Source organism: Lipotes vexillifer, unplaced genomic scaffold (assembly GCF_000442215.2).
Source record: "Lipotes vexillifer unplaced genomic scaffold, Lipotes_vexillifer_v1.1 scaffold1017, whole genome shotgun sequence".
NCBI classification, from domain to species: Eukaryota; Metazoa; Chordata; class Mammalia; order Artiodactyla; family Lipotidae; genus Lipotes; species Lipotes vexillifer.
The window spans coordinates 652,505-711,543 of record NW_006772141.1 but is presented as its reverse complement, the minus strand read 5'-3'; the positions used below and the strand labels follow the sequence as shown (position 1 = coordinate 711,543).

At 46.7% G+C, this 59,039-nt stretch overlaps 4 protein-coding genes across 4 annotated transcripts in view; 2 read left to right on the top strand and 2 right to left on the bottom strand.

Annotated features, from left to right (window-relative positions):
• The first annotated feature begins 17,235 nt into the window (after positions 1-17,235).
• On the top strand, positions 17,236-18,839 carry LOC103081271 (interferon alpha-inducible protein 27-like protein 2). The gene is made up of 4 exons (XM_007447312.1): positions 17,236-17,242; positions 17,396-17,425; positions 17,940-18,101; positions 18,640-18,839. The coding sequence occupies exons 1-4, from the start codon at positions 17,236-17,238 to the stop codon at positions 18,837-18,839; spliced, it is 399 nt and encodes a 132-aa protein (XP_007447374.1).
• Positions 18,840-26,078: 7,239 nt separating this feature from the next.
• LOC103089299 (interferon alpha-inducible protein 27-like protein 2) lies at positions 26,079-35,672 on the bottom strand. Its single transcript, XM_082931313.1, is given in 9 exon segments — positions 26,079-26,237; positions 28,736-28,806; positions 29,314-29,413; positions 29,415-29,476; positions 30,288-30,317; positions 30,733-30,823; positions 32,106-32,248; positions 33,796-33,915; positions 35,642-35,672. Coding segments are annotated over 9 exon segments (807 nt in total).
• Positions 35,673-35,788: 116 nt separating this feature from the next.
• Positions 35,789-47,851, bottom strand: LOC103080994 (interferon alpha-inducible protein 27-like protein 1). Its single transcript, XM_082931304.1, is given in 6 exon segments — positions 35,789-35,875; positions 35,877-36,028; positions 36,581-36,742; positions 37,780-37,809; positions 47,241-47,384; positions 47,779-47,851. Coding segments are annotated over 6 exon segments (648 nt in total).
• Positions 47,852-53,343: 5,492 nt separating this feature from the next.
• Positions 53,344-59,039, top strand: part of DDX24 (DEAD-box helicase 24) — an 18,335-nt gene continuing 12,639 nt past the window's right edge. Inside the window, 2 exon segments of the mRNA XM_007447311.1 lie at positions 53,344-53,570; positions 53,572-54,038. Of these exon segments, the coding sequence (XP_007447373.1) occupies positions 53,344-53,570; positions 53,572-54,038 (694 nt within the window).

Sequence of the window (59,039 nt, the reverse complement as noted above, 5' to 3'; positions counted from 1 at the left end):
CGTCTGAAGCCTGAGAACAAGGAATGCCAATGTCAGGGACAGGAGAAGATGGCTGTCTGAGCTCAAACAGAGAGACTGAATATGCCCTTCCCCAGCCTTTTTGTTCTATTCAAGCACCCAGCAGATTAGATCATGCCCACACGCATTGGTTCTTTACTCTGTCTACCAATTCAAATGCTCATCTCTCCCAGGGACACCTTCACAGACACCTCCAGAAAGTATTTCACCAGCTATCTGGGCATCCTTTAGCCCAGTCAAGTTGACGCATAAAGTTAACCATCACACAGGGGCACCCAGGGGTTGCATTTAGAGGACCTTGCAGGTTTGGGGTACTTGCCTACTGGAGTGGGTTGGATGATGGCCCCCAAAAGATATGTCCATGTCCTAAAACCTGGAATCTGCGAATGTGACCATATTTAGTAAAAAGGTCTTTGCAGATGTGTTTGAGTTAAGGATCTCAAGATGAGATCACCGTAGGTTATCCACGAACTCCAATAACAACCCATCATTTTAAAAAAGACAGGAGACTAAAACTCTGCACTTCCATTGCAGGGGGCCCAGGTTCAATCCCTGGTCTGGGAACTAAGATCCCACATCCCTCGGGGCACAACCAAAAATATAAATAAATAAAAATTAAAAAAAAGAAAAGAGACAGAAGACCATGTAAAGACAAAGCCAGAGATCAGAGCCACAGGCCAAACCTAGAGCCTCCAGAATCTGGAAGAGGCAAAGGAAATTTTCCCCTGGAGCCTGCCAACACCTTGATTTCAGACTTTTGGTCTCAGAGACTGTAAGAGAATAAATCTCTTTTTAAAGCCATGAGACTTCTGCCATTTGTTATGGAAGCCCTCAGAAGCTAATACACCCCTTCACCCTGATTCACAGCACAGAATCATCTACTGAGGGAAGAGTTCCCCCCCCCAAAAAAAATCCCTCAGAAAATAGTCCCTTCATACATGAGCAAGTGTAAAGTGTCTCATCCTGATACCACCTCATGCCTGTCAGAACAGCTATTATCCAAAAGACAAGAAAGGGGCTTCCCTGGCAGTGCAGTGGCTAAGAAACCGCTTGCCAATGCAGGAGACATGGGTTTGAGCCCTGGTCTGGGAAGATCCCACATGCCACAGAGTAACTAAGCCCGTTCGCCACAACTACTGAGCCCGCGTGCTGCAACTACTGAAGCCCGTGCACCTGGAGCCCGTGCTCTGCAAAAAAGAGAAGCCACTGCAATGAGAAGGCCATGCACCGTAACGAAGAGTAGCCCCTGCTCGCCGCAACTAGAGGAAGCCCACACACAGCAACGAAGACCCAACGCAGCCAAAAATAAATTAATTTTTTAAAAAAGACAAGAAATAACAAACATTGGTGAGGATGTGGAGAAAAAGGAACCCTCATACACTGTTGATGGGAATAATTTGTGCAGCCATTGTGGAAAAGTGTGGAAATTCTTCAAAAATTCAGACTAGAACCATATGATGCAGCTATCCCAATTCTGGGTATTTATCCAAATATGAAAACTCTAATTTGAAGAGATATATGTACCCCTATGTTCATTGCAGCATTATATCCAATAGCAAAGATATGGAAACAATCTAGGTGCCCATTAAGGGATGAATGGATAAGGAAGACATGGTGTGTATACACAATAGAATACTACTCGGCCATAAAAATGAATGAAGTCTTGTCATTTGCAGCAACATGGATGGACCCTGAGGGTATTATGCTAAATGAAATAAGTCAGACAGAGAAAGACAAATACCGTATGATTTCATTCATATGTGGGCTATAAAAAAGCAACCAACCAACAAACAAAGTGAACAAACCAAATCAAACAAAAACAGGTACAAAGATACAGAGACCAGAGGAGTGGTTACCAGAGGAGGAGGCGAGGCTGAAATGGGAAAAGGGATTAGCTGTATGGTGTTGGATGGAAAATGAATTTTGGTAGTGAGCACGCTGTAAGGTATATAGAAGTAGAAACACAATGTTGTTCACATGAAACTTATATAATATTATAAATCAATGTCACTTTGGTAAGATAAATAAAAGTGTCTCATCCTAAGGGGTGGCTTCTTGTTTACTTTGTACAACAGAGCACCATGGAACTCCTTCAATCAAAGCTAGTTTCAGATGCATATAAAGATCACTTGGCAGAGCTGATAAAAAGGAGTTTCATAATTTTTCCCAGGGAGGGTGGTCTCACTGTGCAAGTGCTAGACACGATGTCGCGAGAATTTTAAAGCATCGCGGTAAGTGGTTATGTAGCGAGATTACAAACACTTGAAGAAGAGCTGTCCCAATGTTGTGCAAACGAGGCCTCATGGCTTGGGATTAATTTTCCAGTGACAGCATCTTTAATAGATTGAGAAATTGGGAAAATGGGACATTACTGAATATTCAGGACCACCTGCATGGCATTATACCTGCTCTTCAGGAAAAGGCTTTTGATAGAGGCTCCACTAACTCCACTTTGGGGATAAACAATGTTTGACATGTAGGAAATGTAAATAAATATTTGCTGAGTGAATAAATAAACCCCACATTGATACAGGCTCCATTAACCCCACTTTAGGGCCATGAGAGTTTATCCCACAGACCGGCAGGCACTCTGCCTAATTCTCTAGGATGGCAAGGAACAGACCAAGGCAACCCTAAAATAAGTTAGTGCCCTCTCATGCAGAAGAGATGGAGGTGGGTCATTCCAGCGGGGGACACAGGCCTGGCCCCACTGAGCATCAAAGGGAAAGACTAATGCTGGGGGAAGAAAGCCCTTCTCCAGAGGCCTGGGGCCCAGGTCTGGTGGCCTGTGGGCTGGATCTACCCAAGACTGGGATGGCCAGGATGCGGTAGTCGTTCTAGATGCTGATGCTGTCTTAATGGAAGACTGTGTGGAGACTTCACTTGTCTTCAAAATTCAGAAGATCTGGCCTTATTGGACCCTCCATCCCACAGGGCAGCATCTCAGATCTGACCCTTCCTTTGCACAGGACGGCAATTCTCTGAGTTGCCCAGTCCTCTCCAGCCTCTGTTGCCATTTATTACAGCATTTGGACTATAGTTTTTCTTGTATTAAGACACTTTCTCAGTACACGTCTATCAAAAGTGGGACAAAGAAAGATGCACTGGGAGAACCCTGTGTGTCAGTGAAATAGGAGAGAGGATTTATATTGTGAATTCGAGAAAGATTCCCAATTGTTTAAAATGCAAAGACCAGAACTTCCCTGGCCGCCCAGCGGTTAAGACTCCATGGCAACCTAAGTGTCCATCATCGGATGAATGGATAAAGAAGATGTGGTACATATATACAATGGAATATTACTCAGCCATAAAAAGAAATGAAATTGAGATATCTGTAGTGAGGTGGATGGACCTAGAGTGTGTCATACAGAGTGAAGTAAGTCAGAAAGAGAAAGACAAATACCAGATGCTAACACATATATATGGAAGCTAAAGAAAAAAAAATGTCATGAAGAACCTAGGGGTAAGACAGGAATAAAGACACAGACCTACTAGAGGATGGACTTGAGGATATGGGGAGGGAGAAAGGTAAGCTGGGACGAAGTGAGAGAGTGGCATGGACATATATACACTACCAAACGTAAACTAGATAGCTAGTGGGAAGCAGCCACATAGCACAGGGAGATCAGCTCGGTGCTTTGTGACCACCTAGAGGGGTGGGATAGGGCGGGGGGGAGGGAGGGAGACGCAAGAGGGAAGAGATATGGGAACATATGTATATGTATAACTGATTCACTTTGTTATAAAGCAGAAACTAACACACCATTGTAAAGCAATTATACTCCAATAAAGATGTTTAAAAACAAAGAAGATACAAATGATGGTAGCAGAAATAAAATTTTAAATGATTATACACCAAAAAACCCCTCAAAGAATCTACAAACAATTAAAATGGATATGTAAATTGATCAGGGTTGCTGGATTATTAGGGCAATACATGGAAGTAAATTGTATTTATGTATTCTAGCAACAACCAATTGAAAAATAAGATTTGAAAAACAATACTATTTATAATAATATGAAAAAATTAAATCTCTAGAAATAAATCTAATAAAATATGTGAAAGACACTGAAAACTACAAAGCATTAATGAGATGTGTTAAAGAAGACCTAAGTAAATAAAGAAAAATATGTAAAAAAAAAAAAAAAAAAAAATAGACTCCATGCTTCCACTGCAGGGGGCGCAGGTTCGATCCCTGGTCAGGGGAGCTAAGATCCCGCATGACTCATAGTGTGGCCAAAAAAATAATAATAAAAATAAAATAAGATGCAAAGACCTGGGAGGGTCCATGGTCCATCTTACCTATTGCAGGCCTCCGCTGCCCCCTCAGCCCCACAGTCCCCCCTGTCTACTGAGGGACATCTGGGCAGAGTGAGCGGTCCCTCCTCCCAAGCAAGAGGAGACCAGACCCATCCCACATTTCAGTTCCCAGTCTCATGGGAGAAGAGAGATGGAAACTCCTAAAAGAGAACGAATCAAATGGGCAAAGACCTGAAGATGTCAAAGGGCTGGTACCCAAGCCCAGCCTGTTTGAGCCCCCATTCTCCCTACAAATACATCCCAATTGCTGCCAAGGACCCAGACCTGCACCCTCCAGGGAATGTTAGCCACCCACCCACACCCTACGATGTTTTTGCAATTTCAGAATCTCGAATGGATCTCCCCAGGCTCTGAAATGAACACTAATGTCTGATTACATATTACCTTTAAAAAAGGTAGTAGGATCATAACACGTACTTAAACCCCTCCAGTTGTTTCCTCTGTAACTCGGAGCAAGAGTCAAAGTCCTTTCAAATGCCCACAAGGCCCTGTGCCACCTCCACACATGTATACACGCAGTCTCCCTCACCCCACGCTCCCTCCGCGACTCTGACCTCATCTCAGCCCTCACTCACTCCTCTCATCATACATGCGTCCCTGCTGTTCTTCAAACACCTCCTACCTCAGGACCTTTGCACTTACTGTCCTCGCTATGAGGGAGTTGAGAGCACATTTTTCTTTTTGTTCATGGCTCTTTCCCCAGATTCTGTAGCAATGTCTGATACATACAAATGGTCAATAATTACTTGCTGAATGAATAAACGAATGAGTGAATGAATGAGTAGCACTACAAGCCGGCACCAAGGCGGATGTGGTAGGACTTTAAGTAGCTTAAGACCTAAGACCATAAATAATAAGGCCTAGGAGCACCTCAGAACCCAAAAGCTGGATGCAGCCAGATCTCAGTGGGGTCTAGAGTTGAGAACACAGGGAGGGCTCTCTCCGTCCTCACTCTGGCTTCTTTCTGTACATTTGCTCCATTTCTCCTTACCAGTGGATCAGCTTTCTCTCCTACTCAGCCCACATGGACATAGCAAAGAACAACTCTGTAAGCAACTACCACATGACTCCCATGTCCTTTATTATAGACCCAGCTGCTCAGTTAGTGTCTCTGTATCACTTTCTTTCCAAGTTTCCAGGGAAAGATCCCCAGTTGGTCCAGCTTTGCCAAGTGACCAGCCCTGGTCTTATCAATGTGGTCTTGGAAGTGAGGTCATGTTCACGAGCATGGACTCTGGGAGCCCACCCTGTGAATGGGGAAGAAACAACATTTAATGGCATGGGTGAGAGTTGGGGAGATGTCCAAAAAAGAAGGTACTGGAAAACCTCTTCCACTAAGAGATCTCTCCTCACCCAATACAAAAGTTTGCTCCAAGAAAGGGAATTAGCCTTGCAGCTTTTTCAGTTTGAAATTCAGGACAAGTTTGCTCCAGCCCTCAAAACAAATCTCCGTCTCAACCAAGTTGCGTGCCGCACTTGTGGTACCCAGCCCACCTGCAACTGTGCTTCAGTTTGAGGTACCGCCACAAGAGGGCGCGCCAAGTCAGGAATCTAATTCTCCCAAAGACTAGTCCTCAGATCTCCACTGCAGTAGGCCCAACTAGGTTAACTGTTGGTAGTCAGTCTGCAAGGCTGGAAGAGACTGTGAGAGGGTAGGACCCAGGATCTCAGAAATCTTGTCCTGCCCCCCGGCGCTGCCACATCTGAAGCATGACACATCCCAGGCAAATTCAGTCACTTTCTTATGACTTGGATGATTGGCTCAAACCCAATAGAATTTCCAGAAGAGCAGTGGCAGGAGGCCTCAGTTAGAGGTAGCCCTAAGGACTAAATGACAGGCAGGCAAAATGGGGGCAAAGCTCCATACCCCAAAACATCAACAGGTGTTAGTAGTAGGAAACTGGAGACCTTTAATTTTTTTTCCACTTTGCATACTATTACGTTCTAAAAGTTCTAATGAACATGGACTGCTTGTATAATTCGCTTGTTACTGTACGCTTTAGGTTCTTTTCACATGGGGCTATTCTAAGTAAAGCTGTTTTGGATACTGTGTACAAGTCTACAAGTGTGGACTTCATTTGTCTTCAATTTCTCTTGAGTAAATACCTGGGAGAGGAATTAAGGGATTGCATTGAATCTATAGGTCAATTTGTAGAGTACTGACAACTTAAAATTCAGTCTTCCAACCCATGAATATGGTTTATCTTTCCATTTTTTAGGTCCCCTTTCATTTCTCTCAGCAATATTTTCTAGTCACAATGTACATGTCTTGCACATATTTTGTTAATATATCCCTAACTGTTTTACAATTTTGACGCTATTGTATGTGTCATTTTGAAGATCCTTTGATGCTACTGAAGTGTCATTTTTACTTTTAGTATTTATGAACACAATTGATTTTTGCAGTATTTTAAGTTCACTTGTTGGTTCTAGCGTTTTTTTGTGTGCGGATTTCTTAGGACTTTTGCTACATAAACAATCATGTTCTGCATGAAAAAGGTTTACTTCTTCCTTTTCAGTCTTCCTGCCTTTTTCCCCGCTCCCCCTTTTCTTCATTGCACTGGCTAGGACATCCAAGGGCAATGCTGAATAGAAGCGGTGAAAGTGGGCATCCTTTCCTCCTCCCAATGAGAAGGGGAATGCACCCAATACAGCAGCATTAAGAATGATATTTGTTGCTGATTCTTTCATAGAAAACGTTTGTAAGATTGCAAAAGTTTCTTTTTATTTCTAAATTGCTTCGAATTTTTAATCAAAGCATCTATTGAGATGAGTATGACTATTTGTTTTCCTTTATTCTGTACGTGTGGTAAATTCCTTGATTAATTTTCAAATGTTGAACTAACCTTATTTGCCAGGATAAACTTCACTAGGTCATGATACAGTCTCTCTTATATATTGGTAGATTTCATTTGCTAGTATTTTGTTCAGGACATTTTCATCTAATTTTTCAGAAATATTGGTCTGTAGTTTTCTATTTCTGAAATGCTTTTGTTAGATTTTAATATTGAGGCTATACTGATCTCAGGAAGTGAGTTAGAAATATTCTCTTTTCCATTTTCTGAAAGTGTTTGTGCAAAACTGGTAGCTTTTCTTCCTTTAAACATCTGACAGACTTCGTCAGTGAAGATATCTGGGCTGGGAGTTTTCTTTGTGGGAATAATTTCAGTTATGAATTAAATTAATTTAATGTATAGAGTTTTTCAGGTTTTCTATCTCTTCTTGGGTCAGTTTGTTAATTTCTCTGGGAATGTGTCTGTTTTATTTATATTGTCAAATTTATAGGCATAAAGTTGGTTTTAATATTTCCTTCTTATCCTTTTAATGTTGTGATAACTATTCTTTCATTCTTGATGATGGCAGTTTTTGTTTTCTCTCATTTTTTCTTGATCAAGGAAAACTCTAGATACAGTTTTAAAAAATGTTTTACTAAAAAAAGTTGGGTTTGTGCATGTTTTTCCTATTGTTTGTTTTCTATTTCATCAGTTTCTGCTATATTTCTTTCCTTCCACTTACTCTGGATTTAATCTGTTGCTATTTTAAATCTTTATTTTCTAATATGAACATTTAAAGCTGTACAAAAAATATTTCTATGTACTAATCAGTTGCATCCCACACATTTTAGTGTTTTATCTTCATTCAATTCAAAATATTTTCTAATTTTATTTGTGATTCTTTTAATCTGTTCCATAGATTACTTAGAATTGTGTCGCTTTTTTCCCATATATTTGAGAAATTTCTAGATATCTTATTGTTATTGATTACTAATTTAACACCTTCATGGTCAGATAATGTGCTCTGAATGTTTTCATATCTATTTTATTCATTTATTTATTTGGTTGCACTGGGTCTTAGCTGCGGCAGGAGGGCTCCTTAGTTGCAGGACATGGGCTCCTTAGTTGCAGCACACGGGCTCCTTAGTTGTGGCATGTGAACTCTTAGTTGCAGCATGCATGTGGGATCTAGTTCCCTGACCAGGGATTGAAACTGGGCCCCCTGCATTGGGAGCTCAGAGTCTTAAACACTGCACCACCAGGGAAGTCCCAGTATGTTTTCAACCTTTTGAAATTTATTAATATTTGCTTTATGGCCCAGTATATGGTCTATCTTGGTGAATATTCTATATGCCTTTTTATATAGTCTGACAATCTCTGTTTTTTTACATGAAGTATTTATTTCATTGATATTTAAATAATTATCAGTATGGTTGGGTTTAAGACTACCACCTTGATTTAGTTTTCCATTTGTCCCATATATTCTTTTTTCCTTCACTCATCCTTCTCTGGCTTACTTTGGATGAATTAAGTATTACTTAGTATGTCATTTAGTTATTCAATTAACTTTTAGCTAAGCCTCTGTATTGTGTCTAGGGTTTTTTCTAGAAACTAAAAATTTATTTTAGATATCTTTGTCCACAGCTCTTTGATGACTTTAAAGCAGGGGTTGGTTAACAGTCCAAATCCAGCTCACAACCTGTTTTTGTACAGATCATGAGATAAAAATGGCTTTTATATTTTTAAAGGATTGTCTTAAAAAAGAAGAATATGCAGCAGAGACCGTGTATAACCTAAAGTATATCCTCTCTGGCCCATTAAAGAATATTTGTGAACACCTACTTAAATATATATATATATATAGTTGTTGTTGTTGCTGTTTATCCATTGATTTCTTGTTTTTCAGCACTAGCAAAGGCTTTTCACATCCTACATCTTGCCAGAAACAGAACTCCTTTTATTGTGGTTTTAATTTATATTTCCTGGATTTGTGGTGATGCTGCACGTCTTCTCACATATGAATTGCTTATTTGAATAGCCTCATTTTGTGGATTCTTTTGAAGGCTCTTGCATGTGTTTCTATTTGATTGTTTGCCTTTCTATTGGTTTGTAGGTGTCATTTATCTATTCTGGATATCAGTTATTTGTTATATGTGTGGCAAATATTTTCTCCCACTGTGTGACTTGACTTCTTATTCTTCCAGTGGTGACTTTTGTTGAATAAAGACTTTTAATTTTAATGTATTCAAATTAATAACCTATCCTACCTATATGGTTAAGTGCTTTTTTTTTTTTTTTTTTTTTTGTGGTACACGGGCCTCTCACTGTTGTGACCTCTCCCCTTGCGGAGCACAGGCTCCGGACGCACAGGCTCAGCGGCCATAGCTCACGGGCCCAGCCGCTCTGCAGTATGTGGGATCCTCCCGGTCCGGGGCACGAACCTGTGTCCCCTGCATCGGCAGGCGGACTCCCAGCCACTGAGCCACCAGGGAAGCCCCTGGTTAAGTGCTTTTTGTGTTTGGTTTAAACTATAGTCTTTTTTTTTTTTAATTTTATTTAATTAATTTTTTTATACAGCAGGTCCTTATTAGTCACCCATTTTATACACATCAGTGTACACATGTCAATCCCAATCTCCCAATTCATCACACCCCCACCCCCACCCCCTGTGTCTTTCCCCTCTTGGTGTCCATACGTTTGTCCTCTATATCCGTGTCTCCATTTCTGCCCTGCAAACCGGTTCATCTGTACCATTTTTCTAGGTTCCACATATATGTGTTAATATACGATATTTGTTTTTCTCTTTCTGACTTACTTCACTCTGTATGACAGTCTCTAGATACATCCACGTCCCTACAAATGACTAAATTTCGTTCCTTTTTTATGGCTTAGTAATATTCCATTGTATATATGTACCACATCTTCTTTATCCATTCATCTGTCGATGGGCATTTAGGTTGCTTTCATGTCCTGGCTGTTGTAAATAGTGCTGCAATGAACAATGGGGTGCATGTGTCTTTTTGAATTATGGTTTTCTCAGGGTATATGCCCAGTAGTGGGATTGCTGGGTCATATGGTAGTTCTATTTTTAGTTTTTTAAGGAACCTCCATACTGTTCTCCATAGTGGCTGTATCAATTTACATGCCCACCAACAGTACAAGAGGGTTCCCTTTTCTCCGCACCCTCTCCAGCATTTGCTTAAACTATAGTCTTTTTAAACTATAGTCTTTATTTGCAAATTCCAGGAAATCAGATAAGACCCAGTTGGCACTACTCAAAGGAGACTAAGAGGGTGAATGGTATACATTTGAGTTTTAGGTTATCCTTGAAAGCAGCTTTTGTAAACAGTAAGACTATTTGTGGCTTGGGTTTTTTAATTAATATTGAATTTATTAAAATAACAAATTAAAAGCTAATATTCCTGTTTTTAAGGTTAATTAAAACCTTAATAATCTATTTATGAATCTAAGAGGACCTTTACAACTTACTGAGCAAATTCCCCTAAATATTTTATGTTGCCTATGTATTAACATAACCAAGTTTCTTTCTAAGTTTGGGTATATTATGTAATCAATTTTCTTTTTAAACACTGCATTTGTCTCTAACAAGCAAAGCTATCCCATGAGCTTTGGTGAATCTTATAAATTTAATAAAATAAATTTTTACAATTTTGAACTTTAAGTTTTCCTTATAAAATTGGTTTAAAATAGAATAATTTTCATCTTTATAATCACAAGATTAAACCTCTTGCTGAAGCACACCATTAAAATTGGGATCATGGGCTTCCCTGATGGCGCAGTGGTTGAGAGTCCGCCTGCCGATGCAGGGAACACGGGTTCGTGCCCTGGTCCCGGAAGATCCCACATGCCGCGGCTGGGCCCGTGAGCCATGGCCGCTGAGCCTGCGCGTCCGGAGCCTGTGCTCCGCAATGGGAGAGGCCACAACAGTGAGAGGCCCGCGTACCGCAAAAAAAAAAAAAAAAAAAATTGGGATCATAACTCTAAAATGGCACATATACCAAATTCTTATGCACAAGTTAAATGTTCAATATGCACTAATTATTCTTAAAACGAACGCCTAAAATATGAATAACATTGGTTGTATTTATTTTATTTTCTCTTTAAATAGTTATAAACATTCCAGGTTTTTTAAGTTACTGCCTAAGATGTTAGTTTTTAACTGGGATGGTACTGCCGCCTAGGGGACATTTTGGAAAATTGATGGCATGTTTTTGATAGTCACAGTGATGGAGGGATGTTCTAGTATTTAGCCTACACGGACCAGGGATGCCTGACATCTGAAATACACAGGACGGAAATGCACAACTAAAAGTTATCCTTTAAAAATTTCAAAGGTCCCTTCACATAAGCAAAAAACTCATAAGCATCTAAGCCTAGAACTTCACCATGTTTTACATGCAAGTATTTTTTGCATAATTTTAATATAGATTGAATTTTCTAGGAATTGCAATTATCTTGCAAATCAGGGAGACATTGTACCTTGATTTGTTCTGGACTTTACCGAGAGTTATTAACCACTTCAAAAAGTTGTATCATAGTAGCAATGTCACTACTTGACATGGTACTTGAATCAGTCTGTATATGCAGCTGTCACATGCATGGTGATTAGACATAGATCTATGAATGTATAGGTATATGTCTTAAGCCCTTGCTTCAAAATATCAGCTATAAAAAAAGTGTTAATAATTTTTAGTTGAATAATTATATTAACCTAAATCTAAACTTAAATGGATGCAAACAACTGATTCATTTTATCTTCTGGTATAATAGTGCTTGGTCACATACATATTGAAATATACACTTTTTAATTATAAATAGATTCCTTTTACTTCTCTTTCGTATTACTTTTTTGGCAATGTATTGTGTGTAGCTAGATGATGTTACCTATGAATTCCATTTCAGGACAGTAGAGATCATTACAAAGTGTTTTTAAATGTTTACAAAAAATACATAGCACTGGTTTAACACTTCTGATACTGCTATGCTATACACTGGAACTGAACAATTAAGTAAGTGGACGACAGGTGGAGAGAGCAATGTTTTTCCATATTGGAGTGGGAATTAAGATAAAGGAAGAGAGGTTAGAATGACCCATGAAGTGATGGATTAGACTTGGAGATATCAGTGTGAAATCATGTTTGACTCAACATCAGTACACATAGAAATATTTACGGATGTGTGTACATATATGGGTTAGTATACATACCTATATTTCTTTGACCTGCAGCTGAGAGGACGTAGAGGCAATGATACCCCAGCAGCAATGAGCACACCTAGCTTGCAGATGCTGCTGTCTAATACCATGCTCCAATAAAAGAAACCAGGGCTCCAATTCTAGGACTGGGCCAAGGACTATGCAAAATATTTCCTGGAGCATCTTATAGTGGCAGAAAGTAATGAAGTGCTACACACACACACACACACACACACACAATGGTGAGGGTATGTCAAAGAGACACAGAAATCAACTGAGAGACACCCAGTGGCCGAAGCTGGAAAAACTTGAGCAACCAAATAATTAAGGTAGTATTGGATTATGCACCAAAGTATAAAATAAATATTAATGAGTCTATACTGATATAAACAAATGATGGAATTAATAAGTAGGGGAGAAGAGACAAATCTCCTGTGCATAATTCCAAATAATTTATGAAGATGTTCCATCCTCAAAGAGGTGAGGCATCAACTCCCATTCCTGAAATGTCGGCTGCAGTGATTTCCTTCCTTAGAGGATGGTATGGAAAGGAATGGGGGAAAGTAGCTTTATGGTGGAGAAACCTGACAAACACTACCTCAGCCAGGTGATCAAGCTCAGCATTGTCAGAGGAAATAATCAAGAAACAGTCTATAATAGGAAATGAAAAGAGTTTTATTCAAGCCAAGCTAAGGACTATAGTGTGGGAAATACAGATTCAAGAAGCACTTGAATTGTGTTCTGCCGGACTACAAAATGGGGAAGGCCTATCTAGGCAAAAAGCACGAAGTTACATAAGCTGTTTGTCAAAAATTAGGATTGGGATGGACCTAGAGTCTGTCATACAGAGTGAAGTAAGTCAGAAAGAGAAAAACAAATACCGTATGCTAACATATATATAGGGAATCTAAAAAAAAAAAAACATGGTCACGAAGAACCTAGGGGCAAGACGGGAATAAAGACACAGACCTACTAGAGAATGGGCTTGAGGACACGGGGAGGGGGAAGGGTAAGCTGGGACAAAGTGAGAGAGTGGCATGGACTTATATACACTACCAAATGTAAAATAGATAGCTAGTGGGAAGCAGCCACATAGCACAAGGAGATCAGCTCGGTGCTTTGTGACCACCTAGAGGGGTGGGATAGAGAGGGGGGGAGGGAGGGAAACACAAGAGGGAAGAGATATGGGAATATATGTATATGTATAGCTGATTCACTTTGTTATAAAGCAGAAACTAACACACCATTGTAAAGCAATTATACTCCAATAAAGATGTTAAAAAAAAAAAAGAATTACGATTGGAACTGGCAAGAAGTAAGGGTGTTTCTTAAGCAAGAATTGGTTGGGGTCCAAAATGGTTGCATAGTTACCAGGAGAGACCTTAAGACCATAAGGTGGCAGCTGTTAGCTGTTAGCAGATACTGTTTTGAGAATGACTGGTGGTGTCCTTGAGTTGGATACACTTCAGAAAATTCAGGTTCTCAGTGATGCAGGAATGTGTCTGAAACCACATCCACAATGGCCAGCCAGATCCATTTTGGATGCCTGAACCACAGTTTAACATCTTGTCAGGACAAAGACCGAACATGAAACATGACAGGGGTACATTCCTTCAAGGTTTCAAAAGAGACAGTCTAGCACATACACATGACCTTGGTGTCTAGTGGGGGAATCTCATCTTCAAAGGAGTACTAGCATTGATGTCACGGGAAGGGGGTAGGCATCCATCCATATCTTCAAAGTGGACATTCTAAACAATCTGGTATAACTGCATTCTTTATGTTGTTGTGGTTAAGGCAGATGTACAATGGATATTTGATAGGCCGTCCTAGTTATCATCATAAAGTTCAAGCCAAATCACATATAAGCCAAAATGACTTCCCCATACCTCAATATGTGAAAATGTCTTCCATCAACATCAACAGTTATAATCAAGTTGATAGCATGTACCTTTGATATGCTGTGATGAGAATGGCAATTTACCTCTGTGACCTTCCTCCCCAAAACTCATAACTCATCTAATCATGAGAGGGAAAATTCAGACAAATCCCAGTGAGGTAACATTCTCCAGGATACCTGACCAGTATTCCTCAAAATTATTAAGGTCATCAAAACAAAGGAAAGCATGAGAAATTGTCACAGCCAAGGAGAACCTAAGTAGACATGATGACTAAATGTCATGTGTTATCCCGGATAGGATCCTGTAACAGAAGGACATTAGGTTAAAAATAAGGAAATCTGAATAAAGTATGACTTTGATAATAACATGCCAACATTGGTTCATTAATTGTAGCAAATGTACCCTATAATATAAGATGTTAATAATAGGGGAACCTGGGCGCAGGGTATATTTGAAATCTCTGTACTATCTTTCAATTTTTCCTTAAATCTAAAATCTTCTTTAAAAATAAAGTTTATTTAAAAATATGTAGTCCTTGTACAAAGACAACTACAAAACTTTACACAGGGATATGGAAAAAGAATAAGTAGAAAGACTTATCATATATCTCGATAAAAAATCACTTTTGCAAAAATGTTTCTCCCGGAATATTTATTCAAAAATTTAGCTCAATTTCAATCAAAATAGCAAAAAAAATTTTTTTTGAAATTAAAAAAAAATTTATAAATTTCATCTGAAGAACTAATAGGAAGGAAGAGCCAGAAGATTTTTTTAAACCTAAATGAAAATGAGCACAGATATTAAATCAAATATTAAATTTATAAACATTAAAACAGTGTGATCTTGTTGCCAGAAAAGATAGCTCATTGGAACAGAATACAATATTCCAAAACAGGTATACTGCCATATATACAAGTATATGAATATTGAATATAAGGTTGGAATTTCAAATCAAAGAGGAAATAGGAGATGATTTAATAAATAATGTTGGAATTTAATAAATGGTGTTTATATCTGAGCTGGTTGTCTAAGACATACACAGATATGTAAAGTACTCTATATGTACCAAACTAGATTCCATATGGATTAAATAATTAACTTTAAAAAGTGAAAAAAAAACCCCAAAATACAGGTGATGATGTATCTGATAGCTAGCAGAAATAGCTTTTTTAGGCACACAAAGGAAAAAATAATGAAGTAAAATATTGGCATATTTGCATAAATATTAAAAACTTTTCTGTGTTAAAAAAAAGTCCCCCTACCCCCTCAAAAAAAAAAGTGATGAACTGGAAACAAAACTTTGCAACGTCTATGAGAAAGGATTAAAATAGTTAAATATAAATAAATTCCTATATATCTGTAAGGAAAAAAAGTAACACTTCAATGGAAGAAAGGTCCAAGAATACTAGAAGATAATTCACAAAATAAGACCGCATAAGCCTAAGTAACTTAAAAATGGTTTAGCTTGATTAGAAGTAAAAAAGAAATGTAAATTAAAGTGTCATCATCTTTCACCTTTCATCAGCAAAGGTCTTTTTTATTTTAATGACAAAGCTAATTGTTGTTTAGGAGCAGAGAAAAATAGATCGTCTCTCATACTTTTGGGGGGAGTGTAAACTGATGCAATATTTTTGGAGGACCACCTAACAATAAAGTATCAAGTGCCATAAGAAATGTGCAGTTTCTGACCCAGCAATTCTTCCTCTAGGACTATATTAACAGAAAATACTTGTGAACCATGATGTAAACACTTCAAGCCAGGATAACTTATAGAGCAAAAATAAGAATTTAAACCCTTAAAAAGGGGGGACTTCCCTGGTGGTCCAGTGGTTAAGACCTGGCACTTCCAATGCAGGGGGCACCAGCTGGATCCCTGGTTGGGGAACTAAGATCCCACATGCTGCGCTGCGAGGCCAAAACAAAAAGGCGAGGAGGGGGCGCGCGGACTGATACATTGAACTATAGTTTGTCCCCAGGACAGAATGTTTGATGACAAGCAAAAATCTTGTTGAAATTATACAAAAAGGCAAATGTTTAGGGACGGAAAACTGATCATAGGCCGCTACGGCGGGAGCTCAGGGAGGGGTTGATGAGGAAGGAGCATGAGAGAATTGGGGGATGGAGGAGATGGGTGATGAAAACGTTCTGTATCCGAGCCGGTGTTTCACGACTGTGAAAGTTTGTCCAAACTCATAGAAAAGTACACTCAAAAGTTGAGCTTTGGGACTTCCCTGGCGGTCCAGTGGTTAAGACTCCACCCTTCCATTGCAGTGGGTATGGGCTCCATCCCTGGTCCAGGGAAAGCAGGGCGGCCAAAAAAAGTTGAGTTTTACTCTGTGTAAATTATACCTCAATAAATTTAACTTTAAAAAAAATCCTGTTGAAGGATATTAAACAGCCTGGGGAAACAAAAACGGCCGATTAAATAAAATGAGTAATTTACAAAGTAGTGTGCAAGTGTGATTGGAACTTGGAGGTGAGGTTACACATTCAGAGAGTGACGGAGATGGGGCGGTCCTAGCGAAATAGCCTGGAAATGCACCAAAATCTACCAGCGTCTCCCTCTGGAAGTGAAATTAAATTTTCTCCTTACGTTCTGTTTTTTGTTCTGTTTTGTGGCGAACAACTCTTTTGTCATCAGGGGGCAAAATGTTACAACTTGGAACCCCGGTCCGCTTGCAACGGCTTTCAGGTGCTTTAGGGCTCTTTTCCTTTCGGTGGAGCCACCAAACAAGAGAGAACCACCCGGGGGGAGCCAGCAGAGGCGGCGCCGGGAAGAGAAGGACTAGGGGGATGAAGGTGGGAGGCGGGTAAGACCGGCGAGTAGCGGTGGGAAGCGGGATGGGGGGCGGGCGAGCAGGCGCGCAGATTGTGCGTTCCTGCGTTTTACTGGGGTCGAGATGCTGCGAGGGGCCGGCCGCGTCCCTAGTGGTTCTCCAGGAAATAACAGCATCTCGTGCAGCTTAGTCATTTCCTGAGCTCAGCTGCAGCGAGGAGGGCGTCACCATGATAAGTAAGTTTCTCTTCCCCCTCAGGCTGGTGGCCTGGGCAGGGGGCGGGCCTCCCAGACCCCAACCCACGGAGGGCCAGGGGACTCGCTTCTTTCCCTCACTCCTTCAATCAACACTCTCTCTCTCTCTCTCTCTCTCTCTCTCTCTCGCTCAAGAACGGGCGGCTGCTGCTGCGATAGGAGGAGGTGACTTTCCTGGATCCCCGCATCGCCAGGCCTTCAGCTGGCCTGGGTCCCAGGATGGGAGGGAGGCCTTAGAGAGGTGGTGCTGCCGGGCGTGTGAGAGCTGGTCCGCCAGCCCCCCTCCGCTCCCGGAGCCGCGCGGGTGAATCTTAGGGGCCGAGAGCCGTACTCGCTCGGAAAAGGTCACCGCGATCCCCGGCGGGGTTTGCTGCTAAAAACAGCAGTGGTTTATTGGTTTATTTCACCCCTACATTTACACAGACACAAACCAGGAGCCCAGGGTGGGGTAGTGACTTCCCCGTAGTCACCCAGCAACTTAGAGACCCAACCACGGGCCTACTCTAACCTACTGTCCCAAGCTGGCTCCACGCCCCCATCTTCTTTACCTTGGGACCCCTCTCCAAGCGGCTGCCTCCCGTCTGCTCCGAGCAGACAGTCCCCAGAAACTGTCAAGGAATTCCTAAGGGAGTCCACTCCCCTGAGTCCACGCCCCGACCCAGCTCCTCTCCCGCTACAGCCCTGGCCGTGGGGGCTGTGCCCGTGGTGCTGGGCGCCGTGGGCTTCACCGGGGCAGGAATCGCAGCCTCCTCCATAGCGGCCAAGATGATGTCAGCGGCCGCCATTGCTAATGGGGGCGGAGTTGCCGCCGGCAGCCTGGTGGCCACTCTCCAGTCCGTGGGTAAGTGTCCGGGCGGGAGGAAGTGGGGGCGGGGTGTGACACACCAGCACAGGATTCAGGCCAGCGGCTAAGCCGGAGGGAGAGCCTGTCTGCTCTCTCCAGTTTCGTGGGCATCAATGTCCCTGGTCCTTTGTCTCTGCCGCACTGTCCTCCCTGAGTCCTGGGTAAAGTTTGGGCGCAGGAGGGAAGCGGAGCGGTGAGGGTGTTCTGGAAAAGAGAAGGAGGGAAGGAGCCCAGGATATGTGATAGCTGGGCTCTGGGTCTAGCCCTACCCAAATCTGACACCTGGGTGGCCTAAGCAGGTCCCCTCCCGTCTCTAGGCCTCAGTGGGACCTGTAGCTCTTGGGGTCTGTGGTTGACTCTCTCTCTGTCTCTCACTTCCCATGAATTCACCCCCTCCCTCTGTCCAAAGCAGAGCCCTGGGGGATTCAGGACCCAGGGGAGGCATCCAGGTGGGATCTCTGGGCCTCAGGCCTCCGGAGGGGCCCCAGCCACTAGCCACTGCACCCTTCCTGTGCTCACCCTCTGTCTCCCACAGGGGCAGCCGGACTCTCCACATCATCCAACATCCTCCTGGGCTCCGTTGGGTCAGCTTTTGGGGCTTTGCTTTTGAAGGCGCAAAAGGCACCTTCCTCTCCTCCAGGTGGACCCAGAGCTGAAGGGGACCAGCCAGGAGAAAACGTACCCCAAGCCGAACCTCCAAAGCTCCCACTCAGTTCAGAGAAGCACGAGAAATAAAGATCATCTGCACACGCACCTTCCTGTCTCTGTTCCTTGCAGCCCTGGGGGGTTGTGAGTTGTGAATTGGAAGCTTCCAGTTCTCCCCATTCTCCCAGGCTGCCTTGTGGTAGAGGGGCAGAGGGAGGTGGCAGGCTGATCAAGCACAGAATCACTTGGCAAGAGGCTCTGGTTGGTCCCCATCCTACAGGGGATGGGCTGTATAACCCAGGGCCACTTGTGCACCATTGGTGGGTCTCAGTTTACCCCTCACTCAATGATGGGGTTGACAAAGCTTCCTAGGGAGGCAGAGGTGAGGGGTAGCCAGGATGCATATCGAGCCACTGACCCCAGAGCCCTCTGCCTTTCCTCATTAATGGGCACCAGACATCCAGAGGTGAGCAGGACCCTATTCAAAGTGCTGTGGGGAGGCTGACATGCAGACCACCAGGGCAAGGACAGGACAGTATGCCAGGGTTACAGTGGGGCTCTGGGCACCTCGAGAGGAGGAGATGGAATCAGGAATGGTCACTATGCTGTGTCTGGAAAATCGAAAGGCAACTGGCATTCACCAGTTCCTTCGCTGCCGACAGGTGTTCTTGGTGTCCCCTAAGACTCCATTCACCTTCAGAGTGAGGTCTCACTTCCTTCCAGAGTGGCCTCATTTTCTGGAGTCTTTCTAAAGGATGAGATATCAGTTCTAACACTTCTGCTTACATCCCCAATAGATAGTCTTGAGGAGGCGTCCAGCGTGCAGGCGCTGCATTCTGTAGGCCACTCGCCGACCTATCAAGAAGGAAGAGCTGCTTAGGATACAGGAAGCTGGAGAGAGCGTTACTCCCACCCGACAATAAGAAAAAGCCAGAAAACCTACAAAAGCATAACTTTCCTTGAATCCCTAAGAGAGCTAAGAGGCAGGGCCACCAGATGGCCTGAATTCTCAGGGAAGTCAGGTGCCTCCAAGGAGAGCACTGAGCCACAGGAGGGAGGTGCGGCCAGAGCAGGCAGTGCAAGTTCAGCTAAAACCCTTAACTGATCGCTCAAGGGCAAGGATGGGCTACCATGAGCACAGGGAACTCTGGGAGCTACAAGGATGGATGCTTCAGGCCAACCTTAAGGTTTTTCTCCAAGGACCCACTGGGTGCTCCCGAGGAAGACTGGAGTCAGGAGAAACTTCCCTCACTGAGGCAAGACTGGCAGAGGGGAGCTGCAGCCCTACCCACTAGGGAACAAAAGCCTCACGTTGCTGGGGGAAGGGCAGTAAACTCTGCAGCCTGCAGAGCACAAGTGAAGATCAGTGTAGATGGGAAAGAAAAAGAGAAAAAAAAAAAAACCTCTACCTCTGAATTTGGGGTGTTAAACTTTCCGGGGCTCACACAGTAAGGATCAGCCCACCACTAGGGAAGCAGGGGGAGGGGAACGCTTCTGAGAAAATCCTGCCCCCAGGCCCAGGCCCACAGCGCCTGCGCAGACTGAGGCCGGGTGGGACCACAGAGACCCCTTTTGCCCTTGCCGCCAGGCTAGCTAGTGACGAGCAACAGATGTTTACACTGCGGGTGGAGCAGGCGTGCAGAGACCCTCTCCAAGATGCACAGACCAAACGGAAGCCTTTAGCCAAGGGTTGAGCAGACACTGAGAAAAATCAGCCTCCACCGCAAGCCCAGGGAACCCTAATCTGAAGCCGGTGGATCACAGACAGCAGCCATAGCAACAACAAAATCCAAACCCAGATGAACTCCTGATAAGATCGACCTTCCATGTGCAGGTCCTGGCATAAATACTGTTCACCTCTGTCTCTACTGTACTTGGGCAACAGACACTGTCGGAGCCTAGCCCGTGTCCCCCGGCCATGTGTCGTCTCCCAGCGTCCGCCTGCTGTTCCCACTGCCAGGCCCCGCCCCTGAGGCCTACAAGGCTGGCTGGAGGTGTCAGGTGTTGGTCCCCCCCAGAATAGCCCTCAGCCAGTGATGGCTTTTAGTTGGGGGATAAACACCCCCAGAGGTCTGTAGCAGGAGTCAGCCTCAGTTGCCCCCAGTGCAAACTCACTAATGGGCCATTTCTCAGCTGCCTGTCTTTCCCTGTCACCCCCCATTTCCCTGTTGGTGCTCTCTGGGGTCACCTCCCAAATTAACTACTTGCACTCAAATCCTTGTCTTGGGGTCTCAGCCTAAGACAGCTTCCTACCTTCTGCTCAGGCCCCACTCAGGAGCCCAGGGGTCTGACCCCGGACAGCCACAGTGCTCTCAGATTACTCCTGAAACCCGCCTATTTTCAGGCTTCACCCATCTCCTTCCATCAGGATGACGCACACACAGGAGGCTCCACAGTCTGTCTCATGGTGACCCACCAGGTCAGGACCCCAGACGGGCCCAGATCTGTTGGAATCCCAGCAGGGAACACAGCTCAGCTTTGGCGCTGGTCCCCAGCTGGCCTACCCTGCACAAAGCCACAGGCCAAGGGCCTTGAGGGAGATCACTCAAACCAGTGGACAATCCCTAAGTCTCTGCAATTTGTCAGGGAAAGCCTGGCACAATTTCAGTTTGAAAAATGGTCCTTCTTAGTTTCCTTTTCTGCTGGAAAATCCCTGTTACCAAAGACACTGATGCCAAAAAATATTGACTCTCTGTGCAGGACGCTGAAAAGAAATACTCAGACAGTGTTTTGGAGGAATGAGGAAAATGGCTTTAATCATTGCCTGGCAAAGGGGGTAACATAACAGGCTAGCACCTCAAGAACTGTGCCCCCTTCCCTGGGGAATAGGGAAAGGTTATATAGCCCGGGGCTCGTGGTCTGGGGTAGGTGATGCGGCTCAAAGTAATGAAGGTCTTGCATTCCTTTCCTTCTGCAAATTCATGGCCAAAGCTGGTGTCAGCTCAGCAACCGGGTCTGGTGTCCCTGAAGTTATTGGCCCCGACCTTCTTTCTTTCTTTTTTCTTTAAATAAATTTATTTATTTATTTATTTATTTTTGGCTGCGTTGGGTCTTCATTGCTGCGCGCGGGCTTTCTCTAGTTGCCATGAGCGCGGGCTACTCTTCGTTGCGGTGCGTGGGCTTCTCATTGCGGTGGCTTCTCTTGTTGCAGAGCACGGGCTCTAGGCGTGCGGGCTTCAGTAGTTGTGGCACGCGGGCTTCAGTAGTTGTGGCACGTGGGCTCAGTAGTTGTGGCTCACGGGCTCTAGAGCGCAGGCTCCGTAGACGTGGCGCACGGGCTTAGTTGCTCTGCGGCACGTGGGATCTTCCCGGACCAGGGCTCTAACCCGTGTCCCCTGCATTGGCAGGCGGAATCTTAACCGCTGCGCCACCAGGGAAGCCCTATGACCTTCTTTCTGAAATGAAGAGTGCTATGAGGGAGTGTAGGGGGGGAAGAAATGCCAGATGCAAAGGGTAATTCGTATGGAGTCAGAGAGTAATCAGCTTTGTGAAGGACACGTGTAGCTACAAGTGTGTGTTAGTAGTAACACCTAAAGAATAACCAAGATGGCTTAACTCTTTCAGGCCTGTTTATGCTGTTTCCCAAGCCTGTTCACTGTTTCCTTAGTTTCCTTGTCAGAAACGCCTCTTTTCTATTTCTTCTGCAACAACATTCGAGAGAGTCTGGCCAGGGCTGGCTGGACAAGAATTGTAATTGTTGAACTACTCTATCCCCCACCCCAAATCTCATCAATTTGAAATTGATTCATTATGAAAATTATTTTATCGCCCTGAGCACAGGCCGACTGCTTGAGAAGGCAGCTGGGACAGAGCTGGTGGGCAGCGAGCCAGGTAAAGACTCCAAATCTCCTGGAAATAACCTGCAAAGTAAATGCGAGTTATGGAAAGATGCCCGTCTTCAATAGCAGCAGGAGTTAGGGACTTTGGATCATCTCTTACAGGTTCTTTCAACAATGTCTATGAAAACAGGGGCAGCAGTGTTGCCTTTCTTGAAATAGTGTGTGTATTTTATGTGGTGAGTCACGGGCAGTGTCTTAACCAGAGTAAATATATTTTTAATGTTATTTACTTTGATCTTCTTGTCCCGGGGCGTTCAGAATTGCTCTGTGGGTATTTAGGGTGCCCCAAAGGTGTCCCGGAAGTTGCTGTGGGGACTCAGGAGGACAGACGGTGGGGCTTCTAGGAAACAGAAGCCCTTTCCTCCCTCCCCCAGCCCAGGTGCCATGGACGTCCTGACACCTTGGTCTGCATCCCTCCTGGGCCCGCTGCACTCCCCCCACCTCTGTTTTCCACAGTCTCAGACCAGCCTTGGTCCCTCGAGTCTTTCAGGGGGTGGGTAAGCCAGTGGTGAAGCTGCACTTCTGTCAGAGGGTGAGTGCCCCAGGGCCGAGGGTGAAAGGCGGGAGAGGGCCAGAGACACGGGGGGTTAGTCTGCTTCCCATTTATGTCTGAGGTCTTCACAGATGTCCCATGACAGGCTCTGCCACAGGAGTGGCTCTTGTCAACTTTGGGACCGTATGTGGTCTGGATGAACCTTTCATTGGGCATCCCCTTCCCAGGTATCAGAATATGAGCATTTCTTTTCTTGTGCTGGTAAGATTCCCAAGAAGAATCTTCCTCCTTCTGTTTTGGATGTTATAACCTGGCTGCAGCGTTCTGGTGCCTATCAGTGAAGACTGAGGGTCTCAGCGCTTGTATGGAGACTGTCATTCTTAGCGTGCAGCTCCTGGCTCCTGGTGCCTCCTGGCCCAGAGACCCAACCTCACCAAAAGTAAACCTCCAGGCGTCTGCTGGAGGGGGCTACCTGGGGGTCTACCTGCTTCCTAAATAGACTTCCAGCCAGCCCTCTTGCTGCCAGTCCACCTTAATGCCAACCTCCGGTAGCCACTCCAACGGCCGAGGTTTTGGTGGCCCTAAGGGCAGAGTTACCTCTTTCTCCCCTTCCCCACTGACACCTTAAGATTCAGCTTTCTTGGGACTGCTAAGTGGAACCCCATGTCCATGTGATTTCTGGCTTCTAAATTGTGTTACTCTCATCTTCTCTTCCTGTCTCTTTGTTGATGTGGGTTTAAGCCTTTCTTTAGTCCTTTGCTGTTATTTTAGTGGGACTTTGAGAAGGAACAGGTAAAAGCAACTCTCTTTGTTGGACTGATTCTTCTGTTGCTTGCAATCAAAAGATGCCCCCATGTTCATGAAAATCTACGTTTGCTTGTTGTAAAAGATGCCCTCTTGGCTTAAACAAGAGAAGTTTCTTTCTCTGTTACTTGGTTGTATAAGTGTCTCAGTTGGAGTGGTGGCTCTGCTCAGGGAGGCCCAGGCTCCTGCAGTCTTGTTGCTCTGCTTCCTTAAGGTGCTGCTGTCAACTGCAGGGTGGAAGACTGTCACTCCCCCACCTGCAGCAGAGCCCATGGGAAAGGGCCAAGGGGCAAGGCGGACTCACCCACTCCCCTTAAGTGCATACCCAGAGAGTTGCATACTTCAGTTCCACTCACATCCCACTGGCCAGAACCCAGTCTGGTGAGCACACCTTCCCGCAAGAGGACTGGGAATGCAATCCTTGGCTGGGAATCATGCACCTGGCCAAAAATCAGGGCTCTCTTCATATGCACCAGAAGGAAATAGTAGGCATCAGGTGACTGCTAGCAGCCTCTGCCACTCTGATGAAGACAGGAATCTATCCTAGATCCCCACAATGAGAATTTGCCTCTGCCTCCCCATGTCCTTCTGAAACTGCACAACTCAGATGGGACTCAAATCCAGCTAAAACTGAGATTGGGACTCTAACCCACACTATCTTTTTTTTTTTTTTTTTTTTCCTTGCGTTATGCGGGCCTCTCACTGTTGTGGCCTCTCCCATTTGCGGAGCACAGGCTCCGGACGCGCAGGCTCAGTGGCCATGGCTCACGGGCCCAGCCGCTCCGCGGCATGTGGGATCTTCCCGAAACGGGGCACGAACCCGCGTCTCCTGCATCGGCAGGCGGACTCTCAAGCACTGCGCCACCAGGGAAGCCCCACACTATCTTAATTAAGATCGCATACCTGGTCTCAGGACTTAATGAAGCTCGGGTCCTTTATGTTTCAGCACAGAAGGAATTCAGGGAGAGGCAAAGTGATAGGCAAGAAGTGGATTTATTTAGAGAGAGACACATTCCATAGACAGAATGCGGTCTGTCTCAAAAGGCAAGAGCAGCCCTGGGAGATGCACCCTCCATAGACAGAGTGTGGGCTGTCTCAGAAGGCGAGAGGCCCTGAAATACGGGGTGGTTAGTTTTTATGGGCTGGGTAATTTCATAGGCTAATGAGTGGGAGGATTGCTCCAACTATATTCCAACTATTTTGAGGATTATTCCGCCTATTTTGGCCACTGCCCACTATTTGCCCTTTTATGGCCTCAGAACTGTCATGGTGCCTGTATGTGTGTCACTTAGCATGCTGATGTATCACATTTCTGATAATAGCCAGAGCTGCATATTTGCACATAAGCTGGTGATTATCAGTGTGCAGCCTGGCATTAAAAACAGGACTCCTGGGCTTCCCTGGTGGTGCAGTGGTTAAGAATCTGCCTGCCAATTCAGGGGACACGGGTTCAAACCCTGGTCCGGGAAGATCCCACATGCCGCGGAGCAACTAAGCCCATGTGCCATAACTACTGAGCCTGCGCTCTAGAGCCCGCGAACCACAACTACTGAGCCCATGTGCCACAGTTACTGAAGCCTGCGCGCCTAGAGCCCATGCTCTGCAATAAGAGGAGCCACCGCAAGGGGAAGCCCGTGCACCGCAACCAAGTATAGCCCCTGCTCATTGCAACTAGAGAAAGCCTGTGAGCAGCAACAAGACCCAACGCAGCCAAAAATAAATAAATAAATTTATTAAAAAAAAAAAAAAAAGTACAGGAGTCCTTTGAGCAGTACTCTGCAGTCTCACCCATGGGGGGTGGACGCGCTGCTCGGGACCTTCCAGCTGGGACTCCAGATCACTTTTCCAGGAACTTCCCAGTGTTGCTTGGATCTGGATGTAGGTGTTTCCCCAATTTGGTGATTGTAACTTCATTTATTTCTTACTATTTTGCTTATCTTGGTGCTGTGATTTATAACTAACCTAATAGACTTTCTTATCTCTTACTTAATTAAGTGTAGAGTGGTTATTTTGCCAACAATCCTCCAAACCTGAAACCTGAGAGTAAGTCTCTCAGCAAAACAGTAGGTTCTAACCAGTTTGTGTTGTATCCTCCATGGCTGTGTCATTCTTTTAAAGGTTGTGCCCTGCCCCCTTCCCTCCAGTCTCACTGCCCTGCAGCACACTGGGCCCCTGTGAGCAGGAACATGGTGATCAGTGGATGTGCCTGGCTTCTGACACTGGGGACTCCTGAGAGCAGGCAGGGACCCCTGGATCCACAGGGGCAGGGTGGGAGCCAGCTGAAGCCAGAAGTTTCAGGAATCCTGGGGTGGCCACAGTATGTTCGGCCAGCTCCTGAGTGAACAACCTCAGCTGGGTAGAGAGAGAGGGGGAATCAAAGCTGTATTAGTTTCCAGTCCTGTGTAATAAATTACCACACATTTAGCAGCTTAAAATAACACGCTCTTATCATCTGATAGTTGTCAGTCAGAAGTTCAGAAGATCTTGACCTTCCAGGAAGGTGGTCTCCATCCTTCCAGATCCAAATCAAAGCAAGTGCCCTTCTTGTGGGAGACTCAGACTTGTAGTTAAGGCAGGGGCTTTTGCCCTTAGCACCAGGAGGACCTTCGGAGGCTCTAATGAAGGACTTGAAGTTAGAGCATTATCTTGGGAATGTGTGCATTTTGGGGGGAAACGTTCACAGCTTTTCTTAGATTCTCCAAGACATCAAAAAAGTGGGGGAAAGAAAAAGAATCAAGTGTTGAATTAATTAGTACCCTAAGGAGTTTACTCCTATGGTCGGGTACAATGATGCTTCACTGACCCCACTAGGAGCCACTTGAGCACACGGATGAGTTAACTTTTGAAAAGTCCATAAAACCAGACTCACAAGTTTGGTTCTTGTTGGAAACTGAGATCCTGCCAGGCTGCTGATGGCATCTAGGACAGGGTGTGCAGGGGTGTAGTGTTAGGGGAACCACGGACCAAAACTGCCCACCTTGGCCAGGCAAGATAGTAGCCACTTGCATGAGTTATCTTACAACAGGAGGTCCTGGTAAGGACACAGAACTAACAAGATATCACTAACCAGAAGAATTCAGGAAAGGTCAAAAGGAGAGCGGATTTGCCCATCCATGTGTCCTGCCAACCTCCCAGAATCCTTCTCACTGGAATCCATCTTGGCTCAGCAATGCGCACACCACCAGGAAGGACCCTGAGTCAGAATGATTGGCCAGAGACAATCCAGAAGCTAACCCCATTACCATAAAACCTGAGACTGCGAGCCACGTGGCAGAGTAGTTCTCCTGGGTTCCCTTACCCTGTTGCTCTCCACCCGGGTGCCCCTTCCCAATCAAGTCTCTTGCTTTGTCAGCACCTGTGTCTCCTTGGACAATTCATTTCCAAGTGTTAGACAAGAGCCCACTCTCGGGACCTGGAAGGGGTCCCCCTTCATGCAAAATAGGATCTGTGGTAGGGTCATGGTCATGTTGAAAACCCTTCAGTGTTTCTCCAAAACGCTCAGGATAGAATCCAAGCTCCCCTTCCCCAATATGCTTGCTATGGTCTGAATGTCTGTGTCCCCCGAGAATTCAGAAGTTGAAATATTAACCCCCAAGGTGATGGTATAAGGAGGAGGAAACACTGGGAGGTGCTTAGATCATGAGGGTGGAGCCCTCATGAATGGGATTAGCGTCCTTCTAATAGAGGCCACAAAGAGCTCTCTTTCCCCTTCCATCATGTGAGGACACAGTGAAAAGACAGCCACCTAGGAACCTAAATGTGCTGCAGCCTTGATCTCTTGACTTCTCAGCCTCCAATACTGTGAGGAATAAATTTCTGTTGTTTATAAGCCACCCATTTTATGGTATTTTTGTTATAGCAGCCTGAACAGACTAAGACACTGCTGTGATGTGCCTTCCCTCTGGGCACCCCCAAAGCCCTGGGCTGGCCTCTGGTGTCATCAGAGGGCAACATCAATGGCTGTCTGCCTGTTGGTCCACCCACGCAGCAGACCGAGAGTGCTACCTAGGAAAGGCCAAGTTCCCTAGCACACAGCCCAGTGCCTGACCCACAGCACACGCTCAAAGAGTTTGTGGAAAGGAGGAGTGAATCAACATGTAAGCGAATTTTCTGATGTTCTGGGATAGATCCCATCCTGGTGATGAGAAGTTTCTACAAGACCTTGTATGGGGGGGTAGAAGGATATTTAGGGACCATGGCCCTGAAGCAGAAAGATCAGAGCCCCTGACAAACTAGATTTTCTTTCTAGCTGTTGGGGGAAAAAGGCCAGGGCGCTGGACTTTGACTTTGGGAGGAAGCAGTGACATCCTGGGGCCGTTGCTTTCTGAGCCTCAGCCAGGCCACTTAGGAAATAACCATTGCATATGCAGAGGGTAGGAGTGGGGTGCGTGCAAATGAGGCTGCAAACAGGATGCTCCCTCCCCTTCCATTCCTGACACTGCACAGGAACTGAGCCAAAACACCCACCCTGGCTGGGACCTTTGAGGACTTTCAGACCAACTCCCCATATAGAGAGGGCCGAGTGCAGGCCCAGAGCGGAGGTGACCCACCCGGGGTCACACACAGAGTCAGAAGCTGGGCAAGGGCAGGTTCCAGGCTTCACCGTTTGACTCAGTCCATCTCTGGGCACCCCGACACCATGTCGCTCTAAGAGAAGTGAGCCTTCCCCCACCCTGACTGCAGGCAAACAAGAAGGAAGGGATCCGGAGGGGTTGCAACAACTCATTTTTATTTCTTATTTTCCTCTGGGGGTGCAGCGTTTGGTCCCTTCCTGCATCAGGCTGGCGAGCAGGGCACTACCTGGTCCTCTTCTCTGCAAAGGGAGTGACAGGGAGCTGTCACAAGCCCACCACGAGGGACACAAGGGCAAACCCAGTGGATTCCAGGAGGACTTTGGATGACAGGGAGAGTCCACCTGATCCTGGCGAGAAGCAGAGGGTGAGTAGAACGGGACGGGCTGCCTGGGGTAGCTTGTGGGGCAGAACCATAGGGTCCGAGACTCCAGGGCCTGTCAGGAGGGCCTCAGGCCCAGAAATCCCACCCAGAACCCTTCTCTGTTTCCCCAACCCCCAAGGATCTCTGTTTGGGAAAGGTTGCTGCAAGCAGGTACCCAAAGGCATGAACTCCGGTGGTGAAACCGAGAGCTGGGAGCTGCCTCTCTCTCTGGGAAAGAAGGCCGAACAGAGACGCCCCAGCTAACTCAGAAAGTCTGCTTTGGGCAGAGTCAGCCTGAGCCGAGCACACCCTAGGCCAGAGCACCTTCCCCCGGCAACGCACCTGTTTCAGAGACCCAGAGAGAGACTGACCACGGAGGGTGAGACAAAGGCCCAGGCAGACTGGGGCTCACCAGGGCTAAGGTCAGGGCTGGATGCTCTGAGGCTCTTGTCCTCCCTCACCTTCCACAGCAAGCCCCACTGGGGACACTTACCCACGGACTGGAGAGTGGCCACCTGGCTGCTGGCGGCAACGCCGCCCCCATTGGCCATGGCGGCCGCTGACATCATCTTGGCCGCTAAGGAGGAGGCTGTGGATTCCTGACCCGGTGAAGCCCACGGCGCCCAGCACCACGGGCACAGCCCCCACGGCCAGGGCTGTAGGGAGTGAGGAGCTGGGTTGAGGGGGAGGTGGACAAGCTCCCAAATCACACACGCAGAGCACATCAAGATTGGGGGACTTCAGGGAGCCTGGAGAAGGGGTAAAGCCTGAGCTTGGGAGAGATTCCAGGCACGGCCCACAGTCAGGAGTCGAGGGCAGCACAGCTGGTGGGGAAAGTGGAGGGGAGGGCCGCGGGGTCACCGGGGTCAGGCCTCTGATCCACAGCAGGACCTTCCTCGGGAAAGGCCTCAGTTTCTGCCTTAGTAAAATCCTGGAACTAAGTTGGGGGCGGGGCGGAGGTTTGCAAGCTTCTTGTCTTCGCTGAGGACATCTTTAATACAAGCAAATCTTACCCAGGGCCCAGCATAAAGCAAGGAGCACGTTCTGAGGCCTGCTTGGATCCCAACTCTGGTCTCCACCGCATCACCGCAGAGCAACGGGAAGCCAGAGTCGCTGAGCCAGTGGCTTCTCCTTAACGTACCTCCTGGGTCCAGACTGTGTGCGTGTCTCATCCTACGTAACCCTCACAATAACCCTGAATGGGCAGCCTTGGTCTGATTTTCACGAGGAAAGCTGAACCCAGAGGAGTTCAAAGCCACATCCGAAGCCACGCGGCAGAGGCTCGGCAAGGAGGTTGGGCCCCCGCTGGGGCTGCCTCTGTGAGACACAGAAGCTCGCCATTTCCTCACTCCAGCGCCTCCTCCGCTACAATGCACAGGAAGCCTGGGGCAGGTGCAAGGCTAGCGGCTCCCCAAGTCCCAGGGCCTGGGGATGGACGAGGCACAGGTTTCCGCGGCAGAGACTTACCTCCTCCCGCCACAGCTGCAGCGGCCTTGGCTGGAAACCGAAAGAACATTCTGTGAGTGGATCCACACTGGCTGCCCCTCCACTCCCTGAGCCCACAGCCCACCTATAGGGGAGCTGCCCCAGGCTGGGAGACACAGGAAGGAAGGACCCCTGCCTGCTTCGTCCTGAGAAGGTGAGCCACAGCCCTGAGCTTGGCAAGGGCTGCTGGGGAGGCGGGTGACCTGTCCTGAGTGGACCTGCATGCGTTGGCCTAGAGTAATCTGGAGACGGGGTTTGAGGGCCTTGTTCCAGAAAAATCCAACCATCAGACAGGGGTTTTGTTGCGTGTCTTTTTAATGTCTGCGGACTGGTTGCTTGGGGGTTGTTTGTGGGAAGCACAGAAGTTCTTTTTTCTCTCTGCCTTCCAAGCCTGGTTTGGTCCAAACAAAAACAAATAAAACCTTACAGATTTGGGAAGAAGGAAGGTGTGCAGCTGCAGCCCCCTTCACAGTGAATGCGGGACTCTTGGCAAAGTAATTTAGGGTGTGGTGGTTTGACTGGGGCAGGAAGAGGTGAAGGAAGTGAGTGTCACGCCCTCTGAGCTGGGATGTTAGTTCATCTGAAATAGGGTTGGTGTTTTCGGAGTGTGTGTCTCGGGGTGGGGGGGCGTTATATAACCTTCTTTCATCCAGGGAAACCTCTTCCGACGGCAGTAAATCCTTGTGGAGAGGTGTGTTTCATTTTGCAGGACCCGGCTGCAATCAGCGCAAGCACGGCTGAGGTTTGAAGGCTGCTTGAGAACAGTGCTGGAATGCATTGAATGTTCCTGATTCTCCAAGGCCCCACCTGTTGCCCCTTCCTCTTGGAAAGCTGACCCTGACCCTCCCAATCGGAACCATCCTTGATCCCCTGTGGCTGGAGCCACTCACAACACTGGACCGTAGTTGCCTGGCTCCCCAACACTGAGAGTCCCTGGAACTCCCTGGCAGAGGTCTTGGTCTGCAGCAGCCATAGCAGCCAGGACTGCAATCTTTGGGGCCAGCGGGGACCAGTAGTTCTAAAACTAGCAAGGTGTGCAGGAGTGAGCTCAGCCAGCTCCCCAAGAAGAGAGCTTTGGGGTGGCAGGGAAGGAATTAAAGAGATTAAGGGGTATGAAAGCTAAACCCTAAGTGACCAGTGGGCCACCTGGTTGGGGTATGGAACCAGAAACTCAAGAATCAAGAGCCCAGTTAAAGGGTATTTGAGGCTCAGCATTATTGTTTGGGAGGAGAGATGATGCCAGGATGGCCAGCAGCTTGGCGCACCTGGGCCTCAACACACAGACGGCCCAGGGGAAAGGGTGCTGTCTGTCTGATGGCCTGCCTGCAGGGCTCCCCAAGTGGACATCTCCGGGTGGAGGAGCATGGCCCTTCTGGGCTGTTCAGAACCTGCCCTGCCCTGAGCCTTCCTCCCAGGCCCTGGCGCCTGCATTTCCATTCTACTTCCTGTCCCAGGCTCCGGAGCAGCTACCCACCCCACCTCACCTCACCTCCCAGCCCAGGGCCCGTGGACAACGCTCCCTTCATTCGTAAATAAGGGGCAATATCATCTTTCTCTGGGGTTGTTATGAGAATTAAATGAATTGATAAATGTCAAGTGCTAAGCTTAGTGACTAGGATATCACAGCGTTTGATCAAATTCAGCTGTTCTGATTCTTTTCCTCTTATGAATTGTTTCTCGTAAGCTGAGGAGTCCTCGTATTTCTGACCATGAGGAAGACTGCCAGTTGTGGCCCAGGTCTTGACTTTCTTGTCATACTCCCATGTGCTGTGTAGGCGTCCAAGGAGGGGTATCTATCACCCAGGGCCAGTTATCTCCTAGTGGGAAAGCGGTCAGGGCTGCAGCAGGGCATCCTAGCAGGTAGGAGCCATTCAGTGTCCCCAGCAAGGATCCCAGGGTAGATGTGGCCCCAGCCAGGGCAGCGCTGGGTGACAGGGTGAGCCCTAAGAACAGAGGGTGATGCACAGGAGTCAGAGGTTGGGCAGTGGTTGGAGGCTGTGTCACCGCCCACAGCCCCCAGCCAATTCCATCCTGTACAGTTTCTGTCGGCAGAGGCGGGAGGACCCCGAGGGTCCACCCTAGGGGCAGAAAGTTGAATGGTGGCGGATGCACACTGGAGCACTTTGCAATGATTGAAAGCAAGGATTAGAAGCTCACCTATCGACCCTGAGGGATCTCAAAAACATAGCTCTCAAGTGTGGAATAAAAGAAATAAAATGAGATACACAGTACACTCTTCTGTATGTTAATTAAAACACATCCAAACAAAATGCAACACCCATTTTACAGAAATATATACGAAAAACAGATACACGTTCAACATGTTAGAAAGGCTGACTTTCTAATATGAGAGGGGGGAATTGCAGGCAAAAGGGAAGATAAACAGCGAGAATAAATAAATAAAGCCAGAAAGGGGGCTTTCAAGAACTAATTGAAGAAAACGGGCCTGAACTGAAGAACTTCGTTCAAATCAACGCTCTCCATCAGGACAAACTTACGAAAGGCGGGTTGGATGCTTAGGTCAAAACCTAAAGGAGAATTCTGGTGGTGAATCCCGGGGAAGTGAGGGCCAGAGAGCGGGCCTCAGCCACGGGGCCCTTAGGGTCCGCCCTCTCTAGGAAGCAGAGGGCAGGGGGCCCAGGGACCTGCCGCCTCTGACCCCTCAGAGAGAAAGCACCCCCCCCCCCCCCCCCCCAGCCAATTCCATCCTGTACAGTTTCTGTCGGCAGAGGCGGGAGGACCCCGAGGGTCCACCCTAGGGGCAGAAAGTTGAATGGTGGCGGATGCACACTGGAGCACTTTGCAATGATTGAAAGCAAGGATTAGAAGCTCACCTATCGACCCTGAGGGATCTCAAAAACATAGCTCTCAAGTGTGGAATAAAAGAAATAAAATGAGATACACAGTACACTCTTCTGTATGTTAATTAAAACACATCCAAACAAAATGCAACACCCATTTTACAGAAATATATACGAAAAACAGATACACGTTCAACATGTTAGAAAGGCTGACTTTCTAATATGAGAGGGGGGAATTGCAGGCAAAAGGGAAGATAAACAGCGAGAATAAATAAATAAAGCCAGAAAGGGGGCTTTCAAGAACTAATTGAAGAAAACGGGCCTGAACTGAAGAACTTCGTTCAAATCAACGCTCTCCATCAGGACAAACTTACGAAAGGCGGGTTGGATGCTTAGGTCAAAACCTAAAGGAGAATTCTGGTGGTGAATCCCGGGGAAGTGAGGGCCAGAGAGCGGGCCTCAGCCACGGGGCCCTTAGGGTCCGCCCTCTCTAGGAAGCAGAGGGCAGGGGGCCCAGGGACCTGCCGCCTCTGACCCCTCAGAGAGAAAGCCAGGGCGGGCACCCAAGGGGAAGGACAGGGGAGGGAGACTGAAGGTGATGCTGTTGTCCCCTCCCATGGGTCCTTGGGCAGGACCCTGTGCCCTCCCCAGCCCCCACGCCACCTCCCACCAGTCCCTGCCAGGAACACTCAGCCAAGGAAGTCCTGCCAAGACACCTCCAGAGGCTGCCCCGCCCACTTTGACCAGGCTCCCTGCAGACAGTATCTTGAAAGCCAGGTTAGAGGCTAAGAGGACAGCGCTGGTAAATTCTATGGCACAGAAATTGACCGGCACCCAAACTGCTGAAACAGTGGAGCTTTGATGGGGAGATGAGGACACCAGAACTGGGGTCACACCCACTGCCCTTAAAAATCTCAAGGGGCTCCAAGGGGGTAGAGAGGCTGCTCTGAGCTTGTGGAAGATGCAGGCCTGGGAAGGGTCCAAGATATGGTACTGGGGTTACAGAAGGACCTGTGTGAGGGGAAGGTGGGGAGGGGGCTGGAGGGAGATTTGACTTCCCGAGGTGGGCTGCTTCCCTCCTCCTGAAACACAGATTTCTCAAACTCCCTTAGATCTCCATGGAGTAATTTAAAATGTGCCAGAATTAGGAAATCAGAACGAATTACGTTTTTAAGGCCTATACCACGGTCAGGTTGTTCTGGGTTCCTGTTATCATGCACTGTCCTCACTAACTCAACAAGAAGGATGAGATTACTATCCCCATTTTACGATGAGGAAATACTGGTACAGAGAGGGTAAGAGATTCATCCAAGATCACAAAGCTTGGCTTGGCAAAGCGGGACTCGACCCAGGTCCAGCTGCTTCCAAAGCGTGGGCTTGAATGGCTCTGATTTGGTTCCTCCTAATGCTTGTCTCTTCCCCCTACCCATCTCACCCCTACCCAGGCTCACGGCTTGAGGGTCACCCGGGCACAGACTAGGCTCATGGCTTCCAGAGTCCCAGAGCCCAGTTGGGGGCTTAAGTCACTTCCCTCCCAAGACCCAGCTTCTCTGCCTGCAGCCACCCAGATGAGAAACATGAGACAGTTCTTCAAGTGGATGCACACGGGTCTCCCTTCCACTTGCTGAGCCCCCCCCCCGCCCCCCGAGGGTAGGGGCGGCAGGAAGGAGCCGCCCCTACCCACCCCTGCCTGTCTTACCCACAGGAGCAGACTTTCTGAAGATGTGGAACTGACCTGTGGGTCTTGAGCTTGTCTGTGTTCTGGGAGCCCTTGAGGCTAGCCGGGAGCTGTATGAGTGAACTGGGGCAGCATCCGAGGGAGAGAGCCTGGTGGAGGAGGGGCAGTGAAGAAAGACGGCAGGGCGGGGGGGGAGGGACCTGGGTCGGAGTCCTGGAGCCAATAGGACGAGATCTGAGACTCAAGTCTAAAGTGGAAGCAGGGCTGCCAGAAACTGGGTATGGGTTATCTGCATGGGCAGACAGGCAGGTGGCAGAGGCCAGGTCAACACACATAGAATGCCTGCCACCTGATCCAGGGCCAGGCAGCCAGTGGGCCTTAGGAGACAGATGAGTGTTCTACATCGACAAGCCTCTTGGGAGCCCCAACAGGGGAGGGAGGCCTGTCTGTCCTTGCAGGTTCTGGCCAGTCTCCCTTGGAGCCTAAGGACCCTGAGCTCTACACCAACCGGGACAGAGCTCTCTGGAGAAATGCAAATTCTCTACCTACCTGAAGAGCTCCAAAGGCCACCAGGCCAGGCAGACAAGTGTTGCTGAGTTCCTAGACTCACGATACAGTCAGACCCAGAGTCTTGGGTGGGGAGCGGAGGGGTCAATAATCCCTGAGGATAAAGTGTTTCATAACTGAGGGTCAATGGCTCAAACTGACCCCAGGGCCAAGCCATCCTATAATGCTGCCTCTGGCTGACACATTTGAAGACGTGATCCACGATCCCATCCAAAGAGCAGCAAACTGAGGCTCAAAGGGGAGACGTGACCTTCCCAGGATCACAGCTGGGTGGCAGGACTGCAACAGACCTGGCTTCCTGTCGCAGACATCAGTGCCCATTCTTACAGACTTCCTGCTGCCCCCAACCCTGAAGCCACGGCTCTGCGATGCGCTGCGCCCTGCCTGGTAGACAAGAATGCAGTGCGGACACTCGTGAAGGTCACAGCATCTCGTCTTTATTTCCTATGCTTCTTTGAAGGATTTTAGGAGGCAGAGGACTTGTCACTTGGGGGACTGACATCCTGAGGCCCTGGAGGGTCGGTCATCTCCAGCCCGGGAGACCCTCTCTGCTTCAGTACCAGATCCCGGTGGAGGAAAGGAAAGGGCTTTCTTTATTCTACCCCCCAGCCAGGCCCCAAGAGCTGACCCAGCCGAGCCCACGAGGATGTTGGATGACATGGAAAGTCCGGCTGCCCCTGGGAAAGAGGAGGGGGTTAGAGCACAAGGGGACAGGCAGCCCCGGCAGCTCCCGGCAAGACTGGGGAGGTCAGAGAACCCAGGACCCACAGGAGGCCCAAGACCCAGACATCCCAGTCCTGTTCCCTCCTCTACTTCCTGAAACCCCAGGAGGTCTGCTTTGGGGAGGGGCTGCTGCCCATGGCTGCCCGAAGAGGAGACACGCACTCTGCTGGTGACTCCACCAGCGACAGGACACACCCTCTGAGAAATGGCACGGGGTCTCTGCCTCTCCCTCCCCAGCACGAGGCTGGGCCCAGCGAGGGGAGGGCCCTACGCAGGTTTGTAGGGCTGATGGGGAATGCGCACCTGCTGTGCTGCACGCCCCCAGTGCCCCCAAACCCACCCCCAACCAGAAGAGGGGACAGTGAGGGAGACACAAAGGACCAGGGACACTGATGTCCACGAAGCTGGAGGAAGCAGACAGGCCCTCCCTCCGGCTTAGCCGCTGGCCTGAATCCTGTGCTGGTGTGTCACACCCCGCCCCCACTTCCTCCCGCCCGGACACTTACCCACGGACTGGAGAGTGGCCACCAGGCTGCCGGCGGCAACTCCGCCCCCATTAGCAATGGCGGCCGCTGACATCATCTTGGCCGCTATGGAGGAGGCTGCGATTCCTGCCCCGGTGAAGCCCACGGCGCCCAGCACCACGGGCACAGCCCCCACGGCCAGGGCTGTAGCGGGAGAGGAGCTTTAGGGTTGGCCACAGGGGACAGACTCCCCAGATCTCCCTGATACCTTCCTCGGCGGATGAGGTGAGGGGTCCACGTCGCTCTCCTGAGAGCCACGGGGCCTGAGGCAAAGGAAGGCTGTGGAAGTGGACACGAGTGGACGGGGCCCTGCCAAGAGGCTGGATCCCAGGCCTGTGCATTCCTCTGTTTTGCTGTGGTCCTGGAAGGTTCACCGGTCCTCCCTGTGCCTCAACCGCCTTTGTGTGAAGTAAGCTGAAAGGAGCAGTGGTCTTCTAGCGCCCCCCTTTGGCAGGGAAAATAGCGTCTTTCCCCCAGTCACAGGGCCCACAGAATAAGGACAGAGCTGCTCTTCTGAAGAGGTGCTGGGGTGGCAGATTCCGCCCTCTGCCCTGCAGCTGCCTGTGGGCGTCCCCCCAGGGGTCCCCTACATCTCCAGAGAGTGCAGTCATAGAACTTTCTGCAACCAGGAAACGTCCTGTATCTGCACTGTCCAACATGCTGGCCGCATGTAGCCAATGAGCACCTGAGACTGTGGCTGGTGTGACAGAAATGTTTTCATTTTCTTGAATTCTGGCCACCGTGTTAGAAGATGCTGGCCAGGGGCACAGCTGGAAACCTCTGGGCTCACAAGATAAGCTAGAGGGTTTGTAAAGCAGTCTGAGGAATCCCTACAGCTCAGCTTACACATCCCCTACAACCCTCTGGAGGTACCGCTGGCCCTGCTTTCTGGGGAGGAATCATGGGTTGTGACAGATTTAACAACCTGCCTGGATCACACGGTTTGCACTTGGGAGAAGCTGAGATTGGACCTGGGTGCTTTGAATGGCTTTGCTTCGGTTCCTTCTTGGCAAGGTTCTTGTCACCTCGAGTGTTCCAACTCTGTCCCCTACCCACTGCACCCTTACCCACCCCATGTCCTGGGGCTCAAGACAATCTTGGGCGTGGTCAAGGCCAGGTGGTCCCGGGGGCCCAGGGCCAGGGTCAGATGGGGGCTTGAGTTTCTTCCCAAAGAGACTCACCTCCTCCAATCACAGCTGCAGAGACCATGCCTGGAGACAAAAAGCACCCCCATGAGTGCATGGCACTGGCCTCCCCCTGCACCCCCACTGCTGCCAGAGTGGGAGGGGTTCCCTGGAGTTGGGATCAGAGAAAAGAGAGCCCCTGCCTGGCCTCTTCCTGCATTTCCCGAGAAGTATGATTTTCTGAGAATGCAGAGGTGGATGGACGAGAGTCTGGAGCTCTGTTATGCTCCAGATGGCGAGGGGCACCTGCCTTGAAAAGGTTCCATGCTGCTCTGTGAAGTCAATACATTTGGTATCATTTTCTCAAAACAAAACAAAACAAAACAAAATCAAGAAAAGCATGCTATTTTCATTTGCGATGGAATAAATTTGACTTTTCTGGTCTTTCCCTCTTCCAGACACCCTATACCCTTCCCAGGCTACAGTTGGAGTGAAAGCCCCCTGTCCTCCAGGGCTCAGCCTACTTGTCACTTTCTGCAAGAAGCATCTCTAATTCGCCCACCAAGAAGGGACCCTGCTTCCTGACAGTCATTGCCAGGAAGACACTGGAACTCACCAAAAAAGGTACCCCACATCCAAAGACAAAGGAGAAGCTGCAATGAGATGGTAGGAGAGGCACAATCACAATAAACTCAAATCCCATAACTGCTGGGTGGGTGACTCACAAACTGGAGAACAACTGTACCACAGGGTGGGATTCACTCCGCCCTCTGGAGTGAAGGTTCTGAACCCCACGTCAGGCTTCCCAACCTGGGGGGTCTGGCAACGGGAGGAGGAATTACTAGAGAATCACTCTGAAGGCTGGCGGCATTTGATTGCAGGACTTTGACAGGACTGGGGGAAACAGAAACTTTGCTCTTTTTTCCTTTTATATAAATTTATCTAGGTAGTTATTTTTGGCTGTGTTGGGTCTTTGTTGCTGCAGGCAGGCTTTCTCTAGTTGTGGTGAGCGGGAGCTACTCTTCGTTGCAGTGCGCAGGCTTCTCATTGCGGTGGCTTCTCTTGTTGTAGAGCGTGGGCTCTAGGTGCGGGCTTTAGTAGTTGTGGTACATGGGCTCAGTAGTTGTGGCTCACAGGCTCCAGAGTGCAGGGTCAGTAGTTGTGGCACACGGGGTTGGGTGCTCTGCGGCATGTGGGATCTTCCCGGACCAGGGATGGAACCCGTGTTCCCTGCATTGGCATGCGGATTCTTAACTGCTGCGCCACCAGGGAAGTCCCAGAGACTTCACTTTTGCAGGGCACACACAAAGTAGTGTGCACATCAGGACCCAGGGGAAGGAGCAGTGACCCCAGGGGAGACTGAACCAGACCTACCTGCTACTGTTGGAGGGTCTCCTGCAGAGGCAGGCGGTGGCTTTGGTTCACTAAGGGACAAGGACACTGGCAGCAGAAGTTCTGGGAAGTACTCCTTGGCGTGAGCCCTCCCAGAGTCCACCATTAGCCCCACCGAAGAGCCCAGGTAGGCTCCAGTGTTGGGTCACCTCAGGCCAAACAACCAACAGGGAGGGAACCCAGCCCCACCCATCAGCAGACAAGCAGAAAAAAGTTTTACTGAGCTCTGCCCACCAGAGCAACACCCAGCTCTACCCACCACCAGTCCCTCCCATCAGGAACCTTGCACAAGCCGCTTAGATAGCCTCATCCACCAGAGGGCAGATAGCAGAAGCAAGAAGAACTATAGTCCTGCAGCCTGAGGAACGAAAACCACAATCACAGAAGCTAGACAAAATGAAAAGGCAGAGGACTTTGTACCAGATGAAGGAACAAGATAAAACCCCAGAAAAACAACTAAATGAAGTGCTTTCCAGAAAAAGAATTCAGAATATGATAGTGAAGATATCCAGGACCTTGGAAAAAGAATGGAGGCAAAGATCGAGTAGATGCAAGAAATGTTTAACAAAGACCTAGAAGAATTAAAGAACAAACAAACAGAGACGAACAATACAATAACTGAAATGAAAACTACACTAGAAGGAATCAATAGCAGAATAACTGAGGCAGAAGAACGGATAAGTGACCTGGAAGACAGAATGGTGGGATTCACTGCCGCGGAACAGAATAAAGAAAAAAGAATGAAAAGAAATGAAGACAGTCTAAGAGACCTCTGGGACAACATTAAACGTAACAACATTCGCATTACAGGGGTCCCAGAAGGAGAAGAGAGAGAGAAAGGACCCAAGAAAATATTCAAAGAGATTATAGTCGAAAACATGGGAAAGGAAATAGCCACAGAAGTTCAGGAAGCACAGAGAGTCCAATACAGGATAAACCCAAGGAGAAACATGCCGAGACACATAGTAATCAAACTGACAAAAATTAAAGACAAAGAAAAATTATTGAAAGCAGCAAGGGAAGAACAACAAATAACATACAAGGGAACTCCCATAAGGTTAGCAGCTGATTTCTCAGCAGAAACTCTACAAGCCAGAAGGGAGTGGCACGATATATTTAAAGTGATGAAAGGGAAGAACCTACAACCAAGATTACTCTACCCAGCAAGGATCTCATTCAGATTCAATGGAGAAATCAAAAGCTTTACAGACAAGCAAAAGCTAAGAGAATTCAGCACCACCAAACCAGCTATACAACAAATGCTAAAGGAACTTCTCTAAGTGGGAAACACAAGAGAAGGAAAAGACCTACAAAAACAAACCCAAAACAACTAAGAAAATGGTAATAGGAACATACATAGTGATAATTACCTTAAATGTAAATGGATTAAATGCTCCAACCAAAAGACACAGGCTCACTGAATGGATACAAAAATAAGACCCACATATATGCTGTCTACAAGAGACCCACTTCAGACCTAGGGACACATACAGACTGAAAGTGAGGGGATGGAAAAAAATATTCCATGCAAATGGAAAGCAAAAGAAAGCTGGAGTAGCAATACTCATATCAGATAAAATAGACTTTAAAATAAAGAATGTTACAAGAGACAAGGAAGGACACTACATAATGATCAAGGGATCAATCCAAGAAGAAGATATAACAATTAAAAATATACGTGCACCCAACATAGGAACACCTCAATTCATAAGGCAAATGCTAACAGCTATAAAAGAGGAAATCGACAGTAACACAGTAATAGTGGGAGACTTTAACACCTCACTTACACCAATGGACAGATCATCCAGACAGAAAATTAATAAGGAAACACAAGCTTTAAATGACACAATAGACCAGATAGATTTAGTTGATATTTATAGGACATTCCATCCAAAACCAGCAGATTACACTTTCTTCTCAAGTGCACATGGAACATTCTCCAGGATAGATCCCATCTTGGGTCACAAATCAAGGCTTGGTAAATTTAAGAAAACTGAAATCATATCAAGCATCTCTTCCGACCACAATGCTATAAGATTAGAGATCAATTACAGGGAAAGAAAACATAAGAAACACAAACACATGGAGGCTAAACAATACGTTACTAAATCTCTTCACCAAGAGATCAGTGAAGAAATCAAAGAGGAAATAAAAAAATACCTAGAGACAAATTACAATGAAAACACGATGATCCAAAACCTATGGGATGTAGCAAAAGCAGTTCTAAGAGGGAAGTTAATAGCAATACAAGCCTACCTCAAGAAACAAGAAAAATCTCAAATAAACAATCTAACCTTACACCTAAAGGAACTAGAGAAAGAAGAACAAACAAAACCCAAAGTTAGTAGAAGGAAAGAAATCATAAAGATCAGAGCAGAAAAAAATGAAATAGAAACAGAAAATAATAGCAAAGATCAATAAAACTAAAAGCCGGTTCTTTGAGAAGATAAACAAAAGTGATAAACATTTAGCAGCCAGACTCATCAAGAAAAAGAGGGAGAGGACTCAAATCAATGAAATTAGAGATGAAAAAGGAGAAGTTACAATGGACACCACAGAAATACAAAGCATCATGAGAGATTACTACAAGCAACTTTATGCCAATAAAATGGACAACCTGGAGGAAATGGACAAATTCTTAGATATAACCTTCCAAGAGTGAACCAGGAAGAAACAGAAAATATGGACAGACCAATCACAAGTAATGAAATTGAAACGGTGATTAAAAATCTTCCAACAAACAAAAGTCCAGGACAAGATGGCTTCACAGATGAATTCTATTAAACATTTAGAGAAGAGCTAACACCCATCCTTCTCAAACTCTTCCAAAAAATTGCAGAGGAAGGAACACTCCCAAACTCATTCTATGAGGCCACCATCACCCTGATACCAAAACCAGACAAAGACACTACAAAAAAAGAAAATTACAGACCAATATCACTGATGAATAGAGATGCAAAAATCCTCAACAAAATACTAGCAAACAGAATCCAAGAACACATTAAAAGGATCACACATCATAATCAAGTGGGATCTATCTGAGGGATGCAAGGATTCTTCAATATATGCAAATCAATCAATGTGATCCACCATATCAACAAATTGAATGAAGGAAAACCATATGATCATCTCAATAGATGCAGCAAAAGCTTTTGACAAAATTCAACACCCATTTATGATAAAAACTCTCCAGAAAGGGGGCATAGAGGGAACCTACCTCAACGTAATAAAGGCCATATATGACAAACCCACAGCAAACATCATTCTCAAAGGTGAAAAACTGAAAGCATTTCCTCTAGGATCAGGAACAAGAAAAGGATGTCCATTCTCACCACTATTATTCAACACAGTTTTGGAAGTCCTAGCCATGGCAATCAGAGAAGAAAAAGAAATAAAAGCAATCCAAATTGGAAAAGAAGAAGTAAAACTGTTACTGTTTTCAGATGACATGACACTATACATAGAGAATCCTAAAGATGCCACCAGAAAACTACTAGAGCTAATCAATGAATTTGGCAAAGTTGCAGGATACAAAATTAATGCACAGAAATCTCTTGCATTCCTATACACTAACAACGAAAGATCAGCAAGAGAAATTAAGGAAATAATCCCGTTCACCACTGCAACAAAAAGAATAAAATACCTAGGAATAAACCTACCTAGGGAGACAAAAGACCTGTACTCAGAAAACTATAAGACACTGATGAAAGAAATCAAAGATGACACAAACAGAGGGAAAGATATACCATGCTCTTGGATTGGAAGAATCAATATTGTGAAAATGACTATACTACCCAAAGCAATCTACAGATTCAATGCAATCCCTATCAAATTACCAGTGGCATTATTTACAGAACTAGAACAAAAAACCTTAAAATTTGTAGGAGACACAAAAGACCCTGAATAGCCAAAGCAGACTTGAGGGAAAAAAAACAGAGCTGGAGGAATCAGACTCTCTGACTTCAGACTATACTACAAAGCTACAGTAATCAAGACAATATGGTACTGGCACAAAAACAGAAATATAGATCAATGGAACAGGATAGAAAGCCCAGAGATAAACCCACATACCCTTGGTCAACTAGTCTATGACAAAGGAGGCAAGGATATAAAATGGAGAAAAGACAGTCTCTTCAATAAGTGGTGCTGGGAAAACTGGAAAGCTACATGTAAAAGAATGAAATTAGAACACTCCCTAACACCATACACAAAAATAAACTCAAAATGGATTAGAGACCTAAATGTAAGACCAGACACTATAAAACTCTTAGAGGAGACATAGGAAGAACACCCTTTGACATAAATCACAGCAAGAACTTTTTTGATCCACCTCCTAGAGTCATGGAAATAAAAACAAAAATAAACTAATAGGACCTAATGAAACTTAAAAGCTTTTGCACAGCAAAGGAAACTATAAACAAGACGAAAAGACAACCCTCAGAATGGGAGAAAATATTTGCAAACGAATCAAGGGACAAAGGATTAATCTCCAAAATATATAAACAGCTCATGCAGCTCAATATTAAAAAAACAAAGAACCCAATCCAAAAATGGGCAGAAGACCTAAATAGACATTTCTCCAAAGAAGACATACAGATGGCCAAGAAGCACATGAAAAGCTGCTCAACATCACTAATTATTAGAGACATGCAATCAAAACTACAGTGAGGTATCACCTTACGCCGGTCAGAATGGGCATCATCAGAAAATCTACAAACAACAAATGCTGGAGAGGGTGTGGAGAAAAGAGAACTCTCTTGCACTGTTGGTGGGAATGTAAACTGATACAGCCACTATGGAGAACAGTATGGAGGTTCCTTAAAAAACTAAAAATAGAATTACCACACGACCCAGCAATCCCACTACTCGGCATATACCCACAGAAAACCATAATTCAAAAAGACACATGCACCTCAATGCAGCACTATTTACAATAGGCAGGATATGGAAGCAACCTAAATACCCATCAGCAGACGAATGGATAAAGAAGATGTGGTACATATATACAATGGAATATTACTCGGCCATAAAAAGGAACGAAATTCGGACATTTGTAGTGATGTGGATGGATCTAGAGTCTATCATACAGAGTGAAGTAAGTCAGAAAGAGAAAAACAAATATCGTATATTCACGCATATATGTGGAACCTCGAAAAACCAGTTTACAGGGCAGAAATAGACACAGGTGTAGAGAACAAGGGGGGAAAGTGGTGGGGGGTGTGCTGGTGGGATGAATTGGGCGACTGCGATTGACATGTATACACTAATATGTATAAAATGGAGAACTAAGAAGAACTTGCTGTATAAAGAAATAAATAAAATAAAATTCAAAAGTTCAAAAAAAAAAAAAAGAGAGAAGTCACCCTGCTTCCTCTGTGTGTCCTGCCTTGTGGCTGGAGCCCCTGGAACCACGGGGCAGAGCATGCCTGGACCATGTCGAATTGCTGAGAGCTCTTGGGGCTGGCAGGGACATCTGACAGGAGCAGGGACTGGGGTGCTGGGGCAGCTGGGACCAGAAGTTCTGGAGATTTCAGGAGTTGCAGGAGTGAGCTCAGCCAGCTCCCCACGAAGAGGAGCCTTGGTCCCAGGCAAGGGAGAGAAGGTACGAAATCAGCCTCAGACCTCCAGTCATTTCTTGAAGGCTGCAGCTCATGGCTCACCATCACCTCTCCCTCCATCAGTACCCCTGACCTGTCTTGAGGGTTTCCGTTTCTGCACAGATGATATTTCCAACAAACTGGCCTTGAAGTGCTCACGCCTCACTTCCAAGGATCTTGAACTCTATGCCACACATCCAAGGTCATACACTAGGCCCATGCTGCCCACTATAGGAACCACTAGCCATGTGTGCTATTTAAATCTTAATTAAAATGAAATAAAATTTAAAACTCAGTTCCTCAGTCCCACGGCCCACATTTCAGGGACTCGATAGTCACATGTGGCTAGTGGCTACCATACTGGATCACGCAGAGAGCATGCTCATCACCGCAGAAAGCTCTATTGGACGGTGCTGCCCTAGACCCTGTCACTAACAAAAACTGCCCCCTCTCTATTACCAATGTCCAGCACCCCCCTAGAGACTCCCACCTCCTCCTTGTACAGACTCTGACTCTAATACAGTCTTCAACCACAATGGGATTTTCAATCTCTGTCCAGGGACACCTTGGAGATACTGAGGGCTCGGTTCCAGACCACCGCAAGAAAGCGAGTATCACGTGAAGTTTTTGGTTTCCACTGCATATAAAAGTTATGTTTGGGGGCTTCCCTGGTGGCGCAGTGGTTGAGAGTCCGCCTGCCGATGCAGGGGACACGGATTCGTGCCCCGGTCTGGGAAGATCGCACATGCCGCGGAGCGGCTGGGCCCGTGAGCCATGGCCGCTGAGCCTGCGCGTCCGGAGCCTGTGCTCCGCAACGGGAGAGGCCACAACAGTGAGAGGCCCGCGTACCGCAAAAAAAAAAAAAAAAGTTATGTTTATATTATACTGTAGTCTACTAAATGTGCAATAGCCTTTTGTTTCAAAAGACAAGGAGTATAACTTAATTTTAAAATACTTTATTGCTAAAAATGTGAACCAATACCTGCCAATACTAGGTTGCTACAAACCTTCAACTTGTAAAAAATGCAGTATCTGCAAAGTACAATAAAATGAGGTCTGCCCATGTTAGTTCCCTGAGGCTGCTGTAACCAATTACCACAAACTGTGTTGATTCTCTCATGGTCCCTCACAGTTCTGGAGGTCAGAAGTCCAAAATCAAGGTGTAGGCAGGGCCAGGCTCTCTCTGAAAGCTCTAGGGGAGGATCCTTCCTTGCCTCTTTCTAGCATCATTGTCTAGGGGTTGCCAACAATCTTTGGCTTGTGGCTGCATGACTCCAATCTGTTGCTGGCTCCACCACTGCCACCCTAGTCACCATCACCTCTATGGAAAATGTATGGCAGTCCCTGAGAATATAAAAAATAGAAAACCATATGATCCAGCAATGCCATTTCTGGATATATATCCAAAGAAATTGAAAGTGGGGTCTTGAAGAGATATTTGCACCCCCGTGTTCACAGCAGCATTGATCACAATTGCCAAGAGGCAGAAGCAACCCAAGCGTCCATCAACGGATGAATGGATGATCACCATGTGGTATATACACACAATAGAATATCATTCAGCCTTACAAAGCAAGTTCTGACATATAGGTGAACCTTGGGAACCTTATGCTAAGTACAATAAACTAGTCACCAAAAGGCAAACACTGTATGATACCACCTCCATGGATATTAGATTAGATTAGTCGAATTTACAGAGCCAGAAGGAATTGTGGTTGCCAGGAGCTGGGGGCAGGAGGATGTGGGTAGTTAATGTTTAATGTGTACAGAGTTTCACTTTGGGCAGATGAAGACAGTTCCGGAGGTTGGTTGCACGGTAATGTGAATATAGTCAACACTACTGAACTGCATGCCGACAAATGGTTATGTTGGTAAATTTAATGCTATGTGTATTCCACCGGGAACCCCCCCCCCCAAAAAAACCCCAAAAAGCTGGTGTCTTTTGCTGCCCTGGCCCCGGGCTAGCCCCACCCTTACACGTAACACTGCTCTGTGAGGGTGTGTCCTGGGTGGACTTTAGCAACCAGGCCCTGGGGCATCATGGGAAGGGCGGAAATGGAGAAATGGTACTCACCGGCCTTGGGTGCTATGGGGGCAAAAGGTCGGGCATGGCCAGTGGACTTAACCAGCAAGGAGCCGTGCCTGAGCCTGGCCTGCCGGCTGCCCAGGAGCCTGAGCGACACCTCTGTGCCTCCTAACAGAATATGACCTGGCTCTGGGAAAGCCCTAAGAGGGACCTCATCCTACCCTGCTCTTAAAAGCAAACCATTCAAGGCCCAGAGAGGGCAAGTGACTGGTTCTGGGTCACTCAGCAAGTCAGAGGCAGAGCCAAATCCTGAAGTGTGGTTCCTCTGATTCTAGAGCATCATTTATTTCATCTCTCATGTATACTGTGCCCTTTTTCTTACAATGTGAGTGTAAGAGAGATTCTATCAGGAACGTAAGCCTGACACTGACAACTCAGAAGGCTGAACTGAGCAGTGGGGAGTTGGGTGAGGGCCTGTGGATTGATGCTCAGGGATCAGTTACCTGCTTTATGGGCGAAATTGCTGCCTCCAGCCTTGGGTGGGTCTCTGGGGTCAGAGCCAGATCCATCTGGCCCTTGGGGTCGCCCCTGTGGTGGCTTCCCAGGAGAACCATCAGAGGCCTGGGACTGGGAAGGTTCATCCTCCTCTGGAAAAAAAAAAAGAGGGGGGGAGCTCCCAGTGGGGTGGGCAGCTGAGGGACCAGAGGCCCCACACGGCGCCCTCGACCATCTCCTGAAACTCCCGAGAACTCTGATGTTGGGAGGGGACCTCAACGGCAGCTGTGCTAAGAGGTGACAAAGATGCATGGAGGTGAACCCAAGCAGAAGACAGAGAGAGGGAGACCCAGCACCAACGTGGAGCTGGCAGGTTCCAGACTTCACAGAGCAGGAGTCTGAGGCCCACAAGGTTAGAGACCTGATGGGGCACAGTGCACCTGGTGGCAGGTCCAGGCCAGAACCCAGAAGACCCCCCTCTGCCCTCGTTCAGGCACCCCAAGCCCTGGGCCATCCCGCACTCTGGAGCTTCCCTAGAGCACTCACCATCAGAGGGATATTCCAGCGGGCTGAGGTCAGTGGCATCTCCTTCCCCGCTCTCTATGGCTTTAGCTGACATCTTGGAGGCAGTGTGGGAACACCAGGTGCAGAGCCAAGGACACCACTATCTTTCTGAGAAACAGAGTATGAAAATCGGAAGTGCTCTGCCTGATTTATGATGGACTGGCGGGGGGAGGGCAGGGGCACCTCTCTGTTGCTCCAGCCTTGCCCTCTGTCCTATAGGAGCCTGTGGGCACTTCCATCTTTGCCCATACTGCCTCCTTGGTTATCCATCTCTGCCCCACCCACTGCCCAGCCAGCCTAAGTCTTAGGGCTTCAGAGTGACCTGGGTTGATACAAGACTGGAGGTACCCAAAGTCTCCTGGTAAAGGTGGGCTCAAGCCCCTTCCCAGCACACTCACCTCTGGTCACGGTGGCAGCAGCCCTGGATGGAAGCAGAGAAGTAAATGTAATAATAGCACCTATTTTGTGAGTGCCTGTGTGCGTCCAAACTAAGGCACATCAAGGGTACTCCACTTGCCAAAGGTCACAACTAAGGATTCCAACCCAGGCACTGGTCAGTGATCGTGCTGTTAACCACCAACCCATACTGCCTCCTTGGTTATTACAGATATGAGATTAGGGCTCTGTGCCATTTGTCAGCCAAGGTAAAATGTTTTGTGCTATAAATTTGTAAATCACGGCAGGCAGGGGAAGGACGATCTCATACAAAATAAAGTTCACAGGAATTGCAGTCGAGTTTTATAAAAAGGAGGACTATGGATTTCTCACATATCCAAGAAGGGATTTTGAGAGGGAAAATAACGCTCCCGCAGAAGACTCACCCACGCAGGCCTCATCCTTGCATTAGCATGCCAAGGTGAGTTCTACCTGGCACCAAACCTGGGAAGAGATAGACTCACTTCCTCCTTGGACTTTTGGGCTTAGGTGTCATCCAGCACGGAGGGGATGGAAAAAGATATTCCATGAAAATGGAAATCGAAAGAAAGCTGTAGTAGCAATTTTCATATCAGACAAAATAGACTTTAAAATAAAGACTCTTCCAAGAGACAAAGAAGAACACTACATAATGACCCAGGGATCAATCCAAGACGAAGAAATAACAATTGTAAATATTTATGCACCCAACATAGGGGCAACTCAATACATAAGGCAAATGCTAACAGCCATAAAAGGGGAAATTGACAGTTACACATAGTAGGGAACTTTAACACCCAGCTGGTGTCCTCGGCAGCCTCACTAACTGCAGAACTTCTGACAGTGCTCTTCCTTCCCAGACAGTGACCTCCCAGAATAGGCAGGGGCGTAGGAGGTGGGGGAGGGGAGAGAGCAACAGGACTCTGCTTCCAGATTAGTTCCCTAATCTCATATCTGTAATAACCAAGGAGGCAGTATGGGTTTTATTTTTTATTTTTATTATTTTATTTTATTTTTTTATTTATCTTATTATTTATTTATTTTATTTATTTTTAAATTTACTTTATTTTTTATTTTTATTATTACATTTACTTCTTTCTGTTCCTTACCCCTAGTGGATTAAGTCTCATGAAAAGCGTAGATTTGTCTGTCTTATTCCCCTGGGTCAGGAGCTCAGTAAATATATTTTTTAAAGATTTTTTTTGATGTGGATCATTTTTAAAGTCTTTAATGAATTTATTACAATATTTCTTGTTTTATGATTTGGTTTTCTGACCACGAGGCATGTGGGATCTTATCTTCCCAACCAGGGATCAAACCCGCACTCCCTGCATTGGAAGGCGAAGTCCTAACCAGTGGACTGCCAGGGAAGTCCCAGTCAATGTGTTTTGAATGCAAGAATGAATAAGGAGAAAAAAGGGGGAAATGAGAATCTCAGTGTGAAGCTGGGGGGAAAAGGAGGAGCAGGAAATGAAAGAAGGGGCAGAATCAGGGCTGGAAGAGGCCTCTGCTTGGAATATGCTTGAATGTCCTGGGAAATGAGGCTTTGTCCCTCGTGCAAGACAAGGACATGAGGGACCAGACCTAGGACCTGTCTGTTCCCCACCCCCACCCCTGCTTAGCTTTAGGACAACAGCCCCAAACAGCTCAGCAAAAACTGCTCCAGTTTTCCCTGGGATACTGGGTGACACTGTCCATGGGACACAGAGCGGAGAGGTTTTCAGAGCAAGGTTGCAGGAGCCCCTCTTCCTCGTCACTTGGTATCCAATCTACTTTCCTGGCGGAATTCAAGGCTTGAGAGACATCCCCCTCCTGGAGAAACAGGCCTATTGGTTTCTGTGAATTTCCTGTCACTAGAAGACAGCTAGAAAGACAACCTATGGAACAGAAGAGACTGGTACCATCAGACCACGTGACATTAAAAACACCACAAACAAGGGTAAGAGGCATGTAATCTACTGAGGGGGAAAAAAAAACACAATTACATTTGCATCATTAGAATCCCCAATGTAAAGAAAGTTCTTATGAAACAATTTTTCAAAAGAACTGTCTTTAAAAAGGAACTCAGACTAGAAGAGGTGGTTCCTAAAAAAAGAATTATACATGGCCAATAAATATTTGAAAATGTGTTCAATCTGCTAATACTAAAAATAATTTTTAAAAGAGAAAACTCGTGTGTGTGTGTGTGTGTGTGTGTGTGTTCCATGCATCTGTTAGTCAGGGTTTGGCTGCAGATAACAGAAGTCACTCCAGGTAACTTAAGCAGAACAGGTTTTTTGGGTTGGTTGAACCCTTGGGGTTCTGGGCGCCTGGGTCCCTCAGTGATGACGGCTGGGCAGGGTTTGGGGACCTGGCTCGGAGGGCACCACCAGCTGAGATCTGCCTCCTTAGCGGGGCCTGGGCAGTCGCGGGAGAACCCAGACTGGGTGCTGGACTAAGGCTCCCGGGCAGGGTAACCTGTCTGCACAGAGACCCCCCGCCTCTTAATCAGTGCCTGGACCTCGGAAGGTGAAAGTTGTGACTTGGGACCATGCCCTTCCTTGTCAGAACAGAGAATAACATTTGTTTGGTGGAGGTTTACAGGAACATGGTGACCGTGACCTGACCTCAAGAACAAAGAATGTGACACCAAGAAGTTTGCAACCTCTAACCACGCCCCTCCCTCACCTTTCCTATAAAAGGGCTTTGCTGAAAGCTTGGGGAGTTCTGGGTTTTTAAGGCATGAGCCACCCGTCTCCTTGCAGGGCCCTGCAATATACCTTTCTCTGCTCCAAAATGACGTTTTGGTATTGTTTGGCCTCACTGTTCGTCAGGCACACAGACTTGCGTTCAGTTACATGACCTCTTCCTTGGGTTTGATAATTTGCCAAAAGGCTCACAGATCTCACGAAAGCACTTTACTCACCATTACTGATTTATTACAAAGGATATTAAAGGATACAAATGAACAGCCAGATGGAAAAGTACCTATGAGGAAGTCCGGAGCACAGGAAGTGCAGTCCCCGTGGACTTCAGGCGCCAGGTGGGCGCAGACTATGCCACCCAGGCTCTTGCGGACACACTGGCAAGTTCCTCCAAGAAATGAGTTAAGCTGTGTCCCATGGTGGCTCCGGGGTGGTGGGGAGGCTCACTCGACCTAAGCTTGGTGAATTCCCCCGTTGTCCTTTAGGACTTCCCAAAGTCACCGGACATAGAGACAGTGTATGGGAAAGGTTTCCTAGATGGTCTGGTGATCCCCACCTCGAAAAACAGAGTAACTACCGTGAAGCTGATTTCTCTGCATATAACAAAGGACCCAGTTTAGCTTGATTATTGGAGGCAGCCCGACCTTCCCCAACCATCAGTGAGCAACAGGCGAGGCATGAAAACCTGCGGAAAACAACACCTCCAATACAGGCTGGTTGAGTTGTAAATTAAATGCTAAAACTTTTGCGAGGCTCCAAGCACACAGCCAGTACGTAACAGCCACTGCGCTAAAACCAAAGCAAGAATACAAGAACTTACGTTCCCATACATGAGCTAGAACAGAGCCCCTTCAGAGGAAGTACAGCGGGCTCCACCTGTTGCTCCCGCTCCCTAAGCCCGAGAGGAGAACCTATCCGCGCGGCCCCTTGCACTCACCGTCTGCGCTCTCTGTACCCGCACTGCGGAAGTCCGCCGCGCGCAGCGAATTAAGTGCGGGGTCCAGAATGGGGGCGGGACTTCCTTCCCAATGCGCACGCGTGCGGGGCGCAAGCCCCTCCCCGGAACTGCGTTGGACGCTGCCGAGAAGGGCTGGTGCAGCGGTGTCTGAGGCGGTTAGTCGGCGTCTCTACACGGTGAGTGCCAAGGCCGGAGCCGGAGCGGGGCCGGGGCCGGACCCGGCACCCGAGAGGAGCTGGAGGCGGCCACCCAGCGCGGGGCTCTCCAGGCCCGGTTCCCGGGACCGGAGAGGGCGGCCGCCGGCCTCGTCGGCCTGGCCGACATTGCGCCGGGGTCCCCTCGGTTTCTCTGCTTCGTGAGCCGGTTCGTGCCTGACACGAGGCGCCAGCGCCGGGCGCCTGGCCGGGCGCCAGGAGGAGGGACCCCTCCTGCTTGCTCTGCGGGTCGCAGTCCGCGTCCTCGCCCCCATGTGCCTCCCTCCTTCCCCCCGTCGTTGATCCGGGTTGCTTGTGATCGCGGCGTAGCCGATGTTGGGGGGTGAACCTTCGTTGCGCTCTGGCTTGCTTTGCCGTCGGGGCGCCATGCTGAGCGGCTCTGGACGTGCGTCATCTTTTTGTCTTCGCGTGACGTCCCAAGGAGACACAGACCCTCATCATCCCCATTTTCCAGACGAGGAACTGAGGCTCACAGTGATTAATACGTGCACCCCAGACCCAGAGCTGGCCAGTGACGGGTTACGATTTGAACCAAGATTTCTCTTTGTCTTTCCACAGGATCTAGTTTTCTCGGCCTTTCTGAAAAGGGAGAACGTGGCTCGAGTTCCAGTCTGACGACTTGTGCATAGATCACTTGTTTTTAAATCACTTAAAAGGTAATGAAAAAGCTGGTTGGGTTTTAAGCCATTTGGCAAAGGCCAAAGTCGTGGCAAAGGCATCTGCCCTCTTGGGGCAAGGCTTGAGAAGGAAGAAAGCTCTGTGCACTCTTAATAAAGCTGTCCTCCTCACCCACCCTCCAGCGACCCCCCGCAGATTCTTATTCAGCCTTCAAAATGGCTTGGGTGTGGCAGGCTTCACCCTCCATGCTTTACATAGTGTTATTTATTGCAGAGAACATTTTGGGACTTAGCTAGTAAACCCCTCCCCCCTTTTTAAAATATGAGAACACTGAGGTTCAGAGAGGATTAAGCAGGACCTGCCAAGGGCACATGAGCAGTCAGTGTTGAATCTGGAATCCAAACCAGATCTAGCTCATATGTCTTTGCTGCACCCCCTGTGTCCCCTCTGTTGTAGGCCAAGCTGCCCACTATGTGGATACATTTCTTTCCTTCTTTGATCTTCTCGAGCTGGCAGCATCAGCGTTAGAGCCATCTTTGTGTCCACTTCTTTGCAGGGCCTGATACTCTATAGGCTGCTTAGAAAATATTTGTTGCCTCAGAACCCTGTGCTTCTCAGTTGCCAATCGAGTGGAACATTTCTCTCCTTTTCAGCAGCCATGAAGTTGAAAGAGAAAAAAGCGAGGCCAAGGCCACCAAACTGTGGCAGAATTCAGAGGAAGGGCATCAAAGTTGTGGGGAAATGGAAGCAGGTGAAGATTGACCCAAATATATTTGCAGACGGACAGATGGATGACTTGGTGTGCTTTGAGGAACTGACGGATTATCAGTTGGTCTCCTCTGCGGAGAGTTCCTCCAGTCTCTTCTCAAAGGAGGAGCCCAAGAAGAGCAGGAGAGGAGGAAGGAGAGTCTCCCTCCTCCAAGAGAGAGATGAAGTTGACGAAGAGTAAAGATGTGGAAAGTGAAGGAACCGGTGCCCGGAAAGTGTCTGAGGGCAAAGGTACTGAGCCAGGGCCCCAGGGAGACGGCACAGTTTGTCCTGAGCTAGAGGTAGGGGAGATGGCATCAGAAAGCCCGGCCCAGACGGTTCCCAAAAAGAAGAACAAGAAAGGGAAAAGAAACTCAGAACCTTCGCAGGGTACTACTCCAAAGGTACCCAAAAAAGCAAAGACCTGGATGCCTGAAATGCGTGATCACAAGGCAGATGTATCAGCTTGGAAGGATCTCTTTGTACCCAAGCCAGTTCTCCGAGCGCTCAGCTTTCTAGGCTTCTCTGCCCCCACACCAGTCCAAGCTCTGACCTTGGCACCTGCCATTCGTGACAAACTGGACATCCTTGGGGCTGCTGAGACAGGTAAGAGCATCCTTGTCTGGCGGCCAGGGCAAGATTGCTTCTGGATTGAGCTTGTGGCTGCTAACAGGCTGGTTGGCTGGGAGACAGGAATGTTGGGAGCATGACCACAAAAGCACTGTTGAGTAAAGGTTTTTAGAAGTCGGCTAGCTCTGGGTTGAAATAGGCCACGTCCTGATTGGTGCCCTAGGCAGGTCACTTTATTTCTCTGAGCCCTGCAGACCCTATTGTAAAATGGAGATAGACAACTGCAGTACCTCCTTCTTTTGCTATGTGAGTTAAATGTAAGTGCCTACTAAATTTATACATTTACACAATAGTAAAGTAGTAACAAAAAACAATAGTAAACTAAAATTTACACAGTACATTGTAAGTGATCTGCAAATGGTAGTTTTTTTCTAGGTCTTGAGCCTTTTCTGAATGGCTCAGAGGTAAAGTAGGGCTAAGATCAGCCCTCTGGAGAGGTAGATCTTCATTAGTATAAGGAAGAAGTATATACTTATACTTCATTAGTATAAGCAGCTCTTGTCTCATTCGCAAGAGTTGTCCAAAGATAGAAAGGGCTGCGTTGGGAGTTGGTGGGTTTATTGGCATTGGAAGGATTTGAGTTTGTGTAACCATTGGGTGGATTTTGTAGGCAGATTTGGGCAGGAGGTGACCATTGCGACCAGGCATTGCTTAAAGCTCCCTCATTCCTTGGGCCACCTGAGACTTTGTGAAGCAATGACAGGTACACTCACCCTGGGGAGACTAAACTACTGATGGGGGAAGGAGTAATACAAGCCTGGAGCTATTAGTCTGACTTGACCGGCAGTAACCAATAGAAATATATACATAATGTGAGCCACACATGTAACTTAAAATTTTCTAGGAGCCGTATTAAAAAAGGTTTTTAAAAAGTGAAAATTAATTTTAACAATATATTTAACAAATTACATATTTCAGTACGCAATGAAGGTAAAATTATTGAGATATTTTACATTCTTATTTTTATACTGTTTTCAGACTCTGATGTGTACTTTCAAGTTGCCGCCCATCTCAGTTTAGAGTAACCACATTTTAAGTGCTTGACAGCTGTATGTGGCTAGTAGCTACTATATTGTATGGCATAGAACTGTAACCAAAAGTGGGCTCAAGCTGCTCGCCTCTCAAAAGCCAGTAAAGAGGCCAGGTTGGTGAAAGGAAAGTTTGCTTTATTTTGGATGCCGGCAATGGAGGCGGGGGGTGGCGGGGCGGGGGGTGCTCCTGTCTGAAGGCCGACCCCCCCCCACCCCCCCAACCAGTGGGCAAGAGCTTTATAGATGGAGGGGAGGGGGCCGCAACAGAAACAGCACAGTCAGCTGTTGACAGTCACCTTGAAACTGGTCATTGGTGGTCTGACCAGCATCGTCTTCATTGTTTTAAGTACGATTGATCTTCAGTTCCAGGGTCGGTTTGTTTCCATTTTCTTGAGGCCAGTTCTCAGAATGGCAGCTTATGTCATGGCTACAGTCTGGTCATCATGTAGTTAACTTTTTCCACCTGGTGGGCGTTTTATCTGTAGATACACAGAGGGTATCTACAAGACAGCTCACAGGATATGGCTCAGAATATTATCTATAGCCCTTGAGAAGGGACTAAAGGTCCTTAGCTATGCTTATTGACTAAACTGTTATTATTTAGTCTTGTTGGACTGCTTTCCTTGTGCTTCTGCATTTTCTCACTTCTCTGATTAAACGTATTCTTTGGCTGAAGTTTTTCCACAGACAAAACGCAGGCAGAGGACATGGGCAGGAAGGACTATAGAGTCCTGCTCCATTTCAGAGCTGGACCATGTAGACCAGTGGTCCCCAACCGTTTTGGCACCAGGGACTGGTTTTGTGGAAGACAGTTTTTCCACGGAAGGGGGTGGGTGGTGGTTTCAGGATGATTCAAGTGCATTACACTTATTGTGCACTTTATTTCTGTTATTGTTAGTTACAGTGTAATATATAATGAAATAATCATACAGTTCACCATAATGTTGACAGGAAGCCGAGCTCAGGGAGTAATTTGAGCGATGGGGAGCGGCTGTAAATACAGATGAAGCTTCGCTAACTGGCCGGGCCGCTCACCTCCTGCTGTGCAGCCTGGTTCCTAAGGGGCCAGAGACCGCTACCGGTCCATGACTTGGGGGTTGGGGACCCCTGATCTAGACACTTTGTGCCTTGGATTTCTGGAAGAGTGGTCAGGAAACTTGAGGTGAGGTCCTGTATAAGAGTCATGAAGATGGAAGAGGGAGGAATCCCCAGGAAAGGGGGATGGAGGTAACAGTAATAGCTTAGAACATTTATTTAACATCTAAAATACGTCACGCCCTGTGTTACATGCATGAACTCAGTTTCTGAAAACCACGCTGAGGTAGATTCCTTTATTATTCCCATCTTACTGAAGAGGAAACTCGGCCTCACAGAGGGTAGACAGTGTCCCTAAAACTGCCCCACTGAAAAGTGGTAGTGCTTGAATAGTTCTAGGCTAGGTCTATGTGCTGTTAAGCATTCTGCTACACTACTTTGGTAGGTGCAGAGAGGCCTGGAAGTCTGTTTCTGGAAGGCAGAGGAGAGATGTGAGCCACTTTGGCTAGAGATTGACATTTGGATTTATACCACAGCTCCTATCAGGCTATTTCTATGGAATGCTGTGAATCCACAGGTCCAAGTCTCAAAGAGTTTTGGGGCTGTGGGCAAACTGCTGCCAATGCAGATAATGAATATATCCATCACCCCCAAAAGATGTTTGGGCCCCTTAATAAATCCCTCCTTCCCTAGGCTCCCCTCCTTGTTCATCCCCAGGTAACCTCTGATAGTCTTTCTATCTCTGTGAATTAGTTTGCATTTTCCAGAATTTTAAAATGGAATCATACAATATGTATTTTGGGGAGGGAGAGTGTCTGCTCTTTAGCTCAGCATACTTTGAGATTCAGCCATGTTATTGCAAATACCAATGGTTCATTTCTTTTTATTGATGAGTAGTATTCCACTGTATGGATATAGTGCAGTTTGTTTATCTATCTATTGATGGATAGTTCTGTTCTTTCTAGGTTTTGGCATTTACAAGTAAAACTATCATAAATATTGGCGTAAAAGTCTTTGTATGGATATATGCTTTGATTTCTGTTGGGTAAATACCTAGGTGTGGAATGGCTAGGTCTTATGGTAAATGTAACTTTTTAGGAGTTTTCCAAAGTGATTGTACCATTTTACATAATCACCAGGTTATGAGAGTTCAGATTGGTCCGTGTCCTTGCCAGTACTTGGTGTGGTCAGTCTTTAATTTGATTTAGACTTTAAACATTTTAGTGATATTTCCTTGTGGCTTTCATTGGTATTTCCCTAGTGACTCCTTGAGCAGCCTCTTTTCGAGTGCCTAATTGTATTCATATATTATCTTCTTTGGTGGTGTCTGTTTAGTTCTTTTGCCCATGTTTTAACTGGGTTGTGGTTTTCCTATTGTTGAATTCATAATATATTCTAGATACACCTCCTTTATCAGATATGTGATGTGCATTTTTTTCTCCCAGTCTGTGGCTTATTTCTTTATTCTCTTTACAGTGTCTTTCGAAGAGCAGGAGTTATTTATTTTGATGAAGTTTAAATGATCACGTTTTCTTTTACAGGTGTGCTTACCTAAGAATCCCTTGCCTAACACAAGATCACAAAGATTTTCTCCTGTATTTTCTTCTAGAAGTGTTACTAGTTTTAGGTTCTCTGTTTTAGTCTGATCCTTCCTGTGTTAACTTTTATGGGGAGAAATACAGATCAAAGGTTTTGTTTTGCTTTGCACGTGGCTATCTAATTATTCCAGCACCGTTTGTTGAAAAACTACTCTTTCTCCACTGAATTGCCTTTGCATCTTTTTTGAAAATCAGTGACCATATAGGTGTGGGTCTATTTCTGGAGTCTTTTCTTTTCCATTGATCTATTTGTCTATCTTTACTGTTTTCCCAGTACCTCACTATGTTGGATACAGCAGCTTTAGAATAAGTCTTAAAATCAGGTAGTATAAGTCCTCCAATTTTGTTCTTCTCAAAAGTTATTTTGGCTATTCTAGGCCCTTGGCATTTCAAGGTGAATTTTAGAGTCAGTTTTTTCAATTTCAACAAAAAAGTCAGCTTGTATTCGGATTGGGATTGCCTTGGTTATAGAGCCAACTGAGGACATGACATCTGGACAGTATAGAATCTTCCAGTCCATGAATGTAGTATAGCTCTCCATTTTTTTTAGGTCTTCAGTTTTTCTTAGCAGCGCTTTGTAGTTTTCAGTGTATGCACATGTGTTAGATTTATCCTTAAGTATTTCATATTTTCGTTGCTTTCGTAAATGGTAATTTCAGATTTCCTATTTCCGATGCTAATAAATAAAAATCTGCATATTTGTATATTGATCTTGTATCCTGCAACTTGGTACCATCAGCTAGTTTCTTGAAGATTACATAGGATTTTCTTCAGAGATGATTATTCATCCAGTCTGTTTGCCTTTTGTTTATTTTCGTCTTATTTATTGCGCTGGCTAAAACTCCAGTACAATTGGAATTGAAGTGGTATAGTGGGCATCAGTGCTTCGTTCCTGACCTTTGGGGAAAGATATTCAGTGTTTCATCATTAAGTGTGATGTTAGCAGTAGGTTTTTTCCTATTTGTCCTCTATCAGGTTGAGAAAATTCTCTTCTGTTTCTAGTTTACAGAAAGATTTTTATCAGGAATGGTTACTGTATTTTTTTAAATGCCTTTTCTGCGTATATTGAGATATATGTTTTTTTCATTTTCAGTTTGTTGATAATGGTGATAAACTGAACTTAGTCGCAGTATATTATTTGTACATTGTTGGATTTGATTTGCTAAAATTTTGTTGATGGTTTTTGAATTTCTGTTAATGGGATATTGGTTTGTAGTTTTGTCTTCTTGTAATGTCTTTGACTGGTTTTGGAATCAGAGTAATGCAGGCCTCAGAGTGAGTTGAAGTATTCCCTTCAATTTTCTGAAAGAGTG

Coding starts and splice junctions, on each gene's coding strand:
- LOC103081271 (XM_007447312.1), top strand. Junction 17,426..17,939: donor TGCTGCTGCGATAGGAGGAG/GTGACTTTCCTG, acceptor CTCCCGCTACAG/CCCTGGCCGTGGGGGCTGTG. Junction 18,102..18,639: donor GGCCACTCTCCAGTCCGTGG/GTAAGTGTCCGG, acceptor TGTCTCCCACAG/GGGCAGCCGGACTCTCCACA.